Here is a 72,089-nt window from a genome sequence, read left to right as displayed (position 1 = left end):
TCAAACACTAGCTCTGTCACTAACCAGTTTGTGTAAAATCAAGCTCTTGTAGCATACATAAACTCTTAGGTGGTACCCTCCCAGCCCTTGTGTCCTTACACTTGAGCCATCTTACACGTGGGTTGATGGAAAGTCCCAAACTGCAGTCCCATCATAGATTATTGCTTCCAGAACCAAATGGAAATTGTCTAAAGAAATTTCCTAAAGAAATGTCCCCCTACCCCTCATCCAGATTCCACACCAACACATTGAAGAAGTAATGCAATCATGTTCTTGAGAAAATTACTAATGAACATAATGACAATAGCCACAAGATCACTGACTGTTATTCTGTAGCCTTTCTCTCCTGGACACTTGAGGCTTCTCAGCCATATTTTAGATCACTGTTTATATACGTATTTAACAAAGTTGCAAGGGCTTCATTCTTTTAAAGACTCTCATCAATGAATAATGGAAGTAAGTGCCAATGCTACTGCTATGATCGCCCTCTCTATTTTTTATTAATATCTTTTACTGGCTTCCATTGTTCACTTAAACTCAGTAACTCTAGCACAGGGCTAATTGACATGGCTGATTTGTAGAAATAGATATAGCTCACTTTACATTCTAGAAGCATTCTTGGAAAAGTTCTGTGTAATTAAGAATTGGTCAAGAGGCAACAATATTTTTACATTGACTCTTATAATTATGTTAAGATGCTTTATGTTCATGAGTGGTTTTTCCTTGACATCGCTTACCACCAAAGTATTTAATGAGCTAAATGTAGTAGTATTTAAAGTAGTTTCATTAAGTGAACTACCCACTCATTAATGTATTATCTTAACATGTGCATCTAACTCTTTTCTTGTTAAATTTTTTATTTTGAAGTAATTTCAAATTTCCAGGGAAATTGCAAAAAAAGTACAAGGAGCTCTCACATATCTTTCACTTACACTCCCCAATTATTTACATTTACATTATGATTCTCTTTGAATGCATATATATTTTATTTTTTCTGAACCAATGGAGAGCAAATTATAAGCATTATGCCCACTGCTCCTAAATCTTTCAGTGTATATTTCCTACAACAAAAGGGTACTTTTCTATGTAATCATAGTACCACCACCAAAATCAGGAAATTAACGTCTATATAATACTGCCATCTAATCTACAGACTCCATTCAAATTTCACCAATGGTTCAAAAATGTCCACTCTTTTTTTCAAGATTTATTTATTTATTTGAAAGACAGAATTACAGAGAGACAGGAAGGAAAAGATAAAAGGACAACGTCCAACTGCTAGTTTATTCCCCAAATGAGTTCAACAGCCAGGGCTGTGTCAGACCTATTCCAGGAGCCAGGAGTTTCTTCCAGGTCTCCCATGTGGATGCAGGGGCCCAAGCACTTGAGCCATCCTCTGCTGCTTTCCCAGGTGCATTAGCAGGGAGCTGGATCAGGAGTGGAGCAGCTGGGACTCGAACCATCACCCATATGTGGTATTCCCACTGCAGGTGGCAGCTTAACCTGCTGTGACACAAAGCTGGTCCCACAAATATTCACTCTTGATCACATCATCTACCACCCATTTGCTGTCAGTTCCTGAAACTGTATTTCCTTCATGGATTTTCTTCAGAGCTTAAGACCTTGTAACAGGTATTATTACTATCCTTGTTTTACAGCTTAGTCCATTGAGACGGTGGAGAAGTTAAGCCATTTTCACTTGGTCACAGAGCTCACCTCACTGGCAGTTTAACACCAATGACTAGGCCCTTGACTACTGTGCTCTGCTGAAAGATCTATAGCCATACACACTCAAGATACCTCAAAAAATCATCTTTCTCTAAAAACCAGCATACCTTCCTGCTCTCCAGGTAGCAGAGAATGATGCAAGCCTCCAACCAGTTTTTCAAGTTGAAGCCAAGGTATCATACTTGATTCCTATCTAGCCGCTCATAGCAGCTTATATTTTTTCTGACATAGGACTGGAAATATGCATCGTAATAGTCTGTTAATTTGCTTATATTTCCCAATGGAATTTTAAATTAATTAATTGAATTTAGAGTCAAAGAAACAGACAAGCAGAGATAGACTTATGGGCAGAGAGAGCTCCCATACTCTGTTTTATTCTCCAAATGCTCACAATAGCCAGAGTTGGACCAGGCTGAAGCCAGGAACCAAAAACTCCAATCAGGTCTCCCACATGCATGACAGGGATTCAACCACTTGATTCATTATGTAACCTCCCAGAGTGTGTATTACCAGGAATTTAGTATCAGGAGCCTAGCTGAGCTCAAACTCAGGCACCAGTATGGGATGTGGGCATTCTGAGTGGCATCTTAACTGCTAGGCACCCCCATGGACTTTTAAAAAATATTTATTTGTTTATTTGAAAAGCAAGATCACAGAGAGATAGAGAGGGAGGGAGAGACAGAGAGAGATATTTCTTCCACTGGTTCACTCCACAAATGGCTGCAATGGCTGAAGCTGGGCTGTTTCGAAGCCAGGAGCTAGGAACTTTCTCCAGGTCTCACACATGGGTGAAGAGGCCCAAAAATTTGGACCTTCTTCTACTGCTTTCCCAGGTGCACTAGCAGGGAGCTGGATTAGAAGTGGAGCAGTCGAGACACACATCAGTGCCTATAGGGGATGCTGGCACAGCAGGGCAGCTTTATCTGCTATGCCACAGTACCGTCCCCTCCTCTCCCTATGGACTTTTAAATTATTGAAAGAAAGGGTGGTATAATATTGTTCATAGTTGTAGTTCTACTACATTGAACTCAGAAGCTAGTGCATAGCATAGGGCCTGGCATACATTTAATAGACGTTTGTTGCTTCCATGAAAGAATGATTTAGTAGTATTAAGCCATTTTACAAGTGAGAAGTTAAAATAAAAAATGAACTGACTTGTTCAAAGTTATACAATAAGCAGTGAAAGGTTAACCATAAAGCAAATGAGGCACAAATTTCAGGACACAAACTTAAATGGTCTTTCCCAAGGCTCTGGGGTAGGCCTTATCAAAGGGCTTATGTGGTCTTGTTTTAGCAAAATTTGCAAATGATAATGACCACTATCTCTTTCTATTTTGACTTCCCCTCCATCACATTCCCTTTCTGGCCAAATAGCACTTGAGGGGCTGTTGGAATTTGGGAGAATTAGGCTAAGGGGACATTGAAGTGGGAATACATACAACTAAGGCTTAGTGGACTACAGTTGTGTTGTTTGAAGTCTCATGGGGGTATAATGACGGTATTGCTACCTCTCAGGAGTATGAATGGACTGCAGAAATTCCCTACCATTCACTGTGCCCTCTGCCTTTGGCACCCTGACATAGAAGGATAAGCTAAGAGGTTGTTTCCTGATATGAATGTGTCCTATGGTTCTCATCATTATAAATATATGGGCCTTTTAAAAAAAGATTTATTTATTTATTTGAAGAGCAGAGTTACAGAGAGAGAGGGAGAGACAGACAAAGAGAGAGAGCGAGGGATCTTCCATTCTCTGGTTCACTCCCTAGATGGCTGCAATGGCCAGTGCTGGGACAGGCCAAAGCCAGGAACTTCATTTGGGTCCTCCATGTGGGTGGCAAGGGTCCAAACATTTGGGCCATCTTCTGCTGCTTTTCCCAGGCCATTAGCAGGGAGCTGGATGGGAAGTGGAGCAGCCAGGACATGAATCAGAGCCCATGTGAGATGCCAGCATTCTAAAGCAGTGGCTTTAGACACTGTACCACAAAGCTGGCCCCCAATGATGGAGAATTAAAGTTGAAATCTGTAGAAATATAAACTAGTCTGTGGAAAATTCTTTTAAATATTACAGGTCATGCATGAAAGAAACTCGATGGTTTTCTTATTTTCATTAAAAAACTAAAAATTTACATGATATGAACAGTAAGAATTATGATGTTGTAAAAACTTTACTAAACTATCCATGAAAACAAATTTTGGACAATGATCCAGAAGAAACATTGAGTTACCTTTTTGTTTTCTCTATGGAAATTGCTATTATAAAATCATTATCATATGAAGATACAAGGAGTATCCATTTTATAAAGAGGGAGAAATTTTGTAGATATGTGCCAAGAAGGTAATAAAATTTTCATAGATTTTCTGATGTTTGTAACATTTCAGCTATTAAAAACTTGTAACTTGTAGTGATTTCTCAATTCTAAGGAAATAGTCATTGTTACCTGATTTGGGTTTTACATTTCCTTATATTCTTTTTCTTAAAGACAGTCCTGTAAATTATAAAAAATAACCAAGATCCATGAAATCTAGATACAATCTGAAGACAAGGCATGAAATAGGTAGTAAATAAATTATTTGTTGAGTGGATGAATGAATAAATGGATGAATGTATGTTTTTCCACAAGGCTTCCTGGAGACAGAGGGCATTGGGGAAAATGTCAGTCAATTTACAATTAGGTCAGAGTGGTGGAAAGAAGGGGAAAATCATCAAGCATTGTGGCACAAAGGATTAAGCTGCTGCTTAGGATGCCTGTATCCCATGTTGGAGTGACAGTTCTCGTCCCAGTTGCTCTATTTTCCATCTAGCTCATTGCTGATGTACCTGGAAAAGCAGCAGACGATGCCCCAAATACTTGGGTTCCTGCTACCCATGTGGGAGACCATGGTGGATTTCCAGGCTCTTGGTTTTGGCTTGGCCCAGCCCTAGCTATTAGGGGCATTTGGGGAGTGAGCCAGAGCATAGTAGATATTTATAGTAGTAGTAGATTTTCTCTCTCTCTCTCTCTCTCTCTCTCTCTCCCTCTCCTCTGTTCTCTATCCTCTTTCTCTCGCTCTAATACATGAAAACAAATAAACATTAAAAGTCAAATGATCCCTCTTAAAGTATCTGGTTGGTGGCACAGTATACCAAAATAAAAGGCATTGCCTCCTCTCCATCTTCTTAAAATGGGAAGGAGATACAAGAAGAGTGAGCTGGGGGGTAGTGAATGGTTTGCATTGGCATTACAGGGAAAAAAATCCACATTCTGGATTCCTTTTCTTATCCTGGACTTTGTCTCCTACCTTTGAGATTTCTGGCAGCAAAATGCAGGACTGGCACATATCTTCCTTGTTAATAGAGGTATTACCATATGACTCTCCAAATAGTAAATTACACGAAAAGGACATCCATTTCTAGTTATTTGCAGTCCCAGTAGAGAAAAATAAAGGCCAAAAACTACACTATTCTGAGATCACAGAAGCAGGAGAAAAGCTAGTGATAATTTGAAATATGGAAATCATAAATCATTGTCTTTTTTCTTTGTAATTAAACCAGAGTTCTGATAATGTTGAGAACAAGTCCTAATTTGATTTGGGTTTTGATCTTTTCAAAGACAGTCATGTTTGCCTCTATTTGTTCAGGTGGGTTGCTTAGAGTATTTAAAGTCCTCAAGGGTAACATTACAAAAAAAAATTAGGCACAAACGTTGCATCTTCATTTTCAAACATTTCACTTTTTTGCTAATATTCATAAATGTGGAATATTCCACAAACATTCATCCCCTGTCCAGATAGTCTGAAAAACAGAATGTTGTTTTCCATAGACGGTGAAATGGAAGGTTGTACATAATATGACATTGTTTCTCTAGTTATGATTTCTATATGAAATGATTCAATGGAATCATCTAATATGTATTTCTGAATTTAATACTGGACTATTAGTTGCTGTGAATTTTTTAAAATTTACTTTTAAAGATTTATTTATAGGCAGAGTGACAAAGGAGAGTGAGAGAGCAAGAAAGAGAGATCTTTTTATTCTTTGGTTGACCTCCCAAATGACTGCAACAGCTGGATCTGGGCCAGGTGAAAGCCAGGAGCCTGGAATTCTATCCCCATTTTCCACATGTGTGGCAGGCACTCAAGTACTTGGACCATTACCTGCTACCCACCCAGGCACATTAGCAGGAAGCTGGACTGGAAGTGAAGGCAAAACTAGATCTCAGGCTTTCTGACATAGCCTGATAGTATCCTAGGCAGTGGTGGCTTAGGTCACAATGCCTGACCCACTACTAAAACAACAGTAAGCAGTAATAGGGTTGGTATTGTGGCTCAGGGATTAAACCACCACTTAGGAAGCTCATATTCCATTATCAGAGTGCCTGGGTCTGATACCACTTTTGATACAACTTCTGGAGGCTGTGCACCCTGAGAGACAAACCCAGATGGAGTTCTGAGATCCTGGCTTTGGTCTGGCCCAGCCTGGGCTGTTTGCAGGTATTTGGGGTCTGAACCAGTAGATGGAAGGTCTTTCTCATTCTGCCTTTCAAATAAGCAAACATAAATCAATAGAACTTTAGGTAGTAGTAATAAAAAAATTAGTATGAATTGAAGAAAATTGATTAGATCTTTTTTCAAAAATTTATGTATTTATTTGAAAAGCAGGATGACAGAGAGAGAGAGAAACAGAGGGAGACATCTTGGTTTACTCCCCTAAATGACCACAACAGCCAGTGTTGGGCCAGGCCAAAGCCAGGAGCCAGGATCTCCATCTTGGTCTTTCACATTGGTGATGGGGACCCAAGTGCTTGGGCCATCTTCCATTGCCTTCCTAGGCACATTAGCAGGGAGCTGGATCAGAAGCACAGTAGCCAATACTTGAACTGGCGCTCTGATATGGGATTGTATGGTTGTAAGCATGACTTCAGGCCACCGCTGTACCACAATGCTTGCCCCAATTGGCAGTTAGTTCTATTTCACATGTTCCCAGTGCATAAGCTAAATTGAGATGAAGTTAATTAAAGACAATCTGAATTTCAGATTGTGCTTTTTCACAACATTCAGAGATCCAAAGAAACAAAAATTCTAGAAGCTGTAATTCTAAATTGTTTGCAGCAAAAGAACACAAGGTAAGTTATCTTGAATAAAATGTCTTTTTAATATATTTTTATTTGCATAAGTTGTACTGATTTCATGTATTTCATATGTACCAATTTAGGAGCACAATGGTACTTTCCACCCCATCCTCCCTTTAGCCCACACTCCCACCCTACCTCCTTCATTATGTGGGTGCTGCAGGTGGTGGCTTCATCCACTATTGTCCTGTCCTGCGGGACGTCAACTAGGGCCAAGCACCTAGAAGGAGGAATGAAAGGGACAGGAGACACAAGGAAGGCAGCAAGACAAGAGTTCTGATCAAGCTGAAACGTTTATTTTTTACACAGGGGTTTATATACTTCTTAGGGGAAGCAGTAGGGGATGGGAAAGAGGAGCTGTTTCAGGATCTGTTCAGGGTTGAAGGTCAGGTGGCAGGCATAGTTATCGCAAGCAGGCACATGTTATCTTAACCACTGGATTTTTTTAGTTATTGCAGAATGTTTCAGTCCTCAGGGCAAGAGGCTATGCAGGCACCTTTCCAAGCCTAGAGCTATTAGGGAAGGGGAGAGTGTCCCCAACACATTATAGCACAACACTGGTCCCCAAACTAGAGACTGGCAACTTAGACTCCATCCACTTTTAAAAGATCCAGGGCACCCCCTTCTCTGTTGAAGTGCAGCAGGGGTAACTGTAGTCCTGGCTGCTCACTCTGTTTTCCAATCCAACTCCCTCCTAATGAGCCTGGGAAAAGGAGACTGGGATGGAGTTCCTAGGTCCAGTCTCCAGCCTGACCCTTCCCTGACATTTGTAGCCATTTGGAGATTGATACAGCAGATATAAGAGCTCTCTTTCTCTCAGTTACTGAGCCTTTCTTTTTTTTAATATTTATTTATTTACCTATTTGAAAGTCAGAGTTACACACAGAGAGAAGGAGAGGCAGAGAGAAAGAGACAGAGAGATCTTCCATCCGCTGGGTCACGCCCCATTTGGCCGCAACAGCTGGAGCTTCATTGATCCGAAGCCAGGAGCAAGGAGTTGCTTCTGGGTCTCCCATGTGGATTCAGCGGCCCAAGGACTTGGGCCATCTTCTACTGCTTTCCCAGGCCATAGCAGAGAGCTGGATCGGAAGTGGAGCAGCTGGGACTCAAACTGATGCACATATGGGATGCTGGCACTGCAGACAGAGGCTGTACCCACTACACCACAGCGCTGGCCCTTACCCTTTCAAATAAATGAATAAATCCTTAAAAATTAGTAAAAGATCCAGACATAAAATTCAGAGGGGCTATGAAGATGTATACAAAAAATTACAGTGACATTAGAGATGCCTAGGACTTTGTCACCAATGGAAATCACATGTATTTTTATATGTTATGCTTGTTAAGGTCATCTTGAATCTACTTTGAATTAGACTAGATATTAAACTTGCTGCTAGGTATTATTGTTATTCAATGTGTTACTAAAGAAGCACATGTAATACTATATCATAAACCTGATTTTTCAAAATTATTTTCAAAGCTGCCTTTTAATATCACTGTTTTCCTTTGTAATGCTTGTATTTTCTTTTAGTCACATAAAAACATTATTCTGAGAAGGAGTCTGAATGTTTGTATTTTTCCAGAAACCCAGTGTTGAAATCCATATCTCCAACATGCTTCCCTTATAGAAGAGGACTCAGAGAGCATCTTCTGTTCTGCAATGTGAGGACATAGGTAGAAGGCACCATCTATGAGGTAGACAGTCCTCATCAGACACCAAATCTGCCACTGCCCTTATCTTGACTGCCCAGCCTCCAGAACTGTAAGCAACAATTTTCTGTTATTTATAAATCACCCAGTGTAAGATATTTTGTTATAGCAACCTGAATGGACTAAGACAAGCTCTTGGGCTTCACCAGGATGCCAATGGAGCCATGGCAAAACTAAGAAACAAGAATTCAACTAACTTAATGAAAGGATTATTTGACCCATACGTACTTGTTTTGGCTCATAGATTCCCCCATTTTATTTCTTTGACCCAGATTAGATCCCTTGAGGTAAGAAGTGATGGCTGTAGCAAAGCAAGGAAGGTGAGAAAGTTCTCAGGAGGACCAGAGCTCAGCGGTTATTTACAACCACTCAATCACTTAGCAATTACTAAGTAGCTTAAGGGTGTAGTTTACTGCTAGATCAAGTATTGCAAGGAACAAGGAAATAATTGAGGGCCCAGCCTCTGGTCCTGTAGAAGTTTGTATGTTGACCTAGAAGGAGAATAGGTGTCTGCATAGCATTTTCTCAGTCTGGTAGAGAGGTTGGAGGGCAGAGCACAAAGATCATGGACATTAGGAGTCAGATGGTTCCGTTGCTGAGCCTCAGCTTCTGTATCTGTAAAAGGAGGTTAACGTGTACCCAAACATGTGATTCTTATGAGAATTAAGAAAGATCAAATTGCTAACATACCTAGTAAATATCTGGTACCCAATGAAAGATCCCAACTCTTATTAAATACAGAGTATATGAGTGCCCAAGTGACCTCAGAACAAAATTTGTGGTGGTTCATATAAGGATGTGAAGACCCAAGCTTGAGCTGGCTGCTCTATGAGTAAATCAGGAATTAAAAAAAAATACATCTTTCAGCCCATGCTGTGGCCCATAGCAGGTAGAGCCGCCTGCAGTGCCAGCAACCCACATGAGTGCTGGTTGGAGTCCCAGCTGTTCCTCTTTGGATCCAACTCCCTGCTATGGCCTGGGAAAGCTGTAGAAGATGGCCCAAGTCCTTGGGCCCCTGCACCTGCATGGGAGACCTGGAAGAAGCTCCTGGCTCCTGGCTTCAGATCAGTGCAATTCTGGCCAGTGAAGCCAATTGGGGAGTGAACCAGTGGATGGAAGACCTCTCTCTCTCTCTCTCTCTGATTCTCTTTCTCTCTCTGCATAACTCCGCATTTCAAATGAATAAATAATTTTTTTAAAAAATTCATCTTATTATTTTAAAACTGTATATGTGAAATACATGAAATAGGTTATCTTTTAGTAAGTAAATAAATTTATTTGTTAAATAAATTATTTATTAAAGTATGAATTTACCAATAATATTATATTTAATATGGCATAATTAATGATATATTTATAAATAAAATTATAATTTTATTTATTAAATATTTATTCAATTTATTTAATAAATTTAGATTATTAAATGCATTCTTATTTATTAAATAATAAGTTTATTAATTAATTAATTAATTAATTTATTATTTTTAAACTTTTATTTAATGAATATAAATTTCCAGTGTACAGCTTATGGATTACAATGGCTTCCCCCTCCCATAACTTCCCTCCCACCCGCAACCCTCCCCTCTCCCGCTCCTTCTCCCCTTCCATTTGCATCAAGATTCATTTTCAATTCTCTTTATATACAGAAGATCAATTTAGTATAAAGATTTCAACAGTTTGCACCCACATAGAAACACAAAGTGAAACATACTGTTTGAGTACTAGTTATAGCATTAAATCACAATGTACAGCACATTAAGGACAGAGATCCCACATGAGGAGCAAGTGCACAGTGGCTCCTGTTGTTGACCCAACAAATTGACACTCTAGTTTATGGCGCCAGTAACCACCCTAGGCTGTCGTCATGAGTTGCCAAGGCTATGGAAGCCTTCCAAGTTTGCCGACTCTGATCATATTTAGACAAGGTCATAAAAGACAGAGTGAGGATAGTAACCAATGATCCTAAGAGTGGCATTTACCAGGTCTGAACAATTATACAGCATTAAGTGGGGAAGAGGACCATCAGTACACACAGGTTGGGAGTAGAGCCATTGGTGGTAGAGTAGAGGTTATGATTACAAAGGAATGAGGCCCAAGTGCACTAGACAGGGCCTAGAACAAAGGACAGAGTCATTATTAGAGGAGCTAAGAAAGGTGCTGTCTAAGCTACAAGTAATTTTTCTGATTGAGAGGCAAATAGAACCTGATAGAAGGGGCTTGATAATAATCTGGTGGGCTTTAGGCCTTGTAAGTGAAGAGGCCCAGACCTATCTATCTCTTCACATGGGGTATATCCTAAGGGAGGTGTGAACCTCCTAGGGAAGGCACTCTGTTGACTTTCATTACTTGGCTGGCCTGGGAGGAGAGCTGGCCAGGTAAAGGCAGGGGGCATCTCTAACAAGAAATTTACAGTTCTGCCTGCAATGTTGCTGACCCTACTTGGCCGTCCCCTCAGCTGCAGTGGTCACTTTGGAAGTTGGGCTGAGTGAAGGGCTTTTCAGCTTAGAGCCAATAAGATCTGTGGCTCTGACCTGGGCATCCTTCGACTCCAGGGCAGGTCCATTTCCAGTGATCCAACTCTTGGCAGAGCTGCCAGGGCTCTTCACAAGCTGACTTCTGCTGAAGCCCAGGCTTACCACATTGCAAGCCACTGCAGTGGACTGGCCTGTTGGGTCTCCTTGAGGGCAGATCACTGTACAGATCAGCCATTAATAGGCCTGCCACCCATTGCTTCTGATGCCGAGCTTTCTTTTCCTCCTGGTTTGTGTTAAAGCAGACCAGAGGATGCAAGTCAAGGGAGTGCCCAAGTCCCATCTCTAGTCTTTGGTGGCCTGAACTACAAGTCTATAGTCACAGGCATGTTCTGTAGTAGTTTTTCTAAGGTAGACAATGCCCATGAGGAAAATTATATTCTCACTTTAAAACTTTCTTTCCCTTTGGTCTGAAAGGGAGGTTTTTTTCTACTTAATGTATACTTGGCTGATGGCGAAGTGAATCTAGCTATGAGATTATTATTTAAGTTCTTATTTTGGCTATGCTATTGCAGAAAAATGTTAGCCATCTCTTTTATAAGGTCTAAAGATTAAATTGTGCGTCCTACAGATTCCTTCATAATAGAATTAGTTTCCTACCTTGAAGAGAATAGAGAAATGAAAGAACAAGTTGGGCTTAGAATAGAGAAATGAGGGAGCAAGTCCTAGATCGCTTGCTGACAATAGCAATATTACATGAATACTTAGCAAACCGTTTCAACCATTAGATAACAACTTAAGAAAACATTTACCAGAAGGTCCAATGCCTTCTATAAATTTTTCAGAATCATGTATTTGAAAACACCTCTTAAATATCTAACATGGTGTAGTTTGTTTAGCCAGTAAACTTAAGCACAACCATCTAAAATGTTTTTAGTTTCTTTCTATCAACACATTTAAAACATATGATACACAGATTCAGGTCACACAAATTAAAATGTATCTTTGATTGATTTTAGCAGCTTAAATTTATGGACAATCTTATCTATAAGCCATTTAAAATAAAACTCTTAATAAAATTTCCCCATGTGGACATACAATATGTACACACATATAACATAGCATAATAGACCAATATAGCAATTTTAATAATAGCTTTTAAAATCTTTAACTCTTTTTGTAGATTGCCAATTGATTTGAATTGCTTTTTGTTTTTAGTAACCTCAGTTAACCATACTTTCTCTCAGTTGGTACTGTTAATACATTGTTGGCTTCATCTGTTTACAGAGCCATCCCAAAGTACTGAATGCAATAGAAGTGGCTGGAAAAAGTCCATAGGAACCTATTGGAGGACAGCTAAACACAGAACCAACAATGCTTTAGTTTTATGAGCAGCACATCATGTATAACTATGGATGACAAAAGACTTTAAGTCGCCATGTTTAAAATTATAAACTCATCATTTTGAACAATTAGAATTTAACAGACATCAAGAGAACATAATAGATTTCTTTAACACATTGATTTAACAGAGCATCAGAGTTTAATTCTATGTCAAAGAGAAATTGAGCTTCCTGCGATCTTTTGCTGTGAGGTTTCCTTCTTTTACCTTCTTTCACATTGGTGACCATGTTTCTGTGTTTCTGTGTGTAACACATCTTTAAGCATCTTTTGCAGGGCAGGATGAGTGGCAACAAATTCTTTCAGTTTCTGTTTGCTATGAAAAGTCTTAATTTCACCTTCATTCACAAATGAGAGCTTTGCAGGATATAATATTCTGGGCTGGCAGTTTTTCTCTCTTAGTACCTGGGCTATGTCTCGCCATTCCCTTCTAGCTTGTAGGGTTTCTGATGAGAAGTCTGCTGTGAGTCTAATTGGAGATCCTCTGAGAGTAATCTGGCGTTTCTCTCTTGCACATTTTAAGATCTTTTCTTTGTGTTGCACTGTGGTGAGTTTGATTATAACATGTCGTGGTGAGGATCTCTTTTGGTCATGTTTATTAGGGGTTCTATAAGCTTCCTGTACTAAGATGCCTCTGTCCTTCTCCAAACCTGGGAAATTTTCTGCTAGGATCTCACTGAAAATGCCTTCTAATCCTTTCTCCCTCTCAATGCCTTCAGGAACTCATAGAACCCGAATGTTGGTTTTTTTAATAGTATCCTGTAGATTCCCGACAATATTTTTTAGATTTCTAATTTCTTCTTCTTTTCTTTGGTTTGCCTGTTTCCTTTCCTGTTCTCTGTCTTCTAAGTCTGATCTTCTCTCTTCTGCTTCGCCCATTCTGTTTTTAAGGCTCTCTAATGTGTCTGTCATTTGATCTATTGAATTCTTCATTTCATTATGATTTCTAGTCACTATCAGAGTTTCTTGTTCCACTAGTTGTTTCATTTCATTTTGATTCCTCCTTAATATTTCCTTTTCACGAGAGAGATTTTCTATCTTGTCCATTAAGGATTTCTGTAGTTCAAGAATTTGTTTTTGAGAACTTCTTAATGTTCTTATCAATATTTTGAGATCTGCTTCTTGCATTTCCTCTATCTCTTCATCTTCATAATCTTGAATTGGGGTGTCTTTTTCATTTGGGGGCGTCATAGTGTCTTCCTTGTTCTTGTTACCTCGGTTTTTGTGTTTGTTGTTTGGCATGTTGGAGATATTTGGTTTCTTCACTATGGTGTTTTTTCTTGTTACACTATGGCTCTATATTAAGTGGACTGTCTGCTTTCGGTGGAGCCTTATAGGCTTGAGATGAGTGTGGACTGAGAGCTGTGTTTGGTTCCTCAGGGTTGAGGGTGTGTCAAAGATGACACTCCCAGGTTAGGTGTGGTAAATCTCTCTGTCTTTTTTTGATTCAAAAGGGAAGTAATTCTGCACAGCTGAACGTAATTGGAGGTAGTTAGCAGGCAAATGATATACCCACAGGAGCCAGAGATTGGAAGCTCTTTCCCAAGGACCACACAGGTTATCTGTGCTGCCCTCAGTGTGGGCTCCAATTCTCCTGCAGTCTCCCACTGGGTTGCCAAGTTAGATCCTAATCTCCTGTTATTTCACCCCTCCCCGCAGAGTCAGGTGTTTCTGCTAGGCTGAGGGCCGGTGCAGACCTGAGGTCGCCCTGCTTATGATGTATGTCCAAAATGGCGCCTGCTCTGTCTTCCTCGCCTTTGAGAGGTGAGCGGAGAGAGAGAGAAACTTGTGTCCGTATTGGTCACTTTTTTTATTTTTTTCCTCTCTCTCTTCTAGTTAGCCTGGTGAATTTTTCCCCACGGAGTTTCAAGCCTCGTTCCCTCTAGCCTCCTCTTTCCGCTTGCCCGCTGGTGTCTCGGGCTATTGAGGTTCGGCTCACCTCGCGTTCCAGCGCTGTTGTGTTGAGTCTGCCGCTGGTGTCCCGAACTTGGGCTCCCATGCTCTCCACGCAGGTCCGCTGTGAATCACTAGTTCTGGAAGAGTTTCCTCTGCTGTTTCATCCCCTACTCTTCCTTGACCCTGCAGTATCTCCACTTATATTAAACTGTCTCTCCCCCGGACTAAGTGTGCTCCCTGCCTATTCCGCCATCTTGCCGCTATTTATTTATTTATTTAAAATGTGACTCTTGTGATACTCTGAGTAGATTTGTCTGTTTCTACACTTCTGCTTTCTGTAACACACTGAATGACAGGTGACTCAGAGAAAAAAGTATTGCCTAATATTCTTCAGGTCATAAGTAAGCCACCTAAAAAATTGTTAATCTTGAGTTTTTTTCTCCTTCTTAGATGTTTATAATGTTTGAAGAGAAAAAAGCGTACAATTTTTGCATTTTTGATTCCTGTAAAACCTTTTAATTTCTGCCTATGTAAATGATTCTGTAACAAGCAGTCCCAGGGCAATCACAATGACATTTGTGGCTGTTCAGTTTTTTTTGGGGGGGTACTAGCCTAAGAGGTTTTGGAACTTCATTGGATCTGTCTGGGGTCAGCTACCTTTCATACTTTCAAAGGCTCTAGAAAGGGTACAGCCACCTCTGACAAGGATATGTTTAGTAGAAAATGTTTGGTGGTGGCCAAAAATGTTGAAATCGAGACTCCTTTGCTTTTATTCCAAAAGGACAAATGGAAATTCTCATCCCTGCACTATTTAGAAATGAACTGCAGCTTGTAGTAATGTGGTTTCTACCTTCCTGTAATGAAAAACCATCCATGCATTATTTCATTATTTCTGATAATTTCCCAGATAGACTGGCATTTTTAACACTGAGGTATCACGAAAGTTGTTTATTCTCATAAAGGGTGTCACCCATAAATTGTACATTTCACATTAAGCAGCAGCAGCAAAGAATTTAACTCTATGTAATCCCCCAGAGTACCCAATACACATACAAAAGGTGAGTACTCAAAGCAGAGTAACCTTGTAAAACTGAAAACTATTTGTCATTTCTTATTTTAAAATACGTGGTTTGGTATCACACTCATAAATGATAAATCCTCAAAATATAAATATTTGCCATATTTATGGCACAGGATTCAGTTTACAAACAATTGCATCATGCTTTGAAGTGCATATTTTAAAAACAGCATATATAGCTTTGCATAGCATCATGAAGAACATTCCTGAGCTCTGTGACTCTATGTTTTAGTTTAGGGATTTAAACCTGTGAAGATTGATATGGTAATCTGCTGAGAAGAGAAGATGAAATTAGTCACGTTCTGCTCCTGTAAGATACAGACTCCCCAGAGTCAATGTCAAAGGAAGACTTATGGAAAAACAATTTACCCCTCCAGTACAGTGGAACGGTGCAGAATTGTATCTGAATATTATTAGGCCAATGGTCAGCTTCTCAAAGGAGAAATGGGACTTGTTTTAATGGTGATGAAAGAAAATGAAATAAGTTTCCAAGAGGACCACAAACAAACTAAAATTCTATGTCCCAATGGACAGATTGCAAGTCTGAAAAATTACATTCCTTGGAAATCAACCAAAAACATGTATAGACCCTAGAGTTAAAAAAAAAAAAGACTCTAGAATTGAAAACATGGAATGACCTCTGAACTCCTTTGCTTGTGATTCTTATCACCTTCTTTGTGGCATACTAAGAGTGAAATTAGAGTGATGGGAAGTAGATTCAAGGGTCTAGACATCTTGGAGAGTTCTAGATTAGGAAAATAGCAACAGCACTTGGTGGGAAGAAAATTTTATATATGCACACTTGTGTATTTGAGACATAATTCATCTGCCTTGATGGCCAGTTTTCTACTGAGCAACTTGTAATCTTTTTTTTTTTTGACAGGCAGAGTGGACAGTGAGAGAGAGACAGAGAGAAAGGTCTTCCTTTTGCCGTTGGTTCACCCTCCAATGGCCGCCGCAGTAGGCGCGCTGTGGCTGGCGCACCGCGCTGATCCGATGGCAGGAGCCAGGTGCTTCTCCTGGTCTCCCATGGGGTGCAGGGCCCAAGGACTTGGGCCATCCTCCACTGCACTCCCTGGCCACAGCAGAGAGCTGGCCTGGAAGAGGGGCAACCGGGACAGGATCTGTGCCCCGACCAGGACTAGAACCCGGTGTGCCAGCGCCGCAAGGTGGAGGATTAGCCTAGTGAGCCACGGCGCCGGCCTTGTAATCTTTTAGTAATAAATTTAAGCAACATCTAATCTTGTATGCAAGACAAGAATACCTTAGAGTAGTACCTTACTCTTACATAATGTTCTGTAGTTCAGAAAGTCTCCCCATCCCTGTTATATGTTCTAATCCAGACTGTATCCCTGTAATTTAAGGAAAATTATTATCAGAATGTTATATGTGAGGAAACTGAGCTCAAAAATCTTCAGTGACCTTCTCAGGGTCACATAGGTAGGAAGAGACAAACCTGGGACGGCAGTCCAGATCTCCAAATTCCTATCCCAAGCCTGATTTTTTTTTTTTTTTGACAAGGCAGAGTTACACAGTGAGAGAGAGAGAGACAGAGAGAAAGGTCTTTCTTCCGTTGGTTCACCCTCAAAATGGCTGCTACGGCTGGCGCTACGCCGATCCGAAGCCAGGAGCCAGGTGCTTCCTCCTGGTCTCCCATGCGGGTGCAGGGCCCAAGCACTTGGGCCATCCTCCACTGCCCTCCCGGGCCACAGCAGAGACCTGGACAGGAAGAGGAGCAACCGGGACAGAATTCGGGATGCCGGGGCCTCAGGCAGAGGATTAGCCAAGTGAGCCGCAGCGCCGGCCCCAAGCCTGATTTAACATGCAATGCCTCACCATCCTGATCATGGAATTGATGTGGAAAATCTAAAGAGAGGACAGTGGATTAAACACCAAGATGAAAACAAAAGCAACAAGATATGGCTAGAAGCAGAACTATGAAGCCAAGAGAAGAGAAATATAGTGTACTAACTCCAGAAGTTTTAGCCATGAGAAGTGAATGTTAAGTGGGTCCTTTTCATTTTGAGTAAATGATGTGATATAGTCAAAGGCAATTAAGTGAAACCACAAAAGCAAAACAAACCTCACAACCATAAAATAGGTCTGGGCAGAGATATGTGTTCAACACAGGATAAAGCATCAAAAAGAGTTGTGAAAGTTTTCACAGAGGCTTTCATTCTTCACAGGATATGTGTAGCTCTTGAACACAAGTAGGGAGAGGGGCTCATCGAAGTTCTCAGAGTCTGTCAAAGAACTGGACCATCTGCACAATCTTATCCCACTGGGATTTCATTCTCTCGCCAGATCTAGGCTTGTAGCAAAGAGACTGAGAGGTGGCTATGTGCTGCGCCTTCCCCCAACTCAATTCTTGAGTTCAGAGGAATAGTGGCACCCTGGGGATGACAAGATGTCCTCGGTGGATGTGAAGAAGGCTCTTCAGGCAGTGTTTGGCCTGCAGTGGGGGAACATTGGCACCTTCTCCTGTGTTCTCCCTTCACACTTCAGTAGAGGAGGAAATTGGCTTGGAAGTGCTGGCTGCTCAGTTGTTTTGTTGTATACCTGCCAAGACAAGAGAAGGGAAGCAGCTCACAGCCACGGAAGCACTGTGACTCCTGGGGCCAGGTGGAACATTCTTTTCTCTTGCGTCATTATGTAAATCTGAACCTGCAAAGTGATGTGTGCATTCCTCCTCTTAGAGGCACCTGCAGCATTATCAGTTTCTCAAACAGTCTGAAACTAAAAAAAATATTTAAAAATACACTGATGTTTATATAGGTAATCATTAAAGAAAAGTCTATAAGAAGTGAGAAAAACAGCAAAGCTACAAAATGCCAGAGATCTAGAGAGTTCCCACACCTGTGCCTGCCTTTTTTAGAAGGCACTCTGAAGCCCAGAAGCCCCTTTCAGTTTCCACCACCATTTCTTAGCTCCCCGCACTTCTTGAGAGAAATTCAGCCTCTGTCACTTCTCAATTTCATATGTTCTTATTCCATTTTTGCTGAGAGGCCTCAATATTTTTCCACATACTTATTCAATAGGTTCTTAAAATGTTATTTTAAAATTATTTAATTTTATTTGTAAAGCAAAGTGACATCTGATGGTTCACTCTCCAAGTGCCCACAAAACCTAGGGCTGTGCCAGGTTGAAGCCAGGTGACTGGAATTCCATCGAGGTCTTCCATGTGGTTAGCAGGAACCCAGGAACTTGGACCATCTTCTGCTGCTTTTCCAGAAGCATTAGACGGGAGCTGTATCAGAAGCAGAACAGCCAGGATTTGAACCGGGGCTCATATATGATGCAAGCTTCAGACATGGTGGCTTAATCCACTATGCCATGATACTGGTCCCCATCCTAAGATGTTATTTTTAATTATGAAGTATTTCTCTTTTTTTAACTTTTATTTAATGAATATAAATTTCCAAAGTACAGCTTATGGATTACAATGGTCCCCCCACCCATAACTTCCCTCTCACCCGCCACCATCCCCTCTCCTACTCCCTCTCCCCTTCCATTCACATCAAGATTCATTTTCAATTTTCTTTATATACAGAAGATCAATTTAGTATGTATTAAGTAAAGTTTTCATCAGTTTTCACCCACACAGAACATAAAGTGTAAGATACTGTTTCAGTACTAGTTATAGCATTACTTCACATTGAACAACACATTAAGGACAGAGATCCTACATGAGGATAAGTGCACAATGACTCCTGTTGTTGACTTAACAAATTGACACTCTTGTTTATGGCGTCAGTAATCACCCTAGGCTCTTGTCATGAGTTGCCAAGGCCATGGAGGCCTTTTGAATTTGCCAACTCTGATCAATTATGAAATATTTCAAGCATTCAAACTAAATGTAATATACCAGACCCAAGATAAAGTAGGTACACCCTCAGGATAAAGCAGGTACACCCTCAGGATAAAGCAAATGTTAATATTTTGCCATATTTGCTTCTGATCTCTCTCTCTCTTTTAAAATTATTTATTTATTGAAAGAATTACACAGAGAGAGGAAAGGCAGAGAGACAGACAGGTCTTCCATCCACTGGTTCACTACCCAATTGGCAGCAATGGCCGGAGCTACACCGATCTGAAGCCAGGAACCAGGAGCTTCTTCCGGGTCTCCCACATGGATGCAGGGGCCCAAAGCCTTGGGCCATCTTCTGCTTTCCCAGGTCATAGCAGAGAGCTGGATTGGAAGTAGAGCAGCCAGAACTCGAACCAGCGCTCATATGGGATGCTAGCACTGCAGGAGGCGGCTTTACCCGTTGTGCCATAGCGCCAGCCCCTCTGATCTCTTTTTGTAAAGAAACAGAAAAGTGAGATTGTACCTAAAAAGTTTGTGGAAAATGAAACTAAACGATAAGTTCATGGGCCAGGCACTTAGCCTAGCAATTAAGACTCCATTTAAGACACCCATGTCCCATTTCAGAGTAGCTAGTTTTCATTCTAGGCCTCTGCTCCTGAATCCAGAATGCAGCTTCCTGCCCATGCAGACCCTGGGAGGCAGCAGGTGATATAGCTCAAGTACTTGGGTCTCTTTCATCCATGTGGGAGACCTAGATTGGGTTCTAGGCTCTAGGCTTCTGCCAGGGCTACCCCTGAATGTTGTGGGCATTTTCAGATCAAAGATCTCTTTCTGTCAGTTCTTTCTCTTTCTGTGTCTCTGAAATATATATATATATATATATTTTAAAAAGATGTTTATTTTGGTGTAGAGATTTTTGAAATTTGTGTGTAATTTTTTTCATAACACACATCATCCATAAGCTTTTTCAGACTCCATGCACACTTATATTTTCCTTTGCTTTCTCTCCCTAGAGGCAACCACCAATCCAGATATCAGTATCATTTTCCTATATGTTTTCTATATATGCATGGGTCTCCACAAAGAGTAGAAGTCTGCCAACTTTTTCTGTAGAGGGCCAGATAACCAATATTTTAGGTTTTGTGGGTCTCTGGTGAATATTCTGTATTTAAATTTCCTTTTTCTTTTACAAGCCTTCAAAACTGTAAAAACCATTCTTAACTCTCAGACTACACCAAGACAAACTGGGGCCCTGATTTTGCCAATTTGGGGGCAGTTTTCTCATCCCTGAATATTTTCTCACCCTGTTTGTCTTAATAATTTGCATAGAAATACATCATACTGTTTGTGTTTGTTCACAACTTAAGTGTTTCTTCAGTATTACATTTATAAGAGGTACAAAAGTTGTTATATCTTGATCTATTTATGATTTTTTAATTGGCCACATTTTAATCCATTGTATGAATGCACTGCAATTTCCTCTTCCATTCTTTTGCCAAGAACAGTTAGGTTGTTTCCTATTTCACTTCACTGTAAATAGTGTTGCAGTTTTCTCTTTGTTAATACACTTCCTAATGTTTTAATTTTTAATTTTATTTATTTTTATTTACTTGAAAGACAAAATGACAAAAAGATGGGGAGGAATGGAGAGAAAGAGAAAGAGAGAAAGAGAGAAAAGAGAGAGAGAGAGAGAGTATCTTCCATTCACAGATTCACTCCTCAAATGCCTGTAAGAGCTGTGGCTAGCTCAGACTGAAGCAAGGAGCTAAGGACTCCATTTGGGATCTCCCACATAGGTGGCAGAGGCCCCAGGACTTGGGCCATCTTCTACTGCTTTCTTCAACACATTAGCAGGGAGCTGGATCAGAAGTGGAGCAGCCAGGACACAAACTTGCACTCTGCTAGGGGACACAGGCATGCTAAGTGTAGGTTTAACCTGCTGTACCACAATGCCAGCCTCTGCAATTTTATTTTCTTGACATAAAATCCTGCATAGTATTCTGTGGTTAGAAATGAGGATTTTGAGATCAGACAGTTGTGCCCAAATTCTGGATATCCACAGCTAGCTATTAGCTAATGCAAATAGGTTAACCTGTCTATAATTATTTCCCTTATTTATTTGAGAGTGAGAGAGAGAGTGAGAGAGAGAGAGAGAGAGAGAGAGATCCTATCTGTTAAATGTATACAACAGGCAAGAATGGGTCAGGTCAAAGTCAGGAGACAGGCACTCAATCCAGGTTTCCTACATGGGTGGCAGGGACCCAATTACTTAAGCCACTACCACTTTCTCCCAAGGTCTGCATTAGCGAGAAGCTGGAGTCAGAAGTTGGAGCTGGGCATTGAACCCAGGCATTCCAATGTGGAATGGGGGTGTCTTAACTGTTAGGCTAAAACCTGCTTCCAGTTTCTGTTAAACAGAAACAGCAGTGAGACTTATCTGTTAGAGCCATCATTCAGGGCATTAAATATTCAGAAAAGTCACTGGTACAAAGTGTTTTGATATTTTTATTTTAGCTGTTGTTGTATTTCAAACCTCTTAAATCTACCTGAAATTGTAACTTCTTTTAAGATTTGTGGCTTCTCATTGTTTTTCTTAACCAATTTATCAAAGGTTTGTCCAAATAATTGTATAATTGAAGAACCTCTGTTATTCCTTTATTTCCAATGCCACTAATTTCTTCTCTTTGCAACTCAAGCCAGTGACCTCATCTCCTTCAGGAACATAATTTCTATCTAATCTTTGCTTATGTTGCTCCTGTCAGGTTTGGTTTGTTACTAGGCCTAGCAAGGAGGGAAACCAGAAGGTGGGTAAGGCCAGTGCCTGTAACTATATGAGAAGCTGAGCCCAGCAATGGGTATCAGGACAAGTAGCAAGTGTTCAAAAGGACACAAATCTGTCAAGAAGGTTCAGTTATGGACACCAGATGAACTGTCCAAAATGACTTACCTACAGTGTTTCATAGTCTCCTCAGCCCCCAAATTCCCTATGCTCCAAGTCTGATTCAAAGAATTATATCCTTTCCATTTTTGGGGCCCAGTTCAAGTCCCACATCCTTCTTAGAGGCTTTCTTTCTTTTTAAATTTGCATTTCTTCTTTATTTCCTTTTTTTTAAATAAAAGATTTATCCATTTGAAAGACAAAGTAAAGAGGGAGACATACACACACACATGCACACACACTTACAGAGGTATTTTCCATCTACTGGTTGGCTCCCCAAATGCCTACAACAGCCAGGGCTAGACCAGACCAGAGTCAAGCACCATGAACTCCATCAGAGTCTCTTATGTTGGTGGCAGGGGCCCAAGAATTTGGGCCATCATTTGCTACTTCCCAGACACACTAGCAGGAATCTGGATCAAAAGTGGAGGAGCTGGGACTTGAACTAGGTACTCTAATATGGGATGTGAGCATTCTAATCAGTGTCTTAACCCATTGTGCCACAACAGCAGCCCCTTCTTGAAGCCTTTCTAACTTTTCCCCATCTAATGGGTCTCTTACTTCTGGATCTCTTAGCAGCTAAGAGATCAGTGAAAGAAACTGAAACCACTTTGCATATCATAATCATAGAGATTTATACAGAGAATTAGCTGCTCACGGAAACTTGAGAAGTGTTGGAATCACAAGTCCAAGTGCAGACTTTTCAGAATGATTCCAACAATAGTACAGGATCAACCTACCTTAAGAACCATACTACTTCTGCCACAGTCAAGGAAACGAAAATGAAACGATGCTGCCACTGGAAGTACAGTGGACTGTATCCATGGGCTCTGCATCCGAGAAACAACCATCAGCAGATTGAAAATATTTGACAAACGTTGCACCTGTACTTAACATGCACAAACTTTCTTCTAAAAATACAGTATAACAACTATTACATGACCCTTATATTAGATATTATGAGTAGTCTAGAAATTATTTAAAATGTACAGAAGGATGTGCATAGGTGATACGCAAATGCTATGTAAGAAACTTGATCATCTGTTGAGTATGACATCTACTGGAGGTCCTAGAATCCCCCACAAGTACAGGGATGACTGTATTTAGTTCAATGAGGCCAGCAGTAGCTTGATACCAAAACCAGACAAGGAGAAAATAAAAAAAAGAAAACCATAGGACAATATCCTTGATGAAGATAAATGCAAATATCCTCAATAAAATACCAGCAAATATTAACAAGATTATGCATTGTATGATGATTTCATTTATTTGAATTGTCCAGAATAAGCAAATTCACAGAGACAGAAAGTGGATTAGTGTTTTTCTATTGCTTAGGAGCTTGGGATATGGGTCAGGGGGACAGGGAAGTGGAGAGTGACTGCTCTTTAGTACGGTTTTTCAATCTAGAATAATGAAAATATTCCAAAAATTGATGGAGTTATGGTTGCACAACTTTCTGAGTACACAAAAAATCACTGAATTGTAAATTTTAAATGTATGAATTGTATGGTATGTGAGTTATAAAACTATTGCAAAAAAGGAAAGATAAAAATTAAAGATTACTTTTGATAATTACCTTGTGGCCAGCATTTCAAGTTGTGGTGAAAGCAAACTATTGGTACAATTTGGGCAGTTGCATAGTCAACAAACTAATTTGCACATACAAAATGGTTTAGGAAATACTGCATTTGGTGATCACTCTAAAATGTCCATGTAGAAGAAACTTTGGAAAGGGATCTGGTTGGAAGGGGCTAGGATATTACTTTTGAGGCTGCTTATAAAGTAGTCACACTCAGGCCGGCGCCGTGGCTTAACAGGCTAATCCTCCACCTTGCGGGGCGCTGGATTCTATCCCGGTTGCCCCTCTTCCAGGCCAGCTCTCTGCTATGGCCCGGGAAGGCAGTGGAGGATGGCCCAAGTGCTTGGGCCCTGCACCCGCATGGGAGACCAGGAGAAGCACCTGGCTCCTGGCTTCGGACCAGCACGATGCGCCGGCCGCAGCGGCCATTGGAGGGTGAACCAACTGCAAAGGAAGACCTTTCTCTCTCTCTCTCAACATCCACTCTGCCTGTCAAAAAAAAAAAGCTTTAAAAAAATAAAGTAGTCACACTCTTCACAGATGTCTTTCCTTGTGGTGGCACTGAGGAAAGGCCAATTGATATAGATCATGGGAGGGATATCTGTATCTTTCGATGCAATTTGATTTCACCATCTCCCGACCGCTAAACTGGCAGTTGGAATATAAGCTGTGTCAGCATATAGACTACGTCTTGCTGGTTCATTACTATAGCTCTTGTGCTTGCTTTATAATGTACTTGTAATGAATGCTTGTTGAATGAATACATGATGCCATCACTTCTTGGAAGTTACATGAAAATATCAATGAAGCCTTGAGGGCTCCAATAAATAACTCATGCTAGTTTTGGAAGAAAATGAGCAAAAAGATAAGGAAGTGCCTAATGGAAGCCAAAGTATCATTTGCATTATCAATAATAGTTAAGTGATTTGGTTTATATAACTATATTTACAGTTTATATAACTTAACGAATAGTTAAGAATATAGTTTATATCTAAAGGCATGTGGAACAATGAATGAAACCTCAGAACCAGATAGATACACTACTGTGCAAAGGTGCATAAGTAGCAGCCCCAATTTGTTCATACCTTCTTGAAGAGTTCCCTCATACACTGACTCTGGTCTCAGCTACATGACTTGCTTTGGTCAATGGGACATTAGAAAATGTGACACAAGCAGACATTTGGAAAAATTCTTGCCCATTGAAACTTTTACTCTCTTACTGCTGTGAAACATTCCATCCTCATGAGGATGATCCCATACTAGATTTTCTAAAGGATGAGACACCATGTGAACAGACACCTCAGCTATACTAGTTATTTTAGCTGTCCCAGATGAGACCACAGACATGTTAGTAAAGCTATTAAGCTATTGTGTACCATTAAGTTCTAGTTGAGTCAGCCTAGACTAGAAGATCCTGTGAAGTTAGCCAGTAGAATCATAAGTAATAATGTTTGCTGTTTTAAGCCACTGTTGAGGGTTGAGTTGAGTCCCTTAAAAGATATATTGCAATTATAATTCTTGGTACCTGTGAGTGTGACATTATTTCGAATTAGGTTCTTTGCAAATGTAATTAAAAAATGTAAGTCAACATGAAGGTATACTGGAATAAGGTGGGCCCTTAATTCAATATGACTGGTGTCCTTACAACAAAAGGAGAAGAGATGCAAAGACAAACAGAAGAAAAAAACAGACATGTAGCAGTGGAGGCAGGGTTTAGAGTGACGAGTCTATAAACCAATGAAAATCTAGGGTTGCTGGGAACAACTGAGGCATGTAACAGATTCTTCCCTAGAGCTTTCAAAGAGAACATGACACCTTGATTTCAGAATTCTAACGTCTAGGATGGTGAGAGAATAAAACTTCGTGTTTTTTTTAACTTTTATTTAGTAAATATAATTTTCCAAAGTACAGTTTATGGATTACAATGGCTTTTCCCCCCATAACTTCCCTCCCACCCGCACCCCTCCCATCTCCCACTCCCTCTCCCATTCCATTCACATCAAGATTCATTTTCAGTTATTTCACCCCTCCCCCCAGAGTCAGGTGTTTCTGCTAGGCTCAGGGCCGGTGCAGACCTGAGGTCGCCCTGCTTATGACGTATCTCCAAAATGGCGCCTGCTCTGTCTTGCTGGTCTTTGAGAGGTGAGCGGAGAGAGAGAAACCTGTGTCCGTATCGGTCACTTTTTTTTTTTCCTCTCTCTCTTCTAGTTAGCCTGGTGAATTTTTCCCCATGGAGTTTCAAGCCTTGTTCCCTCTAGCCTCCTCTTTCTGCTTGCCTGCTGGTGTCTCGGGCTATTGAGGTTCGGCTCACCTCGCGTTCCAGCGCTGCTGTGTTGAGTCTGCCGCTGGTGTCCCGAACTTGGGCTCCCACGCTCTCCACGCAGGTCCACTGTGAATCACTAGTTCCGGAAGAGTTTCCTCTGCTGTTTCATCCCCTACTCTTCCTTGACCCTGCGGTATCTCCACTTATATTAAACTGTCTCTCCCCCGGACTAATAGTGTGCTCCCTGCCTATTCCGCCATCTTGCCCAATGGTTTGCTAAGTATTCATGTGATATTGCTATTGTCAGCAAGCGATCTAGGACTTGCTCCCTCATTTCTCTATTCTAAGCCCAACTTGTTCTTTCATTTCTCTATTCTCTTTAAGGTAGGAAACTAATTCTATTATAAAGGAATCTGTAGGATGCACAATTTAAACTTTAGACCTTATAAAAGAGATGGCTAACATTTTTCTGTAATAGCATAGCCAAAATAAGAACTTAAATAATAATCTCATAGCTAGATTCACTTCGCCATCAGCGAAGTATACAGTAAGTAGAAAAAACCTCCCTTTCAGACCAAAGGGAAAGAAAGTTTTTAAGTGAGAATATAATTTTCCTCATGGGCATTGTCTACCTTAGAAGAACTACTACAGAACATGCCTGTGACTATAGACTTGTAGTTCAGGCCACCAAAGATTAGAGATGGGACTTGGGCACTCCCTTGACTTGCATCCTCTGGTCTGCTTTAACACAAACCAGGAGGAAAAGAAAGCTCGGCATCAGAAGCAATGGGTGGCAGGCCTATTAATGGCTGATCTGTGCAGTGATCTGCCCTCAAGGAGACCCAACAGGCCAGTCCACTGCAGTGGCTTGCAATGTGGTAAGCCTGGGCTTCAGCAGAAGTCAGCTTGTGAAGAGCCCTGGCAGCTCTGCCAAGGGTTGGATCACTGGAAATGGACCTGCCCTGGAGTCGAAGGATGCCCAGGTCAGAGCCACAGATCTTATTGGCTCTAAGCTGAAAAGCCCTTCACTCAGCCCAACTTCCAAAGTGACCACTGCAGCTGAGGGGATGGTCAAGTAGGGTCAGCAACATTGCAGGCAGAACTGTAAATTTCTTGTTAGAGACGCCCCCTGCCTTTACCTGGCCAGCTCTCCTCCCAGGCCAGCTAAGTGATGAAAGTCAACAGAGTGCCTTCCCCTAGGAGGTTCACACCTCCCTTAGGATATACCCCATGTGAAGAGATAGATAGGTCTGGGCCTCTTCACTTACAAGGCCTAAAGCCCACTTAATGCTGTATAATTGTTCAAACCTGGTAAATGCCACTCTTAGGATCATTGGTTACTATCCTCACTCTGTCTTTTATGACCTTGTCTAAATATGATCAGAGTCAGCGAACTTGGAAGGCTTCCATAGCCTTGGCAACTCATGACGACAGCCTAGGGTGGTTACTGGAGCCATAAACTAGAGTGTCAATTTGTTGGGTCAACAACAGGAGCCACTGTGCACTTGCTCCTCATGTGAGATCTCTGTCCTTAATGTGCTGTACATTGTGATTTAATGCTATAACTAGTTCTCAAACAGTATGTTTCACTTTGTGTTTCTATGTGGGTGCAAACTGTTGAAATCTTTATACTAAATTGATCTTCTGTATATAAAGAGAATTGAAAATGAATCTTGATGCAAATGGAAATGGAGAGGGAGCGGGAGAGGGGAGGTTACTGGGTGGAAGGGAAGTTATGGGAGGGGGAGGCCATTGTAATCCATAAGCTGTACACTGGAAATTTATATTCATTAAATAAAAGTTAAAAAAAAGATTCATTTTCAATTATCTTTATATACAGAACATCAATTAATATATATTAAGTAAAGATTTCATCAGTTTGCACCCACACAGAACATAAAGCGTAAAATACTGTTTGAGTACCAGTCATAGAATTAATTCAATTTGGATAACACATTAAGGACAGAGATCAAGCTTTTACCACTATGTTAAGGCAGCCCCTGAAAACTAATACAGTCATTAAATATGAGGGTAGTTTGTTACATGGTAAAAACTAGCTGATATACTTGCCTGCTCCTTCACAGCAGCACTGGATCAGGAAAAGGCTCCCAAAGCTTCTCAGAGAAAGGTTACTGAACAAAGAGTGTTCTATTAGAAAGTTTCTCTTAAAAGGGAAATACGAAGTTGAGGGCCTATTAACCTAATGGATTCTCCCCAAATTAATTTAACCATTCCACGTATCATGTGGTAGAATTTGTACAGAATCCAAGATTGTCACATTAATTAAATCCCCCCTATGAAAGAAAGCATTAAGGATTGGGGAAAAAACAATCCTTTTAATAGGTGTCATGTAATGAATAGATGACAAGTCAGATTTGTTCTTGCTAAGATTTCTAAAGAACAACTAGGATGATCATCCAGGTTAATTGTGATCCTGGGTGAGCATCATGGTTGCAGCTTGATGTGGTATATTTTTCCCATTAGCTGCAACATTCTACTTTTCCCATTAGCCAAGTATGGATACACCAAATTCAAGGTCATGAATATTTATGCCTGTATTTTCTTCTAAGAATATTATAGCTTTAGCTGTTAGAGTTAAGTCATTGACCATTTGAGTTAATTTGGGTACTCATATGTGGTGCAAGGAAGGGGTTCAGCTTTATTCACTTGTATTCATGATCCAAAGGGAGGAAATCACATAGTATATCACTTTGTGTTTTTTTTATATACAGAAGATTAATTTAGTATACATTAAGTAAAGATTTCAACAGTTTGCACCCACATAGAAACACAAAGTGAAACATACTGTTTGAGTACTAGTTATAGCATTAAATCACAATGTACAGCACATTAAGGACAGAGATCCCACATGAGGAGCAAGTGCACAGTGACTCCTGTTGTTGACCCAACAAATTGACACTTTAGTTTATGGCTCCAGTAACCACCCTAGGCTGTCGTCATGAGTTGCCAAGGCTATGGAAGCCTTCCAAGTTTGCCGACTCTGATCATATTTAGACAAGGTCATAAAAGACAGAGTGAGGATAGTAACCAATGATCCTAAGAGTGGCATTAACCAGGTCTGAACAATTAATAGTATATCACTTTGAATCTAATAGAACAGTGAGGCACTTACAGTGGATTACCATTTATTATAATTCCTGAATATGTTATCTTTTAATATGTCTGGAGACACTTCAGTTTTTTCTGGAGAACTCACCTATTAGCTCAAATTTCCAAATAAGTTATTACTTTGAGGAGTGACTTGAGAGTCTATGAGTCCTGTCCAGTCATTTATTCAAATTTTAATGTACAACAATAGCATCTGTAATGTTTATGGACATTGGAAATGATTGTGCCATCTTGATGAATCCCACTGCATGGTGCTGAGTTCTAGTTCTTGTTGGAAGATGATCTTTTAAATTTTATGATTGTTTTATTTACCTTAAGTAGTAGGTCACATTCCCATATTTACTGCTGGTGGTTTTGTGTGGGATGCTCCCAGTCAGAGGGATTCTGTGGAGGCAAAAAAGAGCCATCATTAATCTAACAGACATTTCTTGGATACTTACCAAGTTTAAGGCAATGTTCTAGATGCTCAAGGATACAAAAAGTGGTGGAAAATTGATTTTATCTTCAAAGAGCTGGTAAACTGCTTCAGGATATAAAATAGGTTTATAAATTACCATAGCACTAAGGTAAAACCAGTGAAAGAACATAGGAATGTTACAAAAAATGAAGGTTTTTGAAGAATCTATAGTAGATAGGGTAGCCATACATCTTGGTTTTCCCTGTAAAAATCAAATTAGCATCTGTTGTCCTTTTTGATAATGCCTGCTTCTCTCTGGAAAGCATCATGGTTTGTATAATAAAGTGCATCATCACTCAAAAAAATAGATGAACAGTTATTATATTATGGTTCCCTGGTAAAAGAAATGAGGTAGTGAAAAAGGCAACTGCATACAAAAATCTGTTGCATTTCTATATACTTGCAATGAAGAATTTAAAGTAAATTAAGAAAATAATTTAAATAGAATAAAATATTTAGAGATAAATTTAGCCACAGAGAAGATATACATTGAAAACTATAAGATATTACTGAAAGGACCTAAGGAAGACCTAAACAAATGGAATGATATTTTATTTTTATGGATTAGAAAACTTAATATTGTTAAGATGACAATACTATCCAAAGTGATCTACAGATTGGATGTACTCCCTTTAAAAATTCCAACAGCATTTTTTTTACAGAAATAAAAAAATAAGACAAAAATTAATATGATATTTCAAAAGACCCTGAATAGACAAAGCAATCTTGTAAAAGCAAAGTTGGAAGACTCACACTTCCTGATTTCAAAATTTACAACATGGGATTAAGAAGGGGAAATAGGGAGGAAGCTTGCTGCTCTAGTCTAGGAGAAGAGTTTTTAAAATTGGGAAGAGTGCAGTCTCAGGGAAGAGTTAGGGAGAAAACAGCGGAGGAAGCTCTACACAAATTGGAGGGACACAGTGAACCTATGTGGTAGGTGAAGACAAGCACAAATCAGGACCCCAGCAGCCAAGAGCCTCTGCACCAGCGTCGGAGAGTGAAGTGAGACCAGATTGAAGCAGCCCAAGCCACTGCCAAAAAAGCTGTTAGAGGAGCCTTGAGGTAATCCAGCTTGGCGCCCTGTGGGGGATAGTGTACTTGCCAAACTAGAGGAGAAAAAGCAAAGGAGGGGGCATGTTTTCTCTCTCCCCAATCACCCTGCAATGGCATTATATAACAAGCTGATAGAGAGCAGGCACCATTTTTGACATACATAACAGCCATGCCAGCTCATGTTTATGCCCAGCAACCAGCCAAGTGGAGACTCCTGAGTCTGGTAGGGAGAACAGACAGACCTTCTGCATGGATTAAAAAACAAACCCCTTCTATTTGCTGCCTACAAGAAACACATCTCACCAACAAAGTTGCATGCAGACTGAAAGTGAAATGAAGGAAAAAGATATTCCATGCTAGTAGAAACCAAAATAGAGCTGGTGTAGCCATCCTAATATCAGACAAAATAGACTTTAACACAAAAACTGCTAAAAGAGACAAAGAAGGGCACTATCTAATGATTAAGGGATCAATTCAACAAAAAGATGTAATTATTATAATAAACGTATATACAACTAATTACAGGGGACCTGGCTATTTAAAAGAAATAGTAAGGGTTCCAAAGAGAAACATATACTCAAATATACTACTAAGGGGGGGTTTCAATACCCACTTTCAGCAATGGACAGATCAACCAGACAGAATATCAACAAGGAAGCAGCAGAGTTAATAGACACTATAGACCAAATGGACATAACAGATACTTACAGAACTTTTCATCCTACAGATGCAGAATACACATTCTTCTCAGCAGTGCACAGAACTTTATCTAAGATTGACCACATATTAGGCCATAAAGCAAGTATTAGCAAATTCAAAAGGATTAAAATCATACCTTGCATCTTGTTGGACCACAATGCAATGAAGCTGGAAATCAGCAACTCAGGAATCTCTAGAACATATGCAAATGCATGGAGACTGAAAAACATGCTCCAGAATGAACAGTGGGTCATAGAAGAAACCAAAAGAGAAATCAAAATCTTTCTGGAAGCAAATAGAGATAATAACACAACATATCAAAACTTATGGGATACAGCAAATGCAGTGTTAAGAGGGAAGTTTATAGCAATAGGTGTCTACATCAAGAAATTGGAAAGGCACCAAATAAATGATCTATCAATGCATCTCAAGGATCTAGAAAAACTACAGCAAACCAAACCCAAAACTAGTAGGAGAAAAGAAATAATTAAAATTAGAGAAGAAATTAACAAAATTGAATCCAAAAAACAATACAAAAGATCAGCAAAATGAAGAGTTTGTTTTTTAAAAAAAATTAAGAAAATTGGCCCAACTGATTGAAAAAAGGAGAAAGAAGATGCAAATTTATAAAATTAGAGATGAAAACGGAAACGTAACAACAGACACCTCAAAAATAAAAAAAGAATTATCAGAAATTACTACAAAGAGCTGTATGCCAACAAACTGGGAAATCTATCAGAAATGGATAGATTCCTGGACACACACAACCTGCCTAAATTGAACCATGAAGACATTGAAAACTTAAACAGACCCATAACCAAGACAGAAAGTAAATCAGTAATAAAGTTCCTCCCAAAAAAGGAAAGCCCAGGACTGGATGCCTTCACTGCTGAATTCTACCAGACATTTAAAGAAGAACTACTTCCAATTCTTCTCAAGTTGTTCAAAACAATTGAAAGGGAGGGAATCCTCCCAAACTCCTTCTATGAAACCTGCATCACCTAATTCCTTAACCAGAAAAAAAAAAAAAACAGAAAAAGAGAACTATAGATAGATATCTCTGATGAATGTAGATACAAAAATCCTCAACAAATTTTAGCTAATAAAATCCAATATAAATCAGAAAGATCATTCACCTGGACCAAGTGAGATTTATCCTTGATATGCAGGGATGGTTCAACTTTCACAAATCAGTCAATGTGATACATCACATTAACAAACTGCAGGAAAAAAACCCTATGATTCTCTGAATAGAGGCAGAGAAAGCATTTGATAAAATACAACAACCTATCATGATGATAACTCTAAGTAAACTGGGTATATTAGGAACATTTCTCAATGCAATTGAGGCAATTTATGACATGCCCAAGGCCAGCATCCTATTGAATGTGAAAAATTTGGAAGCCTTCCCACTGAGATCTGGTACCAGAGAAGGATACCTACTCTCACCACTGGTATTCAATATAGTCCTGGAAGTTTTAGCCAGAGCCATTAGGCAAGAAAATTTGTAATCAAAGGGATACAAATTGGGAATGAGGAAGTCAAACTACCCCTATTTGCAGATGACATGATTCTATATATAGGGAATTCAAAAGACTCCACCAAGAGACTATTGGAACTCACAGAAGCATTTGGTAAAGTAGCAGGATATAAAATCAATACACAAAAATCAACAGCCTTTGTATACACAGACAATGCCAAGTCTGAGAAAGATCTTCTAAGATCAATGCCATTCACAATAGCTACAAAAAAAAATCAAATACCTTGGAATAAATTTAACCAAGGATGTCAAAGACCTCTACAACAAGAATTACAAAACATTAAAGAAAGACATAGAATAAGATACAAAAAAGTGGAAAAATCTGCCATGTTCATGGATTGGAAGAATCAATATTATCAGAATGTCCATTCTTCCAAAAGCAATTTACAAATTCAATATGATACGAATCAAAATACCAAAAACATTCTTCTCACATATAGAAAAAAATGGTGCTGAAATTCATATGGAAACACAGGAAACCTTGAACAGCTAAAGAAATCTTATACAACAAAAACAAAGCTTGAAGCATCACAATATCAAATTTCAAGACATACTACAAGGCAGTTATAATCAAAACAGCCTGGTACAGGCACAAAAACAGATGAATAGAGAAATGGAACAAAATAGAAATGCCAGAAATCATTCCAAGCATCTCTAGCCAACTTATATGTGACCAAGGAGCTAAAACCAATCCCTGGAGCAAGGACAGTCTTTTCAACAAATGGTGCTGGGAAAACTGGATTTCCACTTGCAGAAGTAGAAAGCAGGACCCCTACATTACACCTTATGAAAAAATCCATTCAAAATGGATTAAATACCTAAATCTATGATTCAATACCATCAAATCACTAGAGAACATTGGGTAAACCATTCAAGATATTTGCACAGGCAATAGAAACCAAAATCCACAAATGGGATTGCATCAAGTTGAGAAGCTTCTGTACTGCAAAAGAAACACTCAGGAAAGTGATGAGACAACCAACAAAATGGGAGAAATTATTTTCAAACTATGGAACTGATGTAGGTTTGATAACCAGAATATATAAAGAGATCAAGAAACTCCACAACAAAACAAACAACCCAGTTAGGAAATGGGCCAAAGACTTAAACAGACATTTTTCAAAAGAGGAAATCCAAATGGCCAACAGACACATGAAAAAAATGTTCAGGATCACTAGCCCTCAGGGAAATGCAAATCAAAACCACAATGAAGTCTCACCTCACCCCAGTTAGAATGGCTTTCATACAGAAATCATCAAACAACAAATGCTAGAGAGGATGTGCGCAAAAGGGCACCCTAACCCACTATTTGTGGGAATGCAAACTAGTAAAACCACTATGGAAGAAGACAGAAATATGAACATAGACCTACCATATGACCCAGCCATCCCACTCTTGGGGAATTTACCCAAGAAAAATGAAATCAGCATATGAAAGTATACTCTGCACCCCCATGTTTATTGCAGCTCAATTCACAATAGCTAAGACATGGAATCAACCTAAATTCCCATCAACTGAAGGCGGATAAAGAAATTATGGGAAATGTACTCTATAGAATACTACACAGAGGTAAAAAAAAATCTGGTCATTTTCAACAAAATGGAAAAAATCTGGAAAACATCATACTTAGTGAAATAACCCAGTCCCAAAGAGACAAATTCCATATGTTCTCCCTGATCTATGATAACTAATAGAGCACCTAAAAGCTAATTTGTGGAAGTAAAATTGACACTTTGAGAAGCAATGACTTCAACAGCTCTTGTATTGACTGTCAAGGAACAGTTTTTTTCTCTTCTTTATACTATTTGTTGAACTCTTTACTTAATATACAGTTAATCATAATGTATAAAGTCAACTGAAAATAGATCTCAGTAAACAATAAGGGTGGGAATAAGAGAGGGTGGAAGAAGTTTGTTACTATAAAGTTGTATAGTCCTGCATACATTCCTATGGACTTACTTCTAAGGGTACAGTTAAAAAATTTGCCATGGAACTCCAAATCTCATAAAACTGGGTGGTAAAAATGACATCTTGAGTGTTAAAGTGACCATATTAAGTGTTAAAATGATCATATAGATAGGATTAAGTGTTTTAGGGAGCATGTAAATATGATCAGGTGTCTGGTAATAATAATTGATAGAATTAAAATGGAGAGAATATTCCAACATGGGAAGCAGTCCACACAGCAGACTCATAGAATGACAATCGCTCTAAATAGCACTCTGACCTCAGAATCAGCCCTTAAGGCATTCTGGCTTGGCTGAAAAGCCCGGGAGAGCATTTCAGGCATGGAAAGCCAAAACACTGTGGCAAAAAAAGTCCTACATGAAGGATCTCTCTGAGATAGACCCCAGTGGGAAGAACTGGCCATCAAAGAAGGATGTACTTTTCTCTGAATGGAGGAGTGAACTTATACCTGAACTTATGACCTGTTCTAAATACTGATAGAGATTGTGGATTCAAAAGGCTTCCATAGCCTTGGCAGTTCATGTCAGGAGCCTCCGTTGATCACTGACGTCATATATAAGAGTGTTAATTGTTAAATTAACAACAGGAGTCACTGTGCACTTACTTCCCATGGAGGACTTCTGTCCTTAATGAGTTATATTATGAGAATTAACTGTAAAACTTGTTCTTAAACAGTTTTTTGTGTGTATGTGTGTGTGTGTGTGCAAATTGTTGAAATCTTTACTTATTATAGAGTTGGTCTTCTGTGTATCAAATTAATTGAAAATGAATCTTAATAGAAAACGGGACTGGGAATGGGAGAAGGAAGAGGAGAAGAGGAGATGGGGGGGAGTAGGGGTGGGAGGGTGTGTAGTTGAAACAATCACTATATTCCTAATGTTTTACTTAGGAAACTTGTACTCATTAAATAGAAGGTTTCTTTGGTGGAAAAACTTGCAATATAGTTACAGTAATTAAAACAGTGTGGACTAGCAGGACAGAAAGGCCAACGGAATAGAATGGGGAGCCCAGAAATAAGCCCTTGCCTACATGGTTAATTGAATTTCAAGAATGCTATGACCATTCAATGTGGAAGGGACAAGCTTTTTAACTAAATGTTTAAGTATACTGTAATTTTGGAGTTTATTTGAGCATTCAATGATTCATTAAGCAGGCAACATATGATCTAAAACGGTTCAATGTACTACCAAGGGACACACACACACACAAAAACTCATATAAGGTGGTTGTATATAGTAGATAAAGAAAATATTTGATTAATTAAAGTGGAAAGTCCTTAGATTAGTTGATGATTTCTGACTGGTAACATCTCTAGTTAGGGAATAGCTGGTTATTGTTTGCATTTAGTAGGGTTCCAGTTTGCTTATATAGAAACTCAGTGTGCTGGAGTTATCTGTCTGTCTAATGCCCTCTCCACTGATTTTTAGAACATAGTTTACTGTTGCCTCTTAAATTAGATAGTGAAATCCTGAGGGCAGGCCTAATGCATATCTTGTCTATTGCCTAGATTGAGAACATAGCAAAAGTTCATGAAATATATACGAAGGTACTTAAAAAAAACTCATGGAGAAATGCTATTCAAATATAAATTTATTCTGGTATGAAACAACTTTGACATCCATGCATAGTTTTTTCGTAATGCATGTGTACCACAAATATTTTGAAGATATCTCATGATGGTTGATTAAAAAATTAAATCAATTTGAGATGATATATTGCTTTGTTTTTCCCCTCTTCTGCTTCTAATCAGGATAATTACGAAATTACTGTGAAAGTTAAAATTTCTGCCTACTCTTCATTTAATGAGAAATACAAATTCTCATTAAGCACTTATATTGCTTTATTTCTTAAGAGCTCATTTGTGTTGATTCCTGAGCAGGTCAATCTTGATGTATTTATAGCTTCAAATTGAGAAGGTATTTTGTTTAAGATGCATACTTTTTAAGGAGATGTGATGAAATTTGTAGTCCTATACTAATACATAGTGCAAAACAAGACAATTAGGATTCAAACAGAACAGATGATTTTTTTACAGAAATTTGGTGGAGCATATGCTGACAAGTAAGTGAATTGAACCACTTCCAGGCAGGAAGAGAAAAAAAGAAACAGTTTGGGTTTCACAGTTTTCTTTACCTTAAAAGAACCATTTTACACAATTATTGGTATATGGTTCTCCCTTCCCCTGGATTAAGCTCAAGAAGAAATTTATTCTGCCTGATTTTTTTATAAACCACTTTGGATAGCAATCAGCAATATCTTCAATGAGAGTTTTGCAGAAGGCATAGCAGCTTTACTTAAATAAGCAGGCTATTTATCAATTACAAGACTGAAGGTAAAATGCTGTATTATACTATAGCATAGGCATTTCTCAAGGGGCCTCGAGTGGTATGATCTACATATTTTCTTAAGAATCCACTGTACAAGAGCTACATTTTAGTAATTATTACTTTTTATATTTTAAAAATTTATTAATATTTGAGTAAATATTATTTATTATTTATTTATTATATTATTAAAGAGAAAGACCAATATTCCATCTGCAGGTTCATTCCTCAAATGCCGGGAGCATCCAAGTCTGGGCCAGGTAGAAGTCAGGAGACAACAGGCAATGGCTCAAGTAATTGGGTTCAAGTTCCAGGCTCATGGCTTCAGGCTTGCCTAACTCCAGTTGTTACTGTCTTTTTTTGGTGGTGGGGAAGTGGACTAGCAGATGGAAGATCCCTGCCTGTTGCTGTCTCTCTGCCTTTCAAATAAATAAAAGGCAAATAAACCAAAAAAATTAAAAAGAGAGAAACCATGATCAACAACTGATTCCAGACAGCATTGGAAAAGATGGAAAAGACTTGCCAGTCTCTTTATTCCCTCCATGATGTATTTGCTAGAAAAGCAAAAATGCTGAAGAAGTCCACATTTAAATAGGGAAAACTCATGTTGCTTCATTGTGAAGGCTGTAGTTCTGGAAATTGTACTGCAGGTGCAACTGGGGCTAAAGTCGAACAGGTTGATGGAAATAAATCACTCTGAATCCAAAAATCTGTTTGAAAGATACTTTAAAAAAAAGATTTTACTTACTTATTTGACTGGCAAAGATATAGACAGTGAGAGGGAGAGACAGAGACAGAGGTCTTCCATCCGCTGGTTCACTCCCCAGATGGTTGCCATGGCCAGAGCTGGGCCAATCTGAAGTCAGGAGCTAGGAGCTTCTTCCAGATCTCCCACATGGGTGCAGGGGTCCACGGACTTGGACCAACTTCTGCAGATTTCCCAGGCCATAACAGAGAGTTTGATTGGAAGAGGAGCAGCCGAGACTAAAACTGGTGCCCATTTGGGATGTCAGTGCCACAAGCAGAGGACTAACCTGCTGTGCCACAGCATTGCTTCCCTGAAACACAGACTTTTAATGGTGATAAATAAAAGGTCCTATTTGAAAACAAAAACAAAAACGAAACAAAGAGAAATGAAATAGTTAAGAGAGTTGGAGATCTAGTTGAGGAGAAAATGGGGAGGTGGGATTGCTAAGGAAGTAGGGGTGGGTCTACAAAAATTCATTCTTAACTGAATGAATCAAGACATAGTTAATTGGGGCCGGCACAGTGACACAGTGGGTAAAGCCTCTGCCTGCAGTGCCGGCATGCCATATGGATGCCTGTTCAAGTCCCAGTTGCTCCACTTGTGATCCAGCTCTCTGCTATGGCCTGGGAAATCAGTAGAAGATGGCCCAAGTCCGTGGGCCCCTGCACCCGAATGGGAGACCTGGAAGAAGCTCCTGGCTCCTGGTTTAGGATTAACACAGCTCTGGCCATTGTAGCCATCTGGGGAGTGAACCAGCAGAAGGAAGACCTCTCTCTCTCTCTCTCTCTCTCTCTCTCTCTCTCTCTCTCTCTGCCTCTGCCTCCTCATAACTCTGTCTTTCAAATAAATAGATAAATAAATCTTAAAAAAAAGACATAGATAATTGTCCTGATATGTCTGCTTGGATGTTGTATGGGCAACTCAAATTCAAATGGTTGAAACCCTAGCCTAACCTTTCCATTTAACCTTGTTCTCCTTCTTTTTTTAAAGATGTATTTATTTACTTGAAACAGTTACACAGAGAGAGGGAAAGAGATGGAGACAGAGAGAGAGAGAGAAAGAGAGGTCTTCCATCCTCTGGTTCACTCCCTAGTTGGCCACAATGGCCGGAGCTGCACTGATCTGAAGCCAGGAGCCGGGAGCTTCCTCTGGCTCTCCCACGTGGGTGCAGGGGTCCGAGGACTTGGGCCATCTTCTACTGCTTTCCCAGGCCATAGCAGAGAGCTGGATTGGAAGTGGAGCAGCCGGGTCTCAATCTGGCACCCATATAGTGATGCTAGCATGGCAGGAGGCTGCTTTACCCGCTATGCCACAGCGCCAGCCCCCCTCCTTATTTCTATTAGTGGTTGCATTGTCCCCTGAGCTGGGAAACAGGAGAGCTTGATTCTGGTTCTGACTTCCTTACTAGCTTTCTGTATTAATCTCTTGGTGTTTTTCAGCTTAAAATGTCTCATCTGTGCAGTCAGAGAACAAGGCTGGATGCTATCAAAAGTATTGTCCTGCCTAGGATAGTTACTGGCGCCATAAACTAGAGTGTCAATTTCTTGGGTCAACAACAGGAACCACTGTGCACTTGCTCCTCATGTGGGATCTCTGTTCATAATGTGCTGTACATTGTGATTTAATGCTATAACTAGTACTCCAACAGTATTTTTTTTCACTTTGTGTTTCTATGTGGGTGCAAACTGTTGAAATCTTTATACTAAATTGATCTTCTGTATATAAAGAGAATTGAAAATGAATCTTGATGCAAATGGAAGGGGAGAGGGAGCGGGAGAGGGGAGGGTTGTGGGTGGGAGGGAAGTTATGGGAGGGGGAAGCCATTGTAATCCATAAGCTGTACACTGGAAATTTATATTCATTAAATAAAAGTTAAAAAAAAAAGTGTTGTCCTACTCTTAGGTTCATAGCCACCTTTAAATCTTCTTTTTTCCCATTTAGCATATCTAACACAGAAGTCTGTTCAAATTCTGGTTAAAATTTTCTTGTCTTTTTTTCTAGGCTAACATACATAACTCTGATCCAACCCTTCAGTGTTTCCCTAGTATTTAATCAATAAAATCAAAACTACTTAGCTTAACATTTGTGACTCTAAAGTCTGGTCCCAACCAGCCTCCTTAGCATTGTTTCTTCGATGAAATTTCCACAAATCTCTAACTAGATTGCATATTCCTTAAGAGACAGGCCAGTGATTCCACCATCGTTTTTCATCCTGTGGTAACTTTCTCATTGCCTAGCATGTAGTAAACCCATGATAAATAACTTAAGTGTATCAACCTCAGCCGGCACTGTGGCTTAACAGGCTAATCCTCTGCCTTGTGGCACCGGCACACCAGGTTCTAGTCCCGGTCTGGGCACCGGATTCTATCCCGGTTGCCCCTCTTCCAGGCCAGCTCTCTGCTATGGCCTGGGAAGGCAGTGGAGGATGGCCCAAGTGCTTGGGCCCTGCACCCGCATGGGAGACCAGGAGAAACACCTGGCTCCTGGCTTTGGATCAGCGAGATGTGCTGGCCGCGGCGGCCATTGGAGGGTGAACCAACGGCAAAAGGGAAGACCTTTCTCTCTGTCTCTCTCTCTCTCACTATCCACTCTGCCTGTCAAAAAAATAAAATAAAATAAATTAAAAAAAATTTAAAACAAAGTGTATCAACCTCTTTTTTTTAAAAAAAAAAAAAGATTGATTTGTTTGAAAAGCAGAGTTATGGAGTAAGGAAGAGACAGAGAGAGGGGTCTTCTATCCACTGGTTCACTTCCCAAATGGCTGCAATAGCCAGAACTGGGCCAGGCCAAAGCCAGGAGCCAGGTGCTTCTTCCAGGTCTCTCACATGGGTTCAGGGGCCCAAGTACTTGGATCATCTTCCTCTGCTTTCCCAGGTGCATTAGCAGGGAGATGGATTGGAAGTTTAGCAGCGAAGACTCTAAGTGGAGTCCCTATGGAGTGTTGGTGCCATATTTAGTGGCTTTACCTGCTTTACCAGAGCACTGGCCCCATCAATCTATTTCTAATATTTTAAATGATTTATTTATTTATTTGAAAAGTAAAGTTACAGATAAAGAGGGAGAGACAGAGAGAAAGAGATCTTCCATCTACTGGCTGACTTCCCAAATGACTCTGAGGGTTGGGACTGGGCCCGGTTGAAGTCAGGAGCCTGGAAATCCATCTGAGTGTTGCACACAGGTGGCAAGGGCTCAAGCACTTAAGACACCTCTGTTGTTTTCTCAGGTTCATGCGCAGGGACCTGGATCAAGGTGGAGCAACCGAGACTAGGACCGTTGCTCCTATGGGATGTTGACATTGCAGGTGAAGGCTTGACACACTGGGCCACAACACTGGCCCCTCTATTTATAACATTTATAAATTTTTTGTAGTCCATGGAATTTTCAGATATCCCAAAAATGTACTAATTAGGATTCTCTAGAAAAACAATATTAATCGGAATTGGCTTAAATGATTATGAACGTTGAAAAGTCCCAAGATTTGTTGGAGACCAAAGAGAACCAATGGTTTAGCTACAGTTTAGCTGGAAATGGTTTAGCTGGAAAGCTTGAGAACTAGGAAAAACCAATGTTTCAATGAGAGTTCACATGAAGGGGAAGACTGATTTTCCAGCTAAGCGTAGTTGGGCAGAAGGAATTCGCCATTACTCAGGCAGTTTGTTTCATCCACCCCTTCAGCAAAATGGATGAAGTCCATCTACATTAGATGAGAAAAATATGCTTTACTCAGTGCATTAGTCAACCTTTCATTACTACAGAAAAACCCCTGAGGCAACTAACATCATAAAAAGAAAAGGGTTATTCCACTCATGGTATTGGTAGTTCAATGTCCCATATCAGGTGGCCCCATTGGTTTGTCATTGAATGACAAGGGCAGAGTTTGTGTGGACGAAGGATCACATGGCAAGCCATGCAGTGGGGAGAGAGGTTGAGTCCAATCTTTGGCTTTTATGACAGTGCTTTTGCAAAAACTACCTTCCAGGGGCATGCCCCAGTGACATAAGGACCTCCTGGCTCTAACCTACATCCTATAGTTACCACCTCTTTCCAATAGCACCTACCTGGAGACCAAGCCTTTAACACACAGGCATCTGTGGGATATTGAACATTCTAACTACTGTCCAAACCAGTATCCAAATCACAACATTTTATCAATTCAAATGCTAATCTCTTCCAGAGACCTCCTCACAAACAGGCAGATATTTAGTTGGTTAAATATCTGGGTGCCCCCTGGCCCAGTCAAGTTAATATATGCAATTAATCATCTTAATATGTGATTACTGTGATCTTATCATTACATATTGTGTACATGCATCAAAATATTTTGATGTAAAATAAGGCATAATTATTGTCAATTAAAATAAAGCAATTAAAAACTTTTAAAATTAACCATAACAAAAATCCAACTTAATCAGTTTTTTCCCTCATTTCAGCAGTTGGATGCTCTAAAAATGATGGAATGTAGCAGGACAATATATGCAAATAAGTTACTAGGTATAAGTCATCAGTGAACTTGATGACTTTATTTTCTGGAAGAATGGATCTTTTCAGGTTCAATAACATCAACCATAGTATTTTTCTAAATATCAGGGGTAGGACCAAAGCTTTTGTGCTCCATTTCCAAAAGGAGTGGTATATGAATTACATATCTATTATGTTTTGGTGGCTTTCAGAGGTACACCATGAGTGTGGCCATCTTTTAGTGGCATAGGTACATCTTGGCATTGACTCTGGAGGACAACTATCTTTTAGTTATTGCACCACAGTAAGTTCTCTATATAATACAGCCAAGGGACATGAGAACTGCTATAGACTGAATGCTTTTGTCTCTCCAAATTCATGTTGAAATTTAATTCCCAATGTGATAGTGTTTAAAGATGGAGCTTTGGGGAGACAATAAGCTCACGAGGTGGAACCCTTGTGAATGAGATTTGTGCTGTTATAAAGAGGGCTCAGAGAGTTCCGTCCCTCTTTCCACATATGAGAAATGAATTTCTTTTGCTTATAAGCCATCTAGTCTATGATATTTTTGTTATAGTAACCTGAATAGACTGAAACAAGAAGTAAGACTGACTCCCTGATTACCTATTTTTTTTTTAAATTTTGATCTGTTTTTAAAGGATTCATATAAAGAAGCTATGTCTGATTATCCTTTTAAAGTCAATCTCATATGGGCATTGGGTTGCAGAGGGTTATGCCACTGCTTGGCACACTCACATCCCATGTCAGAGTGTCTAGGATCAAGTCCCACATCTGCTTCTGGTCCAGTTTCAGCTAATGTGCTTGGCAGGCAGCAAATGATGGCCCAAGTACTTGGGTTTATTCCACTCACCTGGGAAACTCAGAGAGTGGCGTTCTGATCTCCTGGTAGCTGTGGGCATTTGGGGAGTGAATCAGCAGATAGAAGTTCTCTCTGCCTTTCTCTCTCTTGCACTCTACCTTTCAAATAAGTAAATAAATAAATCTTTTAAAAAATAAATAGTCAATCTGACGCTTCCAGTATTTTCACATGCCTCCATTATTGTGTGATTCTCTCCTTTGGAACAAATTTCACCCTGGAAAAATCACAGATCAGGGCTATTGTGTCAGACTTGTGTAATTTTGTATGAGCTGACAAGTTCCTGATAGGTAGATGCAGACTCAATCCTCATCATGAGTACGAGGCCTATGAAAAAAATGGGAAAGGTGACATGGATTGTATTTGTCAGCTAAAGGAACCTATTCACTGCTACTGGCAAAGGTATCACTGTTTTGACTTCCTTCTCAAATAGGGAAGCAATTGATTGCCATAAGTACCTGGTTACCAGATCCACAGACATCCCTTTATTTCTCACATCCACCCCATGGTGGTGTACAGAGTGCATTATCCGAGAGTCTATGCTGCATTAGAAGCAAGTGGGGCAGGTTGATTAGCACAGGGGAGCAAAAACAAATCATGTTTTTGTCCAGCATGGTTACTCAAGGCTCATCCTGAGCCTGTTCTATTGTCTTCTTGCAGTGGAGACAGATTAAGCTGTTGGAGCACTCCCAGCACTTTGCTGAATGCTTGGGTATCACTGACTACCAAACTTGAGGTAAATGATCTTCCTCATTGAAAATTATTCTAAGCAACAGCAAAGTCTACTTTCAAGGGCACACAGCTCACAGAGTTAACAAGGGCAAATTGAGATTCCCTAAGTATTCAAACTTCTGTGATCCTTATAGTCACCATAGAAGCCAAGTCTGTAATGTGGCACTTAAGATGTGCTTACAGCTGAAGGTTCTAAATTCCTGTGATTTGGGGTCTTTCTTGCTTGCTTGCTTGCTTTCTTGCTGTCTTCCTTCCTTTCTTTTCTTTCTCTTTCCTCCCTCCCTCCCTCCCTCCCTTCTTTCTTTCTTTCTTTCTTTCTTTCTTTCTTTCTTTCTTTCTTTCTTTCTTTCTTTCTCTCTCCTTCCTTCTTTCCTTCCTTCCTTCCTTCCTTCCTTCCTTCTTTCCTTCCTTCCTTCCTTCCTTCCTTCCTTCCTTCTTTCCTATATGCCACAGAAAGAAGACAATGAGGAGCAATATAGTTATCTTATTTTTTGGAATAACATTTCTAAAATAAAATTCTACATATTTGTCAAGAACCTTGAGGCTTTTACAAAAGTTATTTCAGAGGCAGAGGCACACAGAGAAACACACACACATAAACACACACACACAGATGCACATACACAGCTTCCATCTACTGATTTGCTACCCAAATGTCTGCAATGCCCAGAGCTGGGCCAGGAAGAAGCTGGGAGCAATCCAGTTTTCCTAAGGGGGATAGAAGTCCAAGACCCCAGAGTTAGGAGCTGGGAGACCAAGAATCTAAGCAGGTATTCTGGTATGAGTTGTGGGTGTCTTTACCTCTAGGCTACAGGCCTGCCCCAGTAGCTTAGTTTTCCATCAGTATGTCAAAGGCCTGTGGGACCAGGGTAGGAATTTAAATGAAAAAAATTAGAGGGGCTGACGCTGTGGCTTAGTAGGTTAAGCTTCCGCATATAGCACTGGCATCTCATATGGGTGCCGGTTAGAGTCCCAGCTGCTCCACTTCTGATCCAGCTCCCTGCTAATGGCCTGAGAAAGCAATGGAGGATGGCCCATAGTGCTTGGGCCCCTGCACCCACATGGGAGACCCAGAAGAAGCTCCTGGCTCCTGGGTTTGGCCTGGCCCAGCTCTGGCAGTTGCAGAAATTTGGGGAATGAACCAGCAGATGGAAGATCTCTCTCTCTCTCTCTCTTTCTCTCTGTAACTCTGCCTCTCAAATAAATAAAATAAATCTTCTTTTTAATAAAAAGTGGACTGAGAGCACACTGGGACGAAATGGAGAATATTTACCTCATCTTCAGAGGCCAGAAATTCCTCAGCCCCAGTCAAGTAACTACCATTTGGGGACATGTGCCATCATTTTTATAAAGTAGCTGCAGCAGTGGGCCTTGTAATACAGTGGGGCCCTTGGCATGCCTCCATCTATGTCAGGAATGCTGGGTTCAAGTCTACTGCTTCATGCTTCCCATCTAGCTTCTTGCTAATGTACCTGGGAAGCAACAAATAATGGTCCAAATATTTGGGCCCCTGCCACCATGTCAGAATCCTGAATGGTGCTCCAGGCCTCTGGCTTTGGTCTGGCTTAGCCCTAGCTGTTGTGGACATTTGGGAAAGTGAATCAGCAGATGGAAGAGATTTATCTCTTTTTCTGTCTCTTCTTCTCCCCCTTCTCTCTCTCTCCCTCTCTCAACCCCTCTCTTTCACTCTGCCTCTTAAATAAATAATTTTTAAAAAACTAAAACTAATTGGAACTCCAAATCTTTTCAGGAAAACTTCTTGATCTTTAGATCAAGCACAAAGGCTGAGTTTTGGCTGGAGATTACCAATCTATAAGTTAGAAATCAGAAACCTGGGGAGTTTGGAGCTGTGGCACAGCTGGTAAAGCCTCTGTCTGCAGTGCCGGCATCCATATGGGTGCCGGTTCGAGTTCCGGCTGCTCCACTTCCGATCCAGCTCTCTGGTCTGGCCTGGGGAAGCAGAGGAAGATGGCCCAAGTCCTTGGGCCCCTGTACCCATGTGGGAGACCCAGAAGAAGCTCCTGGCTTCTGATTGGCACAGCTCCAGCCATTTTGGCCATTTGGAGAATGAACCAGTGGATGGAAGACCTCTCTTTCTCTCTCTCTGCATCTCCTTCCCTCTCTGTGTAACTCTTTCAAATAAATAAATAAATGTTTCTAAAAAAAGACTGACTTAGGCCAATTGTTAGACAGATGTCCAGGATTTTAAATATTGCTTTTCAGGGATGATACTCCAGGTAACTATTTCTCACTCAGCTTTATGAACCTCAAGAGAAAACCTGAAATAATTTTTTTTTTTACTCTTTAATGCCAGAAGATGTTCACATTTGGACAAACGTTAGAGGTTCCAATTTTTAGAATAAGGGATTGCTGTGGTTTGAAGGGAAGATAGTCTTTTTTTCCATTGAACTTTACTCTATACTCATGTATTATATTCCTAGAAAAAAATGCCAGGATTTTCTCTCCTGTGTGCTTTTTGTCTTGCTTCTTCATAATCCATAATCTCCCAATCCAGTGGGATGGGAGTAGATTATTCTGCCATTTTTTTCTTTCCTTTTTTTAAAAAATCTATTTATTTATTTGAAAGTCAGAATTACAGAGAGGAAGAAACATTGAGAGAACTTCCATCTGCTGGTTCACTCCCCAGATGGCTATAATGGCTGGGGATTGGCCAGGCTGAAGCCAGAAGCCAGGAGCTTCATCCAGTTCTCCTACAAGGGTGGCAGGGTCCCAAACACTTGGGCCATCTTCTTACCAAGCCATTAGCAGGGAGCTGGATTGGAAGTGGAGCAGCCAGGACACAAACCAGAGCCCACGTGGATGCCAGCATCTGTAAGCAGTGGCTTTACCTGCTATACCACAACACCAACTCCCTATTTTATAATTTTTCTAGATCTTTCAGTTGCACATCAAATCTGCGGCTGATCACTCCAGGCATGTTTAACCATCCTGACTGTGATCATCAGCAATTTCAAATTTGTCAGTGTAACCATGCTTTATCATCACAGTTAGAATCCTGATGATGACTTTTTTTTTCCAATATTTATGTATTTGAAGGGACCAGTGCTATGGCATAGCAGGTAAAACTACTGTTTGTGGTGCCAGCATCCCATATGGGCACTGGTTCTTGTCCCAGCCACTCCACTTCCAATTCAGCTCCCTACTAATGATCCTGGGAAAGCAGTAGAAGATGCCCCAAGTGCTTGTGCCCCTGCCACCCACATGGGAGACCTGGAAAAAGCTCCTGATCCCTGGCTTCAGCCTGGTCTAGCCCTGGCTGTTGCGGCCATCTGGGGAGTGAACCAGTAGATGGAAGATCTCTCCCCCAACCCTGTAACTCTGACTTTCAAATAAATAATCATTTTTAAAAAATCATCAGAATTCTAACTGTGAAAAGGAGGGAGGGAGGGACAGAGGGAGGAAGAGAATCTTCTATCTACTGGTTCACTCCCCAAATGGTCTCAGCAGCCAGGGCTGGACCAGGTTGAAGCCAGGAGCTAGAGCTTCATCCATGTCTTCCACATGGGTGAAGGTATCCAATTCCTTGGGTCATCTTCTGCTGCTTTCCCAGGGCATTAGCAAGGGCCTGGATTAGAAGTGGAGCAGCCAGGAATTGAACAGCATCACAGGCAATGGCTTAACCCACTGCACCACAAGGCTGGTCCCCTAATAATGACTTTGGAGCACAGCATAATAAGAATCTGGCATTTGCCTTTCTTTTTGGCATTGTTGATGCTCTTCAGAGCATCAGCCAGGACAGTCATGAGCACCATCCTGGTGGTATGGAAGGAGAGTAGAAAAGAGGTAGTCCTTTTAAAATCAATAACCATGTGTCATAAATTGACTTTTTTTTCTTTTTTTTTTTTTTGACAGGCAAAGTTTAGGCAGTGACAGAGAGAGACAGAGAGAAAGGTCTTCCTTTTCCATTGGTTCACCCCCCAAATGACTTCTACGGCCGTCACGCTACGTCGATCCAAAGCCAGGAGCCAGGTGCTTCCTCCTGGTCTCCCATGGGGGTGCAGGGCCCAAGCACTTGGGCCATCCTCCACTTCACTCCCGGGCCACAGCAAAGAGCTGGACTGGAAGAGGAGCAACCGGGACAGAATCCAGCGCCCCAACGGGGATTAGAACCTGGTGTGCCGGCGCCGCAGGCAGAGGATTAGCCAAGTGAGCCGCGGTGCTGGCCATAAATTGACTTTTGAGCAAGGGTAAAATTGTGTAGTGGGACGAGGAATCCTGGTCCCTCACCCAGACCAAGTCTCAGTTTTGATGGAGAGCACTTAGAGTCTTTAACCCTGCTAAGATGGACAATGCAGTTCACAGGTTTAAGTCCCAGCATACATTTTAAAGCATGCTTGGTGCTGCATTTACTTGTCACACAGAAGCTCATAGGTTGCAGATTTCAGTTCAGTGACTATATGAATAATTCATCAGTCATTTTGTCAGGTTGCATCAACTGTTTTTCCCCTCTCAAATGCTTAGACCTAGTTGTAAAGAATTAACAGGCAAAAAAGAGGGTATTTAAGCTTTAAGACTCAGAAGTGACAGATGGAGAGATGTATCTTTTTGAACTCAGTTTTCTAACTTACCCAGTGTTGTTTGGTTCTATCCTATTTGACTGAATTTTCTTAGACATCAATTAAATGGACTAGATTTAGATGATTTACTGTATGAATAAGAGAGCTGGGGTTTTTTAAAGACTTTATTTATATATTTGAGAGGTAGAGTTACAGAGAGAGGGAGAGACAGAGAGAGAGAGAAAGAGAGAGAGAGAGAGAGAGAGAGAGGTCTTCCATCAACTTGTTCACTCCCCAAATGGCCTCAATGGCCAGAGCTGGGCCGATCCCAACCAGGAGCTTCTTTCAGGTCTCTGACCCAGGTGCAGGGACACAAAGACTTGGGTCATCTTCTACTGCTTTCCCAGGCCATAGAATCCTGCATAAGAAGTGGAGCAGCCAGGACACGAACCGAAGCCCATGCAGGATGCCGGCGCCGTATCCAGAGGCTTATCCCACTATGCCACAGCATAGGCCCTGAGAGCTGGTATTGATTCTTAAAAAATCACATTCCCCCCCCCCCAAAAAAAAATCACATTTCCATCCTTATAAAATCTGCCTTCTCACTCTTTTTGGAAGCATGACATTAGGAATCAACATGATCCTGTAATTTTGTATATTTCTTTATTTAACTTTCAGATAAAATGCATAAAGTGTTTACAGATAAAATGATAGAATACTTAGGATTTTCCTAATACATTTATCCATGTGTATAAGAGTAAAACAATGAAACAACATTGTCTAGGAATTGATACTTGTTGAAGCTGAATGATGAGTACATTGGGGTTCACAATACTATGTTCTTTAATTTTTTTGAGGAAATCAGTTTTTTTTTTCAAAATGGATTGATTGTTGTACTCATTTGAAAGGCAGAGAGTTACAGAGAGAGGAAGAGGAAGAGAGAGAGATCTTGTCTTCTATCCATTGGTTCACTTCCCAGATGGCTGCAAGGACATGGGCTGACTCCAGGAGCCTGGAACTCCATTTGGGTCTCCCATGTGCGTGGCAGGGGTCCAAGGACTCAGACCACCTTCTGCTGCTTTCCAAGGCACATTAACAGAGAGTTGGATCAGAAGTAGAGCAGATGGAACTCGAACTGACACCAAAATGGGATGCCGGTGCTGCAGGCAGTGGCTTAACTTGCTCAACCACAGTGCTAAGCCCTATTCTCTTTAATATTTTATACAAAGGAAGAGAATTGTGAACTAACTCTGTATGATGTTATAGGTGATGTTTTATCAGTTTACCCTTCCTCATGGGACTTCACTTGTCCTTATTTTTAAATTATTCATTGTAAAGCTAATATATGCTTATTGGGGAGGAATTGAAAGATGATAGAGTATGTAAATAATATTAGTTTTCATTTCCATCTCACTATGGTCTCTGCCTCATCTCATATGACTCTTGAGAAGTAACAATAGTAAAAGTCAGATGTGTACTCTTTCATAGGTTTCTTTTTAAATTTATTTATTTAATTAGTTTGAAAAGGAGAGAGAGAGAGAGAAAAGAAGAGATACAGGTACAGTTAGAGATAGAGTGAGATCCTCTAGCAGCTGGTTCACTCCTCAAATTCCCATAACAACCAAGGCTGGGCCAGGCCAAATCTAGGATCCCAGAACTCAATCTATGTCTCCCATGTGGGTGGTAGGGACCTATGAACTTGAGCCATCACCTGTTGGAAGCTAGAATCGGGAACAGAGTTGAGACTCAAATGCAGGCATTCAGATGTGGAATATAGTCTTCTCAATTGGCATCTTAACCACTGTGCCAAACATCTGACCCTTCCAGATCTCTTTATGCACATACAGGCATTTATAGAAGTTAAGGCTTTTTTTTTCAAAAAGGAGTTGCTGTATTATAAAGAGCAATTTGATTTTATAGAATTTCATATATTGGCAAATTTTATTCAAACTATAAAGCAATGTACTCCTTGTATGAATAGATAAAGCTTTATTGAGATGAGAAAATGAAGTAAATGTGTCTGAATTTCTTCCAGGGCATCATGGATGACTGCTTTACTGTTTGACCACTGAAAGGAACTTGAAGCAACTTTTTGAAAATTAACGCTATCCTTTAGTTGAATGCATCTTACATGTGCATTCCAGAAGAAATAAAAAAAATTATGACCAAAAAAGTGAGATTATGATTTTGATAACTTTTATTTTTAATTGTATATAAATATATGTAAATATATTTTTATTTTTATAGAAAACTTTTATTTAATAAATATAAATTTCAAAAGTACAACTTTTGGGTTGTAGTAGTTCTTCCCCCCATAACCACCCTCCCACCCCAACTCTCGTCCCACCTCCTACTCCCTCTCCTATCGCATTCCTCATCAAGATTCATTTTTTTTTTGGCAGGCAAAGTTTAGGCAGTGAGAGAGAGACAGAGAGAAAGGTCTTCCTTTTCCATTGGTTCACCCCCCAAATGACTTCTACGGCCAGCACGCTACGCTGATCCAAAGCCAGGAGCCAGGTGCTTCCTCCTGGTCTCCCATGCAGGTGCAGGGCCCAAGCACTTGGACCATCCTCCACTGCACTCCCAGGCCACAGCAGAGAGCTGGACTGGAAGAGGAGCAACCGGGACAGAATCCGGCGCCCCAACCGGGACTAGAACCTGGGGTGCCAGCGCCGCAGGCAGAGGATTAGCCAAGTGAGCTGTGGGGCCGGCCAGTATTCGTTTTTAATTATCTTTATATACAGCAGATCAATTTAGTATATACTAAGTTGATTTCAACTAAGTAATGATTTCAACAGATTGCACCCACACAGACACACAAAGTATAAAGTACTGTTTGAAGACTAGTTTTACTGTTAGTTTGCATAGTACAACACATTAAGGACAGAGATCCTACATGGGGAGTAAGTGCACAGTGACTCCTGTTGTTGATTTAACAATTGACACTCTTATTTATGATGTCAGTAATCACCCAAGGCTCTTGTCATGAGCTGCCAAGGCTATGGAAGCCTTTTGAGTTCACAAACTCCAAGATTTTGGTAACTTTTAAAGAATAGAGAAAAAGGCATTATTTTGAAGTATTGCTGGTGGCTTCATAGGACATTTAGATTCATGAGCTCTGAGTGTGTGATGATGAGTAGAATATCTCAATGTATTTTCAAAGAATGTTCTCCATCCTTTTTCTTTTTGGATACTTTCCAGCCACCATCTCTTCCTCCCCATCCTGTTCCATTTTCTTGAAACTTTTGAATACAGGCTCTGTTTTTCCCAGATGCCTCATATTTATGGCCTGTGGTGGCAGGAAACACAAATGTTAAGAATGGCCTTTCTTTGTTTTCTCTCTGATTCAGTTTTTTAAAAAAGATTTATTTATTTATTTATTTGAGAAGCAGAAAGGCAGTTACAGAGAGGCAGAGAAAGAGAGAGAGGTCTTCCATCCACTGGTTCACTCCCCAGATGACCGCAATGGCTGGAGCTGTGCCCATCTGAAGCCAGCAGCCAGGAGCTTCTTCCAGGTCTCCCACGTGACTGCAGGGGCCCAAGAACCATCTTCTACTGCTTTCTCAGGCCAGAGCAGAGAGCTGAATCGGAAGTGGGGCAGCTGAGATCCCAAACAGCACCCATATGGGATGCCAGCACTGCATGAAGCGGCTTTGCCTGCTACGCCACAGCGCCAACACCCTGATTCAGTTTTAATGCTTATCTAAAAACACTAGACTGCCAGCTCTGGACACTTGTGACCCATTTATCTGTGCACTATGTGCAGAGAGGCATGTCTCTGTCACATTAACAGTGGTCCTCTCTTTGCACCCATGAGAAGCAGCATAAGGAAAGGCCAAACTGCTCCATCCATAGTGCTTCTTCTGAAAGGAAGCAGTTAGCCAGGAGGCAGGGGCAGGTCTCTTCTGTTTTGTATAACATTTCTCACTTTCTGTCCCCTTCCCCTCCTCCACTCCCAAATTCTCTAATTGACTCACATGAACTGGTGCCTGGATATCATACTACCATGAAGAAGCAGTTGGTAAACACTTGCCATGTAAAAGCCTTGGACTGTATCAAATTGTGATGGCAAAGTTAGTGTTCTCATCACAAAGGGAATAATTGAGTCAGTTATCCAGACATTTGGAATACAATTTTGGGGTTAATTTGAATTATTTATATACATGGTTCTCTATTCGATGTAGGTGGATGGTGGAGGTGAGAGGAATGGAATCCCTGCATGTGGTCCACAAATCCATTAGCCGACTGAATAACTGATGTATTTCATATTTGTATGTAAGGTATTCTTTCTGAATTCAGAGCAGCTTCTTTTATTTGTTTTTTAAAATTTTTTAATTAAAAATTTTAAAATCCATTTATCCATTTGAAAAGCAGAGCTACAGAGAGGCAGAGGCAGAGAGAGAGAGAGAGGGAGGTCTTCCACTGCTGGTTCACTCTCCAAATGGCCACAACAGCCGGAGCTGAGCCGATCCTAAGCCAGGAGCCAGAAGCCTGTTATGGGTCTCCCATGTGGGTGCAGGGACCCAAGCACTTGAACCATCTTCTACTGCTTTCCCAGGCCATAGCAGAGAGCTGGATCAGAAGTGCAACAGCCGGGTCTCGAACCAGCGCCCACATGGGATGCCAGCACTGCAGGCAGCCGCTCTACCCACTATGCCGCAGTGCTAGCCCCCTTTTATTTGTTTTTTAGCATGCTAGTAAAATATACACATTTTAAGTGCCCAGTTTAGTGGTACTCATTACATTCACAGTACTTTTCAGCCATTACGTCTTCATTTCCAAAACGTTTTCATAGTCCCAAACACCAACTCTGCACCCATTAGCCATCTTCCCACTTTCCCTTCTCTCTAACCCCCAGCGAGCTTTTACCTCCTCTGTGTTTGTGAATTTGCCCATTCTAGGTGTTTAATGTATGTAGACTCATGTGATATTTGCCATTCTGTGTCTGACTTATTTCATTTGGCATGTTTTCAAGGGTCATCCATGTTGTAACACTTTTGCTAAACAACACCCCAAACTGGTTGGAGGAGTTGCTGTAGAACCCCCAAACTGGATTCAGTTTCAGTATGTGCCAGATTTCATGCTTTTTTGTGACTTACTAATAGTCCCTTGTATGGATATGCCACATTTGCTCATTCATCTATAGATGGATATTTAGGCTGTTTCCAACTTTTAGCTACTACAAATAATGCTGCTATGAACCTTGGTGTTTTCATCCTTGTTTTTAATTCTTTGGAGTATATACCTAAGAGGGAAATTTTTAGGTCATATAGTAATAACATATTTAACTTTCAAGAACCATCAAATTGGCTTCCACTGTGGCTGGACCAGTTTACAATTCCACCAAAAAGGTGTGATTGTTTCGATGTTTCTGCATCTGCATCATCATTTGTTTTTGGCTGTTGTTAGTCATCTTAGTAGAAGTGAAGTGCATAAGGACCATTTGTCACACATTTTGCCATTCACTACTATTCTGAGGATGAGTGGGTAGAGGGGTTCATGAAATATTTTGACATTCAAAAGATATTCTTAAGCAGTGGACATTGTGGCAGAACGGGTTGAGCTGCTGCTTGTAACCCATATCAGTGTGCCTGGGATAGAATCACACCTATGCTTCCTATCATGCTTCTTGCTGATGCTTGCACACAGGGAGGCACAGGTGATGACTCAAGTACTTAAGTCTCGATCACCCATATGGGAAACCCAAGTGGAGTTTTGGGCTTCTGGCTTTATCCTACCCCAGCTTCTGCATTTGGAGAGTGAGCCAGTGGATGGAAGATCTCTCTCCCTCTCTCTCTCTCCCTCCCTCTCTCTCTCACTCTCTCTCTCTCTCTCTGTTGTTCTGCCTTTCAAATAAAAAAAAGATATTCTCAAAATCAAAACTTTGAAAACTTCTAATTTGTATATATATGCATATTTAAAATCCCACATTGTATATTTACAAAACATTTCGTATAACCCTCAGAGTAATATTGTGATATCAGTGTTATTATACTCATATGAGGAAGTTGAGACCTTGGGAAATTAAATAATTACAGAAAGAGTTCTTAAAACTAGTTAGTTCACTTCCCAAGAAGCTTTCTTCTGCCTACCCTAGCTACCTTCCTGGATATGGAGTACTAGAGCTTGGAGGGAAGTAAGATGCAGACCTTTATTCTTTTATAATCCTTCATGTGTCTACTCTGTGTGCCAGGTGTTACCTGTGTACAGTGGCTTTTCTCTTTCACTCTTATCTGTATATGACAGTGCTTCAAAAGTTTGTGGAAAATAGAATTAAAAGATAGTTTTATTTTGGTGCAAAAATATTTTTTAATCTATGCATAGCTTTTCATAATACACAATCTCCATTACCATTTAAAAATATTTTATTTATTTGAGAGAGAGAGTTCCCATCCATTGTTTCATTCTCCAAATCATTGCAACAGCTGGGGCTGGAGCCAGGAACCTGTCACCCCACCAATGTCTCATGTGAGTTGGAGGGACGCAAGTACTTGATCTACTGTCTCCCATTATCTGCATTAGCAGGAAGCTGAAGCCAGGACTCAAACCCATGCACTCTAATACGAGATGCAAATATCACAACCAGTGTGTTTTACCCCTGTGCCAAACACCAGCCTCCATGAATATTCTAAAGATGTGCACGCGCACGCATGTGTGTTTGTGTGTGTGTGTATGAGAGAGAGAGAGAGAGAGATCTTTATCTTTTTATTTGGAACTGTCACTGGTGGAAAAAGGTTTAGGTGGCAAGTAATACACACCATTTTATTGGAAAATCTTGCAGTTTGTTTCTTTTCTCCTCAGTACTCCACAGAAAGCATAATTATGGCCTCACAGGAAGAAGGACTCAAAAAGAGGCTGCCTGCTCTTAAGCCATAACTTCAGGGCTGTTCCATGTGATGGAGATGGTAGAAAGTGTTTAAAATGTGGGCATGTAAGCACAAATCCAAAAAAAAATCCCTCTTTAATTTTGTGAACTGCAAAATAAAATGCTTTATAATAGGGAGAGGCCCCCTGCAATGCTCAGTACATTTATAAACATCATTTATAAGCGTTGCTGACACTGTTCAGATGGACTCAAATTGAACATGCCAAGACAGAAGCTGCTATTTGTCTATGCATTCATTTGTGCATTTTTTATATTCATTTATTTACCCAATGAAACATTTATTGCCTCTCTTTGGTTGGAGATTTTGAAGAAGCTGGGGATACTGAGGGAGGAGGGACATTTCTGACCCAGGGGAGCTTACAGTGGATTGGTGTGGAGGTGACAGGCAAGAAAACAGATAATTGCAGTGTTAGGCTTAAGTACTTCAAGAAGCAACTGCTAGACTCCTTAGGGCTACAATCAGACAATGGAGAGAGCAGGGCCAGTGGCTTAGTGGGAATTCCCCTTGGATGATCAGCCCTAGAGCTCAGCATTGAGTTCTAACCATATTGGCAGCTCATCACCATCAGCAACACCCTACAGGATCCAGAGTGGGTGATAACACAATAATGATGGTAACAAAATTATAACTGACGTTTATTGAATGCTTCATATGTGCTAATCAATGCAAGAGGCATTTTAAAAATAGATTCATTATTTAGAGAAGTTCTAGGTTCATGGCAAAACTAAGTGAGTACAAGTACAAGAAGTTCCCATATAGCTCCTGATCCATACAGCCTCCCCTAATATTAATATCCCACTCCACAGTGTTGTTACATGGATGAACCTGAACTGATACATCATTATCACTTGAAGTCCATAGTTTCCATTAGGATCCATTCTTGGTGCAGTGCATTCTTAGATTTAGACAAATGCTGAATAACAGTATCCTGCAGAGTAGTTTCAGCACCCTAAAATACTCTGTTCTGCCTAGGAATTTTTCATACATTCACTCATTTAATTTTCAAACCAAATCCCTTATGAATTAAAGACAATTATTACCATTTTTTAGATGGAAAATGGACACACAGAGGTACAGAGAGAGGAATAAGCTTATCCCTAGACGGTCACTGTGGCATAGCAGGTTAAGCCATTGCCTGTGACAACAGCATCTCATGTCAGAGTACAGATTTGAATCCAAAATCTTGGGCCACTATCACTCAGGTGGGAGACCAGGGTGAAGTTCCAGGCTTCTAGTTTCAGCCTGGCTCCAGCCATTGCAGCCATTTGGGGAGTGAACCAGCAGTTGGAAATTCTGTCTCTCCCTGCCACTTTGTGTTTCAAATACATCTTTTTTTTTTTTTTTTTTAGAAACTTGTCCAATCAAGTATTCTGACTTCAAAGCCTAAGTACAGATAATTTTGATTCTGTGTATCATGCTACAAATCTTGGTCAACCTACTTACTGTGTACACAATTACAGTCATGCTGTAATAACCTGGTCCTGTCACCTAACAATATCAACAGCATTTTTTATGTTTTTACACATGAAACTTGATTCATCTAAATTTTCTAACTTATTAAAGATGAAAACATGCTAGAAAATAATTAAAGCAGAAAAATGAATTAAAACCTAAGGTATTCTATCATCTTTGCTTCTATAGAAAGCTGAAAACACTAGTACATTTACTACATTTCCTTTTTGGATTATGTCCTTTGCCCACGTTTTAATACATTTTTAGCTGGGCATTATATTGCTATTATTCATGAGAGAGTATGGAATTGTTGGTTTGCTTCACTTACTTTGCTTGGCTCTCAAATTGTTGTGGAGCTTGGGTGAGCATTGAAAACCTCATTCACCTGGCTCCCTCACTCCCCAGTTGGACTGGAAGTTCGGGAGACGACAGCTATATTTGTTTTGCTCATCACTTTGCCATTGAGATTGAGCTTTGCCTGGCACATACACAGTAGGTGCTCAATAAATATCTGGTTTCTCATCTTTCTTTCTTTTCCCCGGCTTATGCACAGCCATGAGTGTTGTCTTCAAATTCAAATCAGATCTTGTGTTATCCTTGTAAGCTCAATTTGACTTTTGATTTCTTTCTGACTGAAATCTTGGGAAAAACTGATGAGGCAGTAATCAAGAAGCACACTTGCAGGGCTGGCCTTGGATGAGAGGGATATTGCCTCAGTTGGAACAAGTAGTTGGTGGCAAGTGAGGTTCTGTTTGTAGATAGTTTTAGGAAGGGGAGACCCTCTTGTCTGATAACTTCTCTTTTCTCTATGAGCTAAGTGGCAAGGTCATAATTGAGGAGGGTAGGAGATGGCAATAAGCATGCAATACTTATCTTGCAAAATAGGACAGATTCCAGAGGAGTACAGTAGGGTTTCTAAGCAATGTTTCAACATTTATTATAGGTCTTAGATCAGGAATTTTAGAGGACATCAGTTTGCCCAGATGTGGGAGTTTCTGTCCTCAGCTACACGGTTGTTTTTCCTCTAGCTCTCTTTTAAAAATTTCTTTTTGTTTTAAGTCTAAGCCAAGGATTCTCAGCTTAATGTTTATGAATCTACTTCAGCTAGTCCAAGAATCCTCTGAATTTGTTATGCAAAAATGTGTGTATATGTGCATTTTTTAAGAGAATAGATCTTTACCTCTAATTAGATTTTCAAAGATGTCTTGGACCTCCAAAGATTGAAATGCTTGCCATAATAATACAGTCTTTTAGGACTTGCCCCCCAGCTACCCCCCTCCCCAGGTAGTGCTCTCATTGTCTCATGAATTACCTTACCTAGTGGTCCAGTAGGTAGAACTCAAGTAACTGAACTCCAAAGCATGAATTTCAAGTTCACCCTCCCTTGGGGCAGTCCTTGTAGTTTAGCAGCTTAAGCCACGGCATTTGGAATCCGGTTTGAGACCTGGCTGCTCCACTTCCGATCCAGTTCTCTGCTATGGCCTGGGAAAACAGCAAAAGATGGCCCAAGTGCTTGGGCTTCTGCACTCACATGGGAGACCTGGAAGAAGCTCCTGGCTCCTGGCTTCAGCCTGGCCCAGCCATAACAATTTAGGGAGTGAACCAGCAGATGAAAGATTTCTCTCTCTCTCTCTCTCTCTCTTGCTCTCTGTCTCTCCTCTCTCTCTCTCTCCCCTTTTCTTGTCTCTCCCTTTCTCTGTCTCTGTGACTCTGGCTTTCAAATTAAAAAAAATTAAAAAAAGTTCACCCTCACTTACTTTTTTAATTGGTCTCTTCCCACACTGACTCCACACTTCTCACTTGCAGCCATTCACCACAAAGAAAGTACCATTAATTAACAATACAGCAAACATTATCACCATAAGTATGAATAGATAATGGATATTCCTGTCCTTATGTAATCTGTCTCCCATCAGTAGATGTTGATGCTCTTTCCCAGTCTTGAATATGCTAGACCAAAGTGTGAATGCATTTTACAAACACTCTGAAGACTTGTCACCAATTTACAACCCCATCACTGGTAAGTGAATTTGCTTGTTTCTCAACAACAGCAATTATTGAGCATTTTCTTACTTAGTGCCAACCTGATCACTGAAAATGGTACATGGTTATCTTAACTGGGTACTTACTTTTAAAAAAATTTCTATTAACTCTTTGAAAGGCAGAGAGAGAATGAGAAAGTTAACTTCTAGGCTAAATGCCTGGCCCAGAAATTGCATGCAAATGGTTGTTTGTGTTTCTGTGTATCCTCCAGGAGTGAGGGGAGGGGTGGGAAGGCTCCTATAGGTTTCCTCATATTCTCCCACAGAACTTAAGCCTCCATAATATATCAAAATAAAACTGGAATGATTTTATGGCAGATTACTAAAGAAAAGTAGATATGACAAGCCTGGGAATGTTACAAAATTGCAATGATTGGACAAGATGCTCACAGTCCCCATCATTAGCCCTTGGCATTATTGCTTAAGCAAGCACCCTGAATTTTTAATCGCAGCTTCCTTCACTTGGGATGCTTCTGCTCTCTGGCACAAGGGCTGGCAAATCCTTACTGTGGGCAAATCATGAATGGGCTCCATGGAGCACTCTACTGTATCCTGTGTCTATGCAGACACAGCTGAATTCAACCTGATTCCTTTCTTAAAGCCTCCCTCTTGTCCTTGGGGAAGGACATGCCAGCATTTTGCTTCTACAGAGTTCTCAAGGCAGTACCTTGTTCCTGTGGGCAACAGAAAGTCCAAGTCTGTTTCCCCGGGGGAGAGGCGTTTAAGATCTCTTGAGAAGCTGCCAGCCAAAAAGCCTTGAATTTTATCTTTAAATTCATGCAATTTTTGCATCCTATTTCTTAAAATATTTGCACATAGGCCGGTGCCGTGGCTTAACAGGCTAATCCTCCGCCTTGCGGCACCGGCACACCGGGTTCTAGTCCCGGTTGGGGCGCCGGATTCTATCCCGGTTGCCCCTCTTCCAGGCCAGCTCTCTGCTATGGCCCGGGAAGGCAGTGGAGGATGGCCCAAGTGCTTGGGCCCTGCACCCGCATGGGAGACCAGGAGAAGCACCTGGCTCCTGCCTTCAGATCAGCACGATGCGCTGGCCGCAGCGGCCATTGGAGGGTGAACCAATGGCAAAAAGGAAGACCTTTCTCCCTGTCTCTCTGTCTCACTATCAACTCTGCCTGTCAAAAAAATATTTGCACATGTCTTTAAGTTTAAAATAATTATTTCTTGCCAAATTCTTAATGTGGACATTTTGGAAGGTTGTTTTCGTATTTGTCAGAGGCTCCAAAGAACCTTCCTTCCCTTGTATTCAAATGTGGCTGATTTTCTCTGTTGTTTTTTTTTTAAAGATTTATTTATTTACTTGAAATAATTACACAGAGAGATAAGGAGAGGCAGAGAGAGAGAGAGAGAGATCTTCCATCCGCTGGTTCACTCCCCAGATTGCCGCAAAGACTGGAGCTGCACCAATCAGAAGCCAGGAGCCAGGAGCTTCTTTGGGGTCTCCCACATGGGTGCAGGGACCCAAGGACTTGTGCCATCTTCCACTGCTTTCCCAGGTCACAGCAGAGAGCTGGATCGGAAGTGGAGCAGCCAGGACTCGAACCGGCGCACACATGGGATGCTGGCACTGCAGGCGGCAGCATTACCCAATAGGCCACAGCCCCATGTGTTGATTTTTTAAAAAAGATTTATTTATTTATTTGAATGGCAGGGTTACACACATGCAGACAGAGAGAGAGAGAGAGAGAGAGAGAGAGAGAGAGGGAGGTCTTCATCCACTGGTTCACTCCCTAGTTGGTTGCAATGGCAGCAGCTGGGCCGATCCAAAGCCAGGAGCCAGGAGCCTCTTATGTGTCTCCAACAGACTCAAACCAGCACCCATATGGGATGCTGGCACTGCAGGTGGTGGCTTTATCTGCTGGAGCACAATGCCAGCCCTTCTGTGTTGATTTTTAAAGTGATAGGTATATATGAAGTTAAAATAGAGCAAGCTTGCAGGGCAGGATTTTCACTTTTTAAAAAACTGTAGGATTTTCTTTCTCTATCTAGTCAAAGGAAGGTGTGAGGGCAGGCTTTGTGATGCCTAAGGCATCCCATATGAGAGTGCTCCTTCAAGTCTAAGTTGTTCTGCTTCCAATCCAGCTCACTGCTAATGCACCAGGGAAGGCAGTAGATGATGACCCAAGTGCTTGGGCCCTCGCTACCCATGTGGGAGACTTGGATGGAGTTTCTGGCTCCAGGCTTCTGTCCGGCCCAATCCTGGCTGTTGTGGCTATCTAATGAGTGAACCAGCGAATTGAAGATTGATCTCTCTCTCTTCTCTTTGTATCTCCCTCTCTGTGTTTAAATAAATAAATATTTTTAAAAAGAAGTTATTGAAGTATGCTTTCTAGAAAATTCTCATTTTACAGAACCCTTTTTCTCCTTAAGAAATGTCATTAGAAGACACTGCTATCGTTGAAGCTCTTTTTCCAATATCTCAGTTCAGCAATAAGATACCATTGTATGATTGAAAAGGATGTCCCTTGGGCTCTTGCCATTTGCAAGGACAATGTCTCTTGGGCCATCTTGGAGGAAGTGCAGGGTTTGCCTTTTGCTTACCCTTGCCCTTCTAATTTTGTCTCCATTCATGAAGAAGGAGATATGATCCTGGAGATACAATGCTGGGCTAAGGAAATTGAGGTAGAGGATTTGTCCCAGGATATCAGTGATAAAATGGGACTAGAAACATAATCTTCTGATATCTGTTATCTTTTGGTGAGGGAATGCTGTGTAATGGTGAGAATTCTTTACTGATGATAGTCCTTGATTCTACTACTTACTAGCTGGGAGGCCTGTTGCAAGATACTTTGTAGCTGTGCCCCTCAGTTTCCTCATCTATAAAATGGAGATAATGATGCTTACTTTGCCAGGCAGGAGGTTTGAAGGATTAAGGGAGATAATACCTGTAAAATGCTAGTCACGTAATAGATGAAATACAAAGATTCCCATACTACAAAGAGAAATTTTGTAGGGAAAGAACTAAGAGTTATGAAGATGGCATGGCAAATTTTGTTTCAATAGGGCCAATTGCAGCACCTGAAACTCTGTAGAACCTGGAGAGCCCTCAGAGATAAACTACTTTAATTAGCTTATGTTACAGAAGAGCAAACAGGACCAGAGAGGGTGATGACACACTCAAGGTTGCAAGACGACACCCAAACTCAAACGTGAGTAAAGGCACTCATGCTTGAGAGGGGAATGTCTTTTAAGGATGCTTTGTGTCAAGAGTTGTACTAAAATGAACTCTTTCAAAGTAAAAATGTGCCATGCCCTCAAACAGAAATTTTTGAATTTAAAGTTCATCTGATAATGGATATAAATCAGTTACATTTAAGATGGTTCCAAAGTAAAGTAAAATCAAAGGCGTTTTTAAAAATTAAAAAGAAGTTATGGGGGGGGAGCCATTGTAATCCATAAGCTGTACTTTGGAAATTTATATTCATTAAATAAAAGCTTTAAAAAAATTAAAAAGGCAATATACATTTAAAAATTTAATGATATGCACAGATAATAAATACATTAGTATATATAACCATTAAAATGTAAATCCCACTGCTCATCTCCCTCACAACTGAAAAAATAAATGGACTATCAAAATATTTGGGGGAATGTCAGATGAAATTTTACTTAAATGATTCTTCTAGACTTTTCCCCCCACCAAGATTACTTTGGTCTGTCTACCATAAGAACAAAAATAAGCTTAATACAGAGATAAATGCTTGTCTTCCTAACACTACAAAAGAAACATTTGTTCTCCCCGATAACTCTAAAGTAAACTGCTGTCAAAACAATTAGTGTTATTTTTCTATTATCCTCCTATTTGAGAGTAAATAACCATTTCATGAATATGTTAATTATCTAGTAGGTGGAGAAGATAAGGAGGGCTCTATATCTCCAGAAGCCATGATAAATCATCAGTTGCATACAAAAAAATAATAAAAAAAAAACACAAGAAAGGGTTCTAAGGTGGCTTGTCCTCTGTCCACATTTCATCTAGACAGGCTGAAACCAGTTCAGCTTTGAGAGTTTAAACAGAACCCAAAAAGAAGCAACAGTGTTTGGACCGAATTAAGCAAAAATAAGCCTTCATCTGTGCACTATGACTGTAATGAGTTTGTCTTCTAGCTGACCAAGGGTTCAGTATTGCCAACAGAGCTCTCGTATTTTCATGCACTTTTGAACACACATTTTTGAATTGTAGCAGTCATTTTAGAGTTAGGGGAGGGAGGCTAAGCCCTTGGATATACTCCCCTCAGTTAGAAAAACCGGGATTTCCTCCTAAGTGCTGACTAGATATTTTCTCCATAAAATCACTTTTTGAAAGTACATGATTTTGCTTACATTACACTGAATCTACCTTTAGTAATCATGCCCAACTTGGGGCAGCCTTGAATATGCCTTTTGTCACTGGGTACATGCTCCCCACGTAGGATCTCTGTCCTTAATGTGTTTTACTATGAAACGTAAAAACACTACTAGTCGAACAATACCCTATACCTTGTGCGGTTGTGTGAATGCAGCCTGTTGAAATCCTGGCTTAGTATATACTAAGTTGATCTTCAGTATATGTAGGCAATTGAAAATGAAACTCCATAAAGGGCGGGATGGGAGAGGGAGAGGGAGAGGGGAGGGCCACGGGAGGGAGGGAGGTTGGGGGGGGAGCCACAACAATACAAAAGTTGCACTTTGTAAATTCACATTTATGAAATAAAAAAAAAGTGAAAAAAAAAAAAAAAGAAATGTCCAGCGCAGAATTCTTCACCATCCATAGTGGTTAAATGTTCTGCTGAAAGGGAACTCCTTTGGAGGGGGCAGCGGAGGTGGGGGTGGGGAGAGAACACAGAAAAAGTGCTTTCTCTTTCCTATTCTGAAGGGGCAAGATGTATTTTTCCATATTAAATATTGTGAAAAAGTGGAATGCAGCTTTGTGCCAGATAATTAAAATGTAAATTTCAGTATCTGTGCTTGCTTTGTGATTTTTTAAAAATACATTTAAGTTAGTTGTCTTTTAAAACATGTGGTCAGCTGTTGTATTCACATATGGTCAAATGATCAAAGTCTGAACTCCTCTCTAATTGTCCCCCTGCTGCTCGTCTGCTCTGTCCGTGATCAAGGCCTCAGCAGGTGATGAGAAAGGCATGAGAACAGGCTGGAAGGAGAATGAGGCACCGAGAGGCCCAAGCTGAAAGAAATAAAGACTTCCAGTACATCACCCTGACAGTAAAGAGTGAAGGCAAAGTGACGTCTGGTTAGTAGTGCTTATATATTTTTTTTGTTCGCCAATCTGCATACATTTTTTTCCCTTCGCTCAATGCAAATGGAGCCCAGGCTGCACACAGACATGGAGCCCCCCACTTCAGCGCTGCTGCCCAAGGGTTGCATTTGTTGACTTGCCTCGGGAAGAAGCTGCTAAGTCCCACAGTTTATAGTATTTCACATGTTTGTGGAAATCATTGCAATTCTTTTCACTTCTGCTTGTCATTGTTTGCCCAGAGTTCACTTTGCCAGATGGCGCTTTATTGTCACTAGTGGTTACACCTCGCTATTGGATCAGCTCAAGACCAAATGGTGTGAAGAGCTTTCATACTTAGAGGATTTAGTCAAACATTCATTCTCTGCTATTCAGGCTGCTCAAGCACTAATTCATAAACAAGCCGGCTGACCTAGGAACGAAAGCAGAGAGAAGGGGGCCCAGGTCTTTTTTCACCCTAAATTATTAATTTGCCTTCTATTTACAGTCCAAATTGGGATGACTCATAATTAAGCAGGAGTGTCTTGCATAAACATAAACAAGATGCTAGCAGAGGGCTGGGATGATGAGAGTAATGCCACAGCTGAGGGGGGTGCCAGTCCACACACAAACACAACCCCTTATTTCCTCCCCAGTCCTGATTGCTGCTAATTTATCTGCAGCTCTGTCTGAAAATGTCATGAATGATTGCATCGAGGTGTTGTTGTTGTTGTTGTTGCACATGTATTTTTCTGTGGAAGTGGCCAAAGTAAAATGTTTTTAAATGAGAACACATTTACAAAGTTGGAAGGAGACTGCTGAAATCCTAGAGATTCCATGAGTGTTGTGTGGTTTACAATGGAGGTCTGGGGAGTGTGAACAAATTCTGGGCTGGTTCATAGTCCTGCTTTAGAAATGAGTCTTTTAGGGGGCCTGTGACAAGCTGCTTCATCCGGTTGATGTGTGGAGAGTTTGGAGCCCACTTGGGGTCTACCTTTTTGAAGCAAATCTATTAACAAGTCTCTTTGCTGCTCCAAACTCTGGAACTTGCCTTCCTTTCCTCATCAGATCTGGTTACGTGACGGAAAAGCTGGTGCACTAAGACTACAGCCAGAGCAAAACAGAAAGGGTTAAGCAAACAGTCACTCAATTGCTCCCTGCCTAATTTTGTTTCTTATTAAATATGAAGCCCTGTAGTTGTTGCCCTCATTCTCTTTTTCCTTGGGATGGGAGTACATAGCTTTACCTAACTATTCAAAGTGATGTTGAAAGGATAAAGAAAAACCGATGTGAACAGGGAGGTTCTTTGGCAGAAGGCAGGTGCTAAGGGATTTGGAGGTTATTATAGAAAAAAAAAATCCTTGAAGCCCTTGGTGCAATGCCTTGCTGTAGTAAGAAAGGCAAACAGGATAATGGATTGTATCAACAGAGGGAGCGAACCCAAATCAAAAGACGTGATCTTGTTACTGTATGGCCTGATATTGTCCCTCTACAAAGAGCTGGTTGGTGCTAATCAAACAGTGCACTGCCAGCCTAATCACCTTGGCCTCAGCAGCCTATTGTTGTCCTGGGCCAGGCCCAGTTCACACAGCAGCTAGGATGAACCCGGGCTTTCCAAGGAAGGAAATGGAACAAGAGGTGTAGGTTTTCTCCTTCATACGTTTCTTTTCTTTGCATCGAGGTACAATGCAAAACTATGTAATGATAGTATCCACTGGGGCCTGACCTAAACCCGGGGCAGCCACAGCAGTGGCTTGGGAAGTCAGCACAGCTGGGAGGAACAAAGCACCAACTGGGGATCCTCTGGTTTTTCCACACAACCTTTCTGGACTCCGACTCTTTGCTATGCTAAGTGGGCTGCCAAGTAATTGGATCCTACGCCTATGGAGGGGAGGAGACAGAGAAAGCTGGAAGGGCATAGTGAGAAAACAGGAACTGTTAGTCGAGAGGACTGCAGTGGGGTTGGGGGTGGAGGCAAAGGGACTTTGCTTTCGGGCAACTTCTGGAAACAAAACAATGAAGTAGGTAGGGAGAGAGTTAGTTTTAATATTAAACCAGATGTCTTGGCATTTTCCCTTTGGAAGTGAGATAAAACGGAGTAAACAGTAAGTGTCTGGGGTTAGGAGGAAGCTTTTGTGCACTTTGTCGAGACACATCTTGGGGCATTGGTTTCCTCATCTGAAAAATTGAGAAGGGGGAAGATGTATGTTAAACCTGATGTCTAAGTTCCCTTTCACCTCTGACATTCGGAGAGTGTGCATCCTCATGTGGTCCTGAGATCATCTTTCAGGAAGAGTCAGAGTTCCCTGGGGTGGGGGTGGGGGGTGTTTGGGAGGGCAACACATCCAGCTATAATAAGGCTCTGAATGACTTGCGTAGATTCAGGTGCAGAATTAGGTGAAAATCTTGTAATAGCCTGCACTGTACACAAGGACCTCCTTTTGCTCAGCAGACCTAAGAAGTAACTGTCCAAAAGTACTTGCTTCTTAGCCATCAGTTTAACAAGGGTGGAATAGTTGATCACTTAAGAGTTGTTGGAGGTTTACAGCTGCATCAGAGGCTGTCCCCCACTGTTCCTCTCTTGGCAAGGTTCAGAAATTCCTGTCTTTCTGGTTCATATGGCCGAGGCCAATCAAATCCTTTCATCAGCTCACCATTGGATGTTGAGTGATATATTGCTACCAGTTAAAATTTGACCTTCTCAATGACCCTCTTGCAAACATTAATTGTGCAGAACATCTTTCTCCTCCAACAAGGATATCTTCTTGAAAAGGCCACTCATTTACTTAAGGCCAGAGTTAGTCCAACTCATCCAACTTTGTTATAAAGCTTATCTTGTACTGCTTGCTCCAAGGATTGCTGGAGAAAAGAATCACATAGGCCTAACAGAAGGGTTAGGAAGAGATTATTTTCCTCGGCGACTTTGCAAACGATTACTAAAAGATTACTAAAAAGGACCTTTTGAACTTCTATGAGATACTTATTTACCATAACAAAAACACAGGCCTAATCATCAGAGAATAGAAAGATGTATAACGAAGGCTTTACTTTAGCTGGGTTGGATTTTGTTTAAAACCTTTGATTTGCCATGGGAAAGAAACGGCAAATTTTAAAGTGTAGAGAAATATCAAAACAGAGTAAGTAATGATGTCTGATTTCCAAACTGGTTGATGGATAAAGATAGGCCCTTTTTATTTAAGACGAAGACAAACCAGGGATAAACAAGCATTTATCATGGAGCCAATTGTATGCAATATTATTCAGATTTTCTTAAAAGCTTCTAGTTGATCTTGGGTGCCTTTGGGGGTATTATGAATTCATTGTCCTGAGATATGTGAATATCTGAAAAGAGATTTTTTTTCTTTTAATGTAAGTATTGAAACCGTGAAACGGGTGGGGGGGTTGAGGGGGATGCAATTGCCTTTAAAATTAGTTAAACCAATCCAGCTAACTAACTATACAGTTATTCTTTCTACTTTTTTTTTTAAATCCTTCTCAGTCACGATTTTAGTAATACTGTTTTTTTGAGAGGGAGGATGTCCTTCAATAAATCTGGAAATGTTAAGACTGTTATATGCACAATATGTTTGTGAGCATGTTCCAGCACAACTAACAAACACAGTATTTTTTTTTTTTTTTTTTGCCTTCATGGACTTAAAAGAATATTGTCTTTGGGAACTCATTTCTTTTTTTTCTTTTTTGACAGACAGAGTTAGACAGTGAGAGAGAGAGACAGAGGGGAAGGTCTTCCTTTTTCTGTTGGTTCACCCCGCAAATGGCCACCACGGCCAGTGCGCTGCGCCGATCCAAAGCCAGGAGCCAGGTGCTTCCCCCTGGTCTCCCATGCAGGTGCAGGGCCCAAGGACCTGGGCCATCCTCCACTGCCTTCCCGGGCCATGGCAGAGAGCTGGACTGGAAGAGGAGCAACCGGGACAGAATCCGGTGCCCCAACCGGGACTAGAACTTGGTGTGCTGGTGCCACAGGCGGGGGATTAGCCAATTGAGCCATGGCGCCGCCCTAGGAACTCATTTCTTTTTAAAAAGGATATATTTACTTATTTTTAAGGCAGAGCAACAGAAAGAAAGGGAGAGATACACACACAGAAAAAAGGAGATCCACTATCTGTTGGTTCACTCCCCAGATGGCCTCAAAGGTTGGAACTGGGCCAGGCTGAACTCCATCCAGGTCTTCTACATGCGTGGCAGGGGCCCAAATACTTGAGTTTTCTTCGACTGCTTTCTCAGGCACATTAGTAGGGAGCTAGATTGGAAGCAAGGTTGCTGGGACTTGAACCCATATGGGAAGCCAGAATCACAACTGGTGGATTGACTCCTCTGTTCCATAATGCTTGCCTGTAATTTCTTCCTACACCTAGTTTTTAGGGGAGGAAACAGCACTGAACTTGGAGTCAGCTGTATTTTGGTTTAGATCCCAGCTTTTCCACTTGTAGTTATGTGACTTCAGACAAGTTAACCTCTTAGGCTTTCATCTATCAAATTAAGGGGTCAAAATTCACTCCTGCTTTCAGAGTCTGTGAAAGAAAATGTTCATGAGCTTATCTCAGAGAGAGGGGGAGAGAGAAAGAGAGAAAGAATGTTCCCATTCACCGGTTCACTCTCCAGATGCCTGCAACTGTTAGGGGTGGGTCAGGTTGAAACCAACCCAGGCCTCCCATATATGTGCCAGGGACCCAATTACTTCAGCAATCATTGCTGCTGCCAAGGATTTGCATTAGCAGGAAACTGGAGTAACAAACTAGACCTCCCAGTCAAACCCAGGTACATAAAAAATTATTTATTTGAAAGGCACAGTTACAGAGAGAGAGAGAAAGATCTTCTATCTGCTGGTTCATTCCCCAAATGGCTGCAATGGCTGGAGCTGGGCTGATCCAAAGCCAAGGGCCAGGAGCTTATTCCTGGTCTTCTGATGGGTGCAGGGTCCCAAGCACATGGGCTATCTTCTGCTGCTTTTGCAAGCACATTAGTAGGGAGTTGGATCAGAAGTGGAGCAACCGGGACTCGAACCGGTGCCCATATGGGATGTTGGTGATGCAGGCGTCAGCTTTACCTGCTACACCACAGCACCAGCCCCTGGCCTGAGCATCTTAAACAGTGTATTTATTAATAACTAGACTAAACACCCACCCCAGTTGTGATTTTCTTAAATGTCTCAAAGCTGGTAAGTGAGCAAGGCAAGACTAAAAGCTAGATTTTCTAACTCCTTATCCAGCTTTTCCATCATGTATCCTTGTTTCTAAACAAGCTTGGCTTTCACAGACAGAGCTTTCAGTGTGAAATTAGCTTTGTTTTAAAATGCATTTGTTAAAGAGAATTCTTCACATCCTCTTCTAAAGGACGTTTAGTGATTAATACAAAATCTCCACCTAGGCAAGTTTTACATATTCATCCAAGTCAGAGAGAATGAGAAGCAACGTTCCCATGGCAACCTTCAGCCTTCCTCTTTGAGGCAAAGCATTACCATGGGCCCTTCCTCAATCCATTCCCTAACATGGAGCTTGCATACAAGACCCTGGAAACCTGGCCCAGCCCTTTACTTCTCTGAGGATAAAACAATCACTTTTCTCTCTCTTCAGTTCTCTTCTTTCCTTTCTCCAAATTTCCTTTATAGACCATCACCCACCATTCTCAGCCCTAACAAGGTCTATATTTTTATGACAATTTTTCCAATGTGGGAGAGTAGACTAGGACTAAAGGGGAAGAGCTTCAGTCCCCTCTTTCACATTCAAACATTGGTGGACAGGGTAACTCCATAACTGGGTGTATCTTTTTGAGTACCAGGTTCATCTCTAGTTCAACAAGGGAGGATTGTATTTAGGCTATAGTATTAACTGAAATCAGGGTAAAGGATTCCAGTTCCTTAATTCAGGTGTGAGTTTGGTGCTTTTCTGGCCTCAGACATGGATGGAAAGACTGGAAATGGATGAAGTATCTCTAGCAGGACTCAAATTGTCTCCTGGCTAAAGTGTTCCAAAAAGGCAAACTTACCTCATGATAACTATAAGCTGCTTTAGCTCTTAAGTATTTTAAGTGTGAATCCCATTTTCACCTGCCTATTTCTCCTTATCTTCCAGTCTAACAACTTTGGGGAATGCACAGTAATTCAAATTAGCTCTTTCTAACTTGGTACATTTGCTTGATACATTGGTGAAAAAATTACCAGACCCTCTATCCACCTACAAGGAAGTCAGCAGTGACCAAGAGCCCTTTTTGGAAATCTATTGAAAGCAATTCTCAGTCAAAAAAAATTTATTTTCATAGTAGAAATGGAAGAAATAGGAGTTTTCTTGTTCATGGCTGTTGACTCAATTTTCCAACAGTAACAAAGTTAAATTTAAGAAATCACTTTTTTTCTGATTTTTCTTAAAGAGTCACATACAATACAATTTAGATTTTATTAGCTCTGTTATTTTCAAATAAGTCTTTAGTAGTAGAACTTTTGATTGCTTTTATTTTTTATTTTTCAAATTGTGGCAAAATACACATAATGTAAAATGTATCATCTTAACAGTTTCTCTGTGTACAGTTCTATAGAATTGAATACATTCATATTTTTATGTAATCATCACCATCATTCACTTCTAGAAGTATTTTAGCTTGCAGAAGTAGAATTCTTTTGCCTTTCTGTAGTAACTCTCATTCCCCTCATTTTTCTCCACCTCTGGCAAGCATTATTATATTTTTTGTCTCTATGAAATTTTCTGTTTCTATGCCTATTCTAGATATTTTACATAAGTGGAATAATAAAATGCTTGGTATTTTGTGTCAAGTTATTTCAGTTGGCACTATGTCTTCAAGGTTCATCCATATTGTGGGATGTGTCAAAATTTTCTTCCTTTTTAAGCCTGAATAATATTTCAATGTGTGTGTATATTTCATTTTTTAAAAAAGACTTATTTATTTGAAAGAGTTACAGAGAGAGAGGGAGAGACGGAGACATATCTTCCATCTGTTTGTTCACGCCCCAGATGGCTATAACAGCCAGGGCTGGGACAAGCAGAACCCAGGAGCCAGGAGCTTTGTTGGGGTCTCCCACGTGGGTGGCAGGAGCAAAGACATTTGGGCCATCTTCTGCAACTTTCCCAGGTCATTAGCAGGGAGCTGGATGGGAAGTGGAGCAGCTGGGACACAAACTAGTGCCCATATGGGATGCAGGTTTACCCACTATGCCACAGTGCTGGCCCCTGTATACTTCATTTTGTTTATGCATTTATCCATTGATAGGCAATTGGCTTGCTTCATCTCTTGGCTGTTGTGAGTAGTGCTTATGTTGTGAGTAGTGTTTATAAATGCGGGTGTACAGACTTTCAATATTTTCACCACGAAATTTTACAGATAAGAAATAAAATTGATAAAAAGTGATACAGGGATTTCTACTGTTTGATGGAAAGTAGTTATTATCAGGACAATACCTTCTCTTTTTCCAGGTGAATAAAATTTGATCCAGTAAGGCAAAGCATGCATAATAGGACATCCAGTAAGTTAAAAGCAGAGCGTTGTAAGAAGTGGGCTTTCTGACCTCATCCTGAGACTATTTCCTCTCTATTTGACACTGCAAGTTCAGGAAATCATAGCATTCTTTCCAAATATCTGCACTGGGAATATAGAAAGCATTAGTGTAATCCTAGGTAGGAACTTTGATACATAACATGATTTGAATTAGGATTTGCACATTGAGGTAGTTGTGATGCTCCCTTCCAGACACACATGATGCTATTTCAATTTGCTCCCGTAGTCCTCTAGTTAACAGTATGTGGCTTCCAGAGTGGAACTGCTGACGCCACTAACCAGTAACATCATGATACTGTAGCTTAGGAATGTGCTATTTGATTAATGAGATAATGATTTCAGAGCTCTTTGAGATGCTCAGAACAAAGGCACTCAATAAATTCAAAGTGTTATTGTTCTGGCATTATCTAAAGACAGATATTTTACTAAATATTTCCATTTCAATATTAATCTTCAGATATCTGCAAACATT

Source organism: Lepus europaeus, chromosome X (assembly GCF_033115175.1).
Source record: "Lepus europaeus isolate LE1 chromosome X, mLepTim1.pri, whole genome shotgun sequence".
Lineage (NCBI taxonomy): Eukaryota > Metazoa > Chordata > Mammalia > Lagomorpha > Leporidae > Lepus > Lepus europaeus.
This window is presented reverse-complemented; position numbering follows the sequence as displayed.